Raw genomic sequence first — 71030 nt, 5'->3', positions numbered from 1 at the left:
AGAGGTGGGCAAACTATGGCTCGGGGGCCACATCCGGCCCGCGGGACCCTCCTGCCCCGGGAGGCTTGCTCCTGGCCCCTCCCCTGCTGTCCCCTCTCCCTGACAGCCTCACCTCGTTCTGCCGCCGGTGCACCGCTGACCCAGTCTCTGTGCTGCGCGGCGGTGGGGTGGCCCGGCTCCAGCTGGGCGGCGCGGTTGTCGCACCACCAGCACTCCAGACAGCACGGTTAGGGGGCAGAGAGCAGGGCTGGGGGGGTGTCCGGGGGTGGTGGTCAGAGGGTGAGGGTGGGGATAGGGGTTGGGGCAGGAACAGATGGTTGAATGGGGGCAGGGGTCCCGGGGGGGGGCAGTCAGGAAGGAGGGGAGGTTGGATGGAGTGGCAGGGGGCAGTCAGGGGACAGGGAGAAGGGGTGGTTGGAGGGGGCAGTCAGGAATGAGAGGAAGGGTGGGATGGGGTGGTGGGGGGTGGTCAAGGAGCAGGGGGTTGGATGGGGCAGGGGCCCTGGGTGGGGGGCAGTCAGGAATGAGAGGGGGGTGGGGTGGGATGGGGCAGTGGGGGATGGTCAGGGAGCAGGGGGGGTGGATGGGGCAGGGGCCCCGGAGGGGCAGTCAGGAAGGAGAGAAGGGGTTGGATGGGGGGGGGTGGGAAGTTAGGGGCAGGTGTCAGTTAGGGGCGAGGGGTCCAGGGGCAGTCAGGGAGAAGGGGTGGTTGGCTGGGGCAGGGGTCCTGGGGGGGGGCAGTCAGGAATGAGAGGAGGGGTTGGATGGGCGGAGGGGGGCAGTTAGGGGTGGGGGTCAGGGAGCAAGGGTGGTTGGCTGGGGCAGGGGTCCCGGGGGGGCCATCAAGGAATGGGGGGGTTGGATGGGGCAGGAGTCCTAGAGGGGGGGACGGATAGGAGGTGGGCCACGGGCCACGACCCCCTTCCCTAACCAGCCCTCCATATAATTTCCAAAACCTAATGCGGCCCTTAGTCCAAAAAGTTTGCCCGCCCCTGCTATAGACTATGTTAAATAGAAATTAAATTAGGCTTTGACCTGAAGTTAGCTTAAGTGTAGTGAAGTATGGGAAATTGAGCTTGTTGGTGTGAGCAGAAGTCAGAGGTAAGATGGAAAAATAGAAGTTAGCAAGGACCTGCCCCAAGGTTATGCTGTGGCTGTGTTTTGCTTGTAAGTGGTTTCAGCAGGATTTTTAATGAGTGCTTTTAAGAACTGTGACTGTTTTGTTCAAATGCTAGCTACACTGATAACAAGGAAGGACGAGGTGTCTTGCCAGGGCTGTACAGTGATGCTCCCTGGTGCTCCCACTAGCTCCCCAGCCCCAAGTTCAAGGAGATCCCCAGGCCAGCCAGGCCTCCTGAAGAGAATTCGGTTACTAAGCATCTTGTGAGTCCTTAGCAACGCTCCCCCCTCCACGCTCCCTCCCCTCTTGGCCAATGGGTGGGGCTGGGTTGGTGTGTGTCACAAAGAAGGGGGTGGGCATAGAAGCTGGGGGAGGGAGGGAGGGAGATGCTCTGAGCACTGAGTGAGCTGCAAGCAGCCTGTGGATGCAGAAGGCTCCCTCCCTCTTCAGCAGCAGCCAGGTGAGTGTCTGCACCTCCCACTGCCATCCAGGAGCCCCCCTAGCCAGTGGCTGCAAGGGGGCTTGGGAAGACAGTGAGGAGGGAGCACCTGGCAGGGGCTGCTGGGGACCTACAAACAGAAAGGGACCCACCACGCACCAGGGCAGCACAGGGGGCAGGAACCCAACCCCCCCGTGTCACTGCCCAGCCTGCATGAGCTTCAAGGGGGATAGGGAAGGGGAGGCAATAATGTAGTGGGGAGGGAATCAGGGGAATTTAGATTGGCCACTCCCCCAAAATCTCCCTTCCCCAGAACGAAATCTGTGTGTGTGAAGTGGGGGACAAGGAGATACTGTTATGGTCCTATAGACAAGCTAATGGTGGGAGTGGAATCCAGGGAAACTTATCCCCCCAACCCAAGAAAGTACTGTGCACCCCATGTACGTGTTTGGAGGGCTGATGGGGTGCAGCCATTTACCTTTGTGCGTGTGTGGGGGGGGTAGATGGGTTAGTAGTTTTAGGGAGTGGGTTGTACAGGGATGTGGGAAGGAATTTACTTTTAGTAGGGGAGCCAGGGCAACATAGCTTTCTTCATTCCCCAAACCATCTCTTTCCCCTCTCTCTAAATGTGTGTGTCAGCAGGGGAAGGACAAGCATTTATTAGGAGAGGAAAGCCATAGAAATTGTCCTCCAGACTCCAAAACTATTTGTTTCCAAGGTCTAAATATGTGCAGTGGGGACAGGGAGAATCCATATTAGGGGGACAACACAATGGCAATAATTGATTAGTGGGATTTGGCCATGGAATTTAATCCTAGCCCTGCCAAAACAGCCAGCTCAAAGGGCCACATTTTGAAAAGTTTTTGCTAATTTGGGGTTTCCAGGTTGAGACACTTTGGTACTGAATCTTCAGAGATACTGAGCACCCACAGCTTCTGTTGATCTCAACTCAGCAGCATCTCCGGAGATCAGGTGCTAGAGGTCTTAGGTTGAGCATCCACACACCAAGGCAGCCGAAAGGGGTGGGCACTTAAGTTTAATCATTTCACAGATGCAGGGAACGTACTCATCTCATGTACCTCCTCTTACTCATCTCTCTCTTTTTCTGTGGTTTGTATTAGCATTTGCTAAGTTACCTGCTATTTATTATTGCTATTAATAACACTTCACACTTCTCAAGCACTGTTCACTGAGCACGTCAAAGCACTCTCATAGAAGCTAGAGATGGAAAAGACTTAGTAGGTCACCTAGTCGTTCTTTCCAGACATTTGAAAACATGTACAGCATTTCCTGGATCTATAGCAGTTTCCAGACCTGCATGTGGCTTCTTGCCTTCCTCTTCCAGCCCAAATGTTCTGTTCCCAACTCTGAAGTTTAATAGTTTCCTGGCCTCAGAGAATGTCCTTTTCTCCTTCCATGACCTCACTAGTTTTCATTGGTTGGCATGATCATTTGCAGTATTATGTTCCATATCATTTATATTAGGAATCATTCATTAGTAATAATAATACTTTGCTCTGCTAAAGCAACATTTGTTTGAGCACCCCAAAGATGAGTTATAGATGTTTATTATTGGTTAGTATAGCAGCAGCCTAGACTTTCATGTGTCTTTCCTTCCATGTTGCCTGATTCTGATCTCACACTTTTTACATCTGCATAATTCCACTTGGCCAGATCCTCAGCTGGTTTAAAATCATCATAGCTCCATTGAAATCAAAGGGCTAGCAGAGGGTCTGGTCCAGTGAATTCAATGGTGGTACTCCTGATGTACAATAGTGTATGTTGGATCGGAATCAGGTCTGTAAGCTATCTATTTTGTGGCACTCAGTGGCCCCTATTTTGACCCCTGCACTCCTCTATATTTTTTTTTCTGATGTGCATTGTCATTTGCTAAATATATTAAGACATTATATTTTTCTTAGTCTGCTGCTTCAAGCATGTTGTGTGTCTCCTTTCTAGTCCCTTCTAGGAATGTCAGTTATAAATTATCAGGATTTATTGGTTTTGCTCCTGGGAAGGAACAGGTTTTCTTCTGTTGTTGCTGAGGTGACTAAAACTCAAGAAACCCTCCCTCCACAGAGGTTTAGAACTTTAAATATAAACCAGTCTCTCTCATGGGGAAATTGGCCAGCGTAGGTGTAGTGGAACAATTATACTGCTATAGCTATGCCAGTATAACTCCCTGTCTGGACACTCTATTCTGAAATAGAAGTGACATTATTCTGGTATGACTCCACTTTTTAAGGAATAAAGTCATTTCCCCATGTGGACAAACCCTCCATTGTGGTGCATTGTTAAATAGCTACTAATCTTCACTCCCTAGAGATGACTCCACTTCATTGGTGGGTAGATCTGTGTAGTGTGTGTGTGTGTGTGTGTGGCTTGCACATAGGTCTATTCACTTTATACAGTGGCTTAGGATCCATGTGGATAATAGGCATTGTATCAGTGCAGGATCATTAGAATGAAAATACAGCTACATCACGTCTCTTTTCCTCTTTGGTCCTGACTCAGAAAAACACCTCAGCAGGTGCTTATATCTATCCCTGTTCAGGAAAGCACTTAAGCACATGCTTAACATGAAGTAAGTGCTTAAGTCCCATTGACTTCAATAGGACTTCAGTGCATGCTTCAGGCTAAGCACCATTCCTGAGCAGGGACCCTTTCCTGAATCAGGACCTTTACTGTTTAGGCCTGGCATACTCCTACAAATGAGATTGACTTAGCCATGTTGTTCAGGCCTGTGAAAAATGGTGCATGTTGAGCAGCATGGTTAGGTTGACCTACCCCCGTGTAGACACAGCTAGGTCAAAAGAAGGATTCTTCCATCAACCTAGCTGCAGCCTTCTGTTGCTGTAGGAAGTGTCTATGCCGCGGCACTGCAGTGGCGTATCTGCAGCACTGTAGCTGTGCCTCTGTAGCAGCTGTAGTGAAGACGTACCCTTAGATTATCAATCCCTTAGGACAGTGACTGTCGGTCTGTTCCGTGTTTGCACAGCACCTCCCACAAGGGGCCGTTACAGGGCTCCTAGGAGTTACCCAATACAAATACATCAAAAAATAAACGTATTGATGTTTGTACAATATGAATATTGGAACAGGTTTAATATGTGAAGGGTTTTTATTTAACTGTAAGGAACAAATTTTGGAGAACACATTTTCTGTCTTGAATTTCTACGAATACTGTAGCTTTGTCGACGGTATTGTCCATCATCTGCCTGCAGACCGTTGCTCCAACTACAGGAGCTGCTACTATCTTTCTAGGGCAGCCAAAAATCCCTTTTATTTAAACCAGCAATCAACTCTTGTAACCATAAGGGAATTCCCTATCAGCACAACATACCCCTCAGTGTGTTTGTGAATGGATTATGGGTATTGTATACAAGTAAATATTTACCTTTTGAGTGCCATGAGTATTGTATTACTGACACACAATTAGCTAATGACCTCAAAGTGAAAAGAACAATAGTAAACACAGTACAGTATGCAGTTACTTGAAACAAAATTCCCCCTCTCCCCCCCCCCCCCCCGCCCCCGGCTCCCGGAAAATCCTCTTGTGGGGTCATTCACTCCAGGGTGACAGTGTGGGAAAGTTTATTCAAATGACTTTTGAAGTGTAACAATGGTTAAGAGTGAAAAGGCTGACCTTCAGGTAATTATTCTTTTTTCTCTTTTCAAGAATATTTATTCTACGTTGGTGACTTTGACATCAAATTTTCTCTCCTTGCAAGTCAAAAAAAGATGTTTGCTTACCTTGCTCCACCTTAGCAACACTGCATTTAGGTTCTGAAAGTGGAGCTTATGTTCTTTCCGCTTGGTATATTGTTGCTCATTATTGCAGATGTTGGAACTAGGAGTTACGTGCAGTTTCTGCCCTGTACACCCTGGGCAGATATGAGGAAAAGACTGCTTCTACTGAAAACCAAATGTGTGGGTTTGTCCCTGTGGCCCCAATCCTGCAAACACTTAGGTGCATGCTTAATTTAAAGTATCTGAGTAGCCCTATTGATTTTAATGGGGTTACTCAGATAAGTAAAATAAAACACATTGTTTCCTTGGCTCCCCAATCTGTATCTGTATCCTCCAGTTGTCTCCTCTCTTATAATTAAATTGTAAGTTTTTTGTGGATGGGACTGTCCTTTTGTTCTGTGTTTTGTACAACTCCCAGCACAACGGGTCCTGGTCCCATGACTGCGGCTCCTAGATACCAGGGCAATAATAGTATGTAAGGGTTTGCAGAATCAGGACCTATTGATGATAAATGAGGTAGAATGAAATACAGCTCTTGCTTCTGCACTTCCGTTAGCTCTGCATTATGGACAGTAGTAAAGATTTGGGAGTGTGTAATGCCATCATTTTTAAACCGAACTTTCTATTCTCCTCAGTACGGTGTTCTGCTTAAAAAGTCATGGCACAATATGGCCTTTGCTTCAATTCAATAAGAGACACTGAGCAATAACTAAGTACTTGTCTACACTTCAGATGCTGTGTTGCTGCAGCGCTTCAGTGTAAACACTACCCAGGCCAGTGGAAGCAGTTCTCTTATCAGTGTAGGTAATCCACTTCCTGAAGAGGTGATAGCTAGGCTGATGGAAGAATTCTTCTCCTGACCTAGTACTATCTACACTGGGGGTTAAGTTGGCTTAACTACATCACTCAGGGGGGTGGATTTTTCACACCCCTGAGTGGCGTAGCTGGTTCAAGCTAACTTTTTGCTGTAGACCAGGCCTAGGAAATTTCAATCCTCTTGTATCCAAATATATGGAGCACTGTGAGATAGGGCTTTGCTTTCGAGAGTTTTAGGCCTGTCTTTTTGATACTCAACTATTGTACACGTTAGTGTTTTTATTATGAGTTGCATGTGTTTATGGAAGAGGTGTTGTTACGTCTAAGTGGGACTTTGCTAAATGAGATGATTCTCTGTTGTCTTTTTGTGTTTGTTTTATGCAGGAAGTAAAAGCGAATAGCAGTTTTCCATCATGGAGCTTGTAGGCTCTACTTTAACGGCAACTTATGCCCACCCAAGACCAACACCAACTAACTTCCTACCAGCTATCAGCACCATGGCTTCGAGCTATAAGAACCGTTTCCCTCACTACTCTTTGACCCATAGCTTGAGCCTTCCATGGCGACCTAGCACTTATTATAAAGTAGCAGCCATCACTCCTACTTTGGCTCCCTTCTCCAAAAGCTCCCAAGGGCTAACCCAAAGCAAGATGCTTCCCTTTGTTTCCAATAGAACAGCGCTTTTCACTAGGTATACCCCTGATGACTGGTACAGATCCAACCTGACCAATTACAAAGAGTCAGAGACATCCCGGCACAGCGCAGAGAGGCTAAGAGTGGACACATCCCGCATGATCCAGGACAAAGATCAGCAAACAAGAAAAACCCAAACAGACACTACCAAAAATCTGGGAGAACGGGTCAATGATATAGCATTTTGGAAATCAGAGCTCAATCACGAGATAGATGAGATGATTGGGGAGACCAATGCTCTTACAGACATGAAGAAACGATTGGAAAGGGCCTTGGCTGAAACAGAAGGTCCCCTCCAGGTAAATATCAGTTTCATTGATAAATGCTGTGATGTATTATAGCCTATCAGTTCCCCATCTGCAGCCATTCAAATGTCTAATTAAGTTTCATTTGAGCTCCGTTATGGCTGAATGTCTTTTATTAAGAGGCCCTTAGCCAAGCTGGAGATAAACAAAGCCCTTGACATCTGATACATTTCCTGTCCAATGCCTGTTGAGCACTTAGGAACAGTATTTACTTAACTAAATATTTTCTCATGCGCTACATCAAAAATCCTAATTAAGGTCACAATTTACCATGTTTTATTGCAAGGCTCAGATCAGTCTAAATTCATCTCTGAGTTCAACTGGTGCTACACTGTATTTTCCACTGAATGCATCCGATGAAGTGAGCTGTAGCTCACGAAAGCTTATGCTCAAATAAATTGGTTAGTCTCTAAGGTGCCACAAGTCCTCCTTTTCTTTTTGCGAATACAGACTAACACGGCTGCTACTCTGAAAAGGGATGTATGTGCTCCTTTATGTTTTGATCACTTGGATATTTTAGCTTGGCTGTTTATTATCAGTAACACACCAGCATATGGCAAATAGGTACTTTTGTATTGGCATGGCTTGCATGTCTTAAAAGATGACCCTTCTCCACATATGACATTTTCTCATGACACCCCAGAGAAGATATGTTCCAAAGGAAAAATTCCCATTCTAAGTGCAAAGATTTACTGCCACTACTGAATATTGCAGTGTGATAAACATCTAGCTTTGAACAGCATGAACGTTAAGCAATTGGAACTTTTCCAGAGCTCTCTGGTGTAACTTTATTGGTCATCTTATAGTTGACAGCTATATTTATTTACCAAACAGGTAGCCCAAGAGTGCTTACTTCATCGAGAGAAGAGGATGGGAATCGACCTAGTCCATGATGATGTGGAAAAACAGCTGTTGACAGTAAGTTTTTGTAACAGCCTAACTAGGGAATGGGGCACTTAACTGCAAAGACAGCTCCGTGCTGACCAACAGTACCCAGTGTTGTACTTTAACACATGACCAATGTCTTCATAATTTCTCCTTATACTTACTAGGTCCAGATCTTGTCCCCAAGATCCACTCATGGAGGGGACCCGCTCCATGCAGTCATCGGCCTTCCCATATGGAATGGTGGGGTTCAGCTGCCTCTGCAGCACCATCTACCCTTTCCTCCAACTCCACGGAGGAGATCCAGTCAGGGGCTGGGCTGGGAAACACATCAGCTCTGTGCAGAGCTGATGTAAGAAGGGGTGAAAGTAACTTAAGGGACTTACCGGTACACAGGGCCGGGGTCCTGAGTGGGGCGGGGCTCAACCAGAAGGGGTGGTGCCTCAACCGGAAGAGGCAGGGCCTTTAAATATCCGGGGCCTTTATATCAATGCTGGAGCCCTGGGGTTCCCTGCTGCCGCCACTACCCCAGGGCTCCAGCAGCGGGGCTCTGGCGGCAATTTCAGGGGCCAGAGCTCTTTTAAATCACCGGCCTGGGGAAGCTGCCCCCTGCAGGTATGGTCAGCTGTGTACTGGCTCTTGCCGGTATGCCATACCGTACGGTGCCAGCTTACTTTCACCTCTGGATGTAAGGAAAGAGGATTCAGCCTGAGGCCCATTCCTTGATAATGATCCTCCTTTAAGGGGCCGTGTGGGGCCAGCCACTTCCAGAGAGAATCTCTGGTAATGTGGCTGTACTAGCAAGGCAAGGAGCAACTGGCAGTGCAGTGCCAGCTTAGAGGAATGGAGCCTCTATGTGGATAGTCTGACCTCCCACAGAGTGCTGGGGATCTTCCCGGTTTCGGGGCAGGCATCAAGGCGCATTCCAGCACAAACGACCATAGGACAGCTCCTTTCCTGAAGGTTTTATCGTGGGAGGGGCTGATCCAGCAGCACTAACTACCTGTTAAGCAAAGCATAAAACATACTAACTAAAATCAATCAACTCACATTGGCTGCAACTGCAGTAGGCTTTAGATCAGGCTTGCTCTATCCTATCTCTCTTCTTACACACCCCTCTATCCGTCCATCCATCCTGTTGTACAATTTGTGAGCACCTTCAGCGCTAACACTGAGTCACCAAAACATTTAACCAACCATTTTAATTCAGATATCTGATGAGGCTGGATGACAAGGCTTCTTTATGTTGGCCCCCACCCACTCATAATATTACATTTAACATACCTAGTCAGTTATACAAGACATTTTCCTTCAGATAACAGAACAGAGACTAAATACATCATAAAGATGAAACTCTAACTATCAGTCTGATAAGGAGGGTAGAAGGTACTCCACTAAGAACTGCTGTAGTCAAGGTTGCAGATTAGTTCCTGTTGCAACCCACTTGCTCTAGTACTCAAAGACTTTCATCTTTGGGGTTGAAATCTTCCAGGGCTGGTCTCTACCTGCAAGTGGAACTTCTTTAGAAAGCTTGCGCATTTGTTCCCCACTGTCCATTAAATAAAGAAGCTCACAGGAGGCCAGGACCCAGCAAGAAGAGAAGGTCGGTCTGTCTGTCACAGGAAAAGTGGGTAATCGGCTTCTGGAGAGACACTTGAGGTAGCTGCACCATGACATACTGTAGGAGGTCCAATGTAGTGTAGTTGTAGCCATGTCAGTCCTAAGATATTAGAGAGAGATGTCTGTCTCTCCTGGCTTATACTTAGATTGTAAACCCCTTGGGGCAGGAACCATCTTGTTGTTCAGTGTTTGTACAGCACCTAGCACAATGGGGTCCTGTACTAGGGCTCCTAGGTGCTACTGCAATACAAATAATGGAAATTCTTTCTAACTTATGCAATTGCCTTTAACTCGGTGAAAGGAGAAGAGCGGCCTTTGTTGCCAACTCTTGTGATTTTGCAGGAGGCTCACAATATTTGCTATGTTTCTGAAAGACCCAGCACCTAGAGGCAGGTGATTAGGTTTGAATCTAAAATTTCATCGTTTTTCAGAACAAGTTCTGAGCCCTCATGGTAATGAAGCTGGAAAACATGAGCCAACTGTGCATCTCAAGCCTCAGAACCCAGAAGATAATAATAAAAAGAACTGAATCTCGATTTCTTTTAATACAAGCTCATGACTTTTGGGGACCTGACTCATGTGAAAAAAAATTCTCTCAATGAGCAGTTCACTCGCAGTACCTGAGGCTGCAGTTTCAGTTTCATGAGGCCTCTGCAATCGCTCCCTATTTCACTGAACTTTTGGATTAGGATTCCACCTTCATTGCAATTGTTGTCGTTTGATTTTTACACCACAAATATAATATAAAGGAACCCAGTGGGGTGCACATAATTATGTTTAATAAACATCCATCAACATACAAAGCCTAGCAGTACACATACACTGCTGCTCTGGCAGGGTGCTGGTGGCTTCTGAAACACAGAGAGCACCACTAAAAGTGTCACAAACTATTTAAAGAGCTACTTCCCAATTCCAATGCACTATAAGGGGACACAGCTATTCAGTGGTTACATTTTCAATGTGATTCTCTCTGTTAAGAATGTGTTGTTTCCTTATGATGAAGGCATTCCCCAGATACAGTATGTCCAGGGGCGACTCCAGGCACCAGCGAACCAAGCAGGTGCCTGGGGCAGCAAATGTAAAGGGGCGGCAGGACGTCAGGCTTTGGGGAGGCAATCCGCCCGCGGCGGCGGGAATTCGGTGGCCCCTCTGTCACAATGCGTTTCGCACTCGGCAGCAATTTGGTGGCAGGGACACAACTCTTCTTCGGTCGGCGGCCGCACCATCACTCTGCTTTCGTGTTCGGAGGGCAGGATTCCGCCTCCCCGTTCAGCGGCAAGTTTTTTGGGTTTTTTTGCCCCTTGGGGCAGCAAAAATGCTGGAGCCAGCCCTGAGTATGTCTGTGTATTATTTGCCTATATAAGTTGACATTCACTGAGGAACAAGTGACCAAGTGGCTTGTGACTTCAAAGAAAATACCTTTCTGATTTCAAACTATGAATAGCCGTGTATCATTGTGGCATGTTCAGCTGGAAACATGGGAGCGTGCTTCTGTCATCGTAGAATTAGCCATCCCTGCCATGTGGTAGGGAGGTACATAATAAATGCCTTGCTCCCAAGTACAATGATGAAAATTAGATCAGTTGCCAAAGACAGCAAGTAGGGTACAGTGGTTGGAAATCCATGGGACTAATGTGAAATTCAAACCCCAGTGTGTAGAGGGTGATCAGATGAATGGTTGGCCTGAGTAAACTCATGTAAATTAAAAGGGGAAGCATTGGGTGACATTCTGTCTAGGCCTTGCCTTCATTAGGGTATACTCCAGACTAGTGGGCAGGATGCTGAGTGTAGCTTGTCAACACTGACTGCAAAGCTGTGCTCAGCATCATATTAGCTAGTCTGACTCCTCATGGTCATGTTTTAACACAACTGTAATGAAGACAAGCCCACCAGGAGTCTGATACTGGTCAGAGCTCCTCAGTTATGCTGGTGGGGGTAACTGCAATACCCCATGAGGAGTGCAATATATTGGCCTGTACACAGTGGGGGATGGAGCCATGGTTCCATCTGTTCCCTGCCCCTCTCTGCCCTTTTCTACCCCCTTATCAGTGAATTGTCCCCTGACTGGGGGTAACTTAGTAGTAGCCCTTATGCAGGCCCCCCAAGTATGTGGGGGGGCACCTTATTCCTTCCCGCACCTTACCTATCATATAAAGACTAGCCACAATCCACATGCATAAGGAACATCTGCAAAGTCCTTTAAGATCCTCAGCTGGAAGGTGCTATATCCATGCAGAGTGTGTATTTCATTGTGTGTGAACAAAGACATTTCATGTCGGGCTTGACTGTGAACAACAACCTGACCTGGATCAGGGGCAGTGCATAGCTGCCCCATACCAGGAGCCGCCCAAGGATGCAATTGCTCCTCCCTGCACCCAGCTTGCTCCAGCGGGGCAGGAATTTCTTACTGGGCCCAAGCAGTGACTGCCTAAATTCACGCCGCAAGTCAGGGCAGAGCCAAGAACAGGACTAAAGTTACTTCCTCATCACTGCGCATCTATTGTGCTGGCTCAGCTGCACTGCACAGTGTGTGGGAGGGATGAAGCCAAGGCTTTGCTTACTCCTTCCACACTTCCTGCATGCTCACTTGGGAAGTAAGGAGTAGCAGACACACAGCACAGGGTTACTGCTGCATGTCTAAACCTTGAGTTCAAAGAGGCCACATAGGAGCATGAGGGTTACCTGAATTCATAAGCAAGGACATTGATGGAATTTTGATTTTTGTCAATTGACCAGGAAGTTGACGTCATCAAGTCGTGTCAGGAGAGGATGAAACGCCACCTGGATAAGGCGATAGCCCAGCTTGCGTAAGGAAGAGTTTCACCTCAACTTTTCTTAGTAGCATTATATTCTAATTTCTAATGTAAATACCTCAGCAAATCCGCTCCCCCCTCAAAAAATACAGGTTATGGGGGAGAAATGTCTCGCACACTTAACAATTGCTCAGCTCTTGTTTAAATTTGATCTAATTGTTGAACAAGTTGGTGTAGACCCAAAGGGTATGATGCAGTGTTGTTTTTTAATAAGAGTAGCTTCACTTAGAGAGATACTCCACCATGGGTAAGAAATATTTGCTGTGGACCTAGGGCAAGGTTTCCAAAAGAGCTCATTCACCCAAAGTGCTGAGCTCTCTGGGAAATCTGGCCATTTGTTTTGGTGCGTAAATGGAAGCTGTGATCTTTAGACCATCTGGCCTGAAATGCCCTTCTAAAGGGATACATGAAACAGGCCAGGGATATTTTGAAGCTACCAGATCATTCCTTCATTTATTACATACATACATTTATTACAGGAAGTATCATCATCTAACGATTACAGAACTTTACTAGGAGTCAAGAGACTTGATTCTTACTCCTTGCTCTACCGCTGAGGTGCTATGTGATCTTATGCCTCATTTTCCTCACCTGAAGATAGGGATAGCACTTATCTCGCTCACAGGGGTCTCTTGTGGCTTGAATTGATCCATGTTTGTATGGTGCTTAGAGATGAGCAGATGAAAGGTGCTACAAAAGTGGAAGGTGTCATTATATCCCCTTCTCACAGGCATGTTCTTCCTGTTCGGGTCATTCAGAAATAGTAAACTCTTCCCATTTCTTTTGAATTTATATTCCTATGCTAAGTAAATACTAGCAATCTTGTGCTTGACATCAGGTGGGATGATGGGATAAGTAAAGGTACCTCTGAACCGCTCTTCTGTTTCTCCCCAGTTCTTGGGCTAGCTGGGAATTGAACTGGCCTCTGGTGTTAAGTACTTGCAGGGCTACTCCATGGATTTGTCCATTAGCGTCTGTTACATCAGCTCTGCCCCCTCATCATCTCTCGGACCCATTAGAGCAGCTTTAAGTCCCCTTTGCCTAGTTCGAGTAGTGCAGAAGGGGACTGCCCAGAGCTGGAGATGTGGTCTGTTATGCTCATTTTTATTTACTCTGCAATAATGGTTTTTCTGATGTTACAGATCCGACAGGGCAGCCCAGCACGAGCTGGAGAAAGACCTCAGTGATAAGCAAACAGCTCACCGTATCGATGACAAGTGTCACCATCTAAGGAACACTTCTGATGGCATCAGTTACTACAGAGGAGTGGAGCGGGTTGATGCAACGTAAGTACATCTTGAGAATTATGTTCAAGCTCTTTGGGACACAGGACTGGATAGAAAAAGTTCTACCTGCATGATCCAGACCTTTGGCCGAAACTACGGAGATGGTTCTCTCAGGAGAGGTCAGCTTTCCCTTTATTATGGGCTGCTACGTGCCCTCCCCCAATACACACAGACCACAGCCATGTGTCATTTTAGCGCACATGTTTTAACAATCAATGGAAACTGTACAGTCTGTTAAGTGTATAATGACTCTGTTGAGTGTACTGTAACCAAAAGATTACAGTGTGGGCAGGATATAAGTCTTCCTGTATGATAAAGGAGGGAGATTGCGAGTTTGAGCACGGGAGAGGTAGAACGGAGGCAGCAGACAGAAGAAGAAAGGAAGAGTAAAGTTCATCTAAAGCATAATTTGAGACACTCAGGCTGAGAATACCAAAGCTGCCTAAGTGATTTAGAAACTCAACTAAGTAAAATTGTGATTCTGCATCCAAATCCCTTGGGCGGCTTTGAAAAAATCTCAGCCTTAATTTAAAGTGACGTTGTTGGGTTTAACATGCATGTATTAGCTATTGGTCTGTGATGTAGTTGTTAAACTTCACATTTATTTTTCAAATATTTTTATATATATTTTATATCTATATAAGTCAGCATTGATCTATAGCACACTAAATCTGAATTGCAACCTTCACTTAGACAACGACTGTTGGTTTTGATTGCTGCTCAAAGAAGACCTGGTAATGGGCATAATATAAACAAAATGGGAACGAAGTGAAAGGAAGAGCATTGATCTTGAGATACAGTTCTGCTCTTCATTAGTCAACCTTGGCCCTGCAGTGAATGAATGAGGATATAAATCAGTACGTGGGTGGTTGTACCATAGCTGGTGGAGGGCTAAAGGAGTACATTTAATGTTCACTTGCACACATGTACTTCGTGGGCTGGAATAGATTTTTTTAATCTTTAAATGTTGATTAATTACCTCCCTACTGGGGCCAGAGGAATTTGGATGTGCAACAGAATAACGACGAAAATGAATGAAGCCCAAAGCTGATCAAATTCACAGAAGGTGGATGAGATGTGCAGCAGGCTGGCATGTCTGAAATGGGCCTTACCTGGGATTAAGGGTTGCATCAGCCTTGTTCTGGCCCTTTGTACAGGGATGGATTTCACTCTGAATAAATAGATATGACTAGGACAAACTACATGTACTATTTATTCAGTGTGACGTTGCTATAAATCTTACCGGCTGGAGTGAGTTGATTATAACTTTTGTCCCCTGAAGCTTGAACATACTCAAACTGTTTAGAAAGACGTGGTTTTATTAAAATCTTTAACATGATCCAAAAGTCACCATTTAAGACTATGTACATGGAGTCTGCATAACATGTCAGAGCTGTTTTCATGAATATGGCAGACTTTATATTTTTCTGAATGATCAGTGTTATTGAATATACTGTATCTGGATAGTCTAATTTTTCTGCGTCAGAGTCAGGATCACAGATTCCAGCAAGGATAATTTTTTAATCCAACTTCCTCCCTAATAGGATATGCAGTTGCCTGTAGTCAGCCTCAGCTACATTATGCTATTGCATGCCTCTGGTTTTGTTTTTCCAAGGATCTCTGTGCCAGAGTCCTGGGCCAAGTTTACAGATGATAATATTCTACGCTCCCAGAGTGAACGAGCTGCCTCCTCCAAACTGAGGGATGATATTGAAAACTTGCTGGTTGTGACTGCAAATGAGATGTGGAACCAGTTCAACAGAGGGAACGTCGCGTTCACTAATCGCATCTCTGAGACAGCGGATGCCAAAAATAAGATCCAGACACATCTGGCTAAGGTAATCGTAGAACAGTAGGGCTGGAAGAGACTTTAAGAAGTCATCTAAACCATCCCCTCTGTGTTGAGGGAGAATTAAGTAAACCTACACCATCCCTGACAGGTGTTAGTCTAACCTGTTCTTTAAAAAAACTGATGATAGGGATTCCACAACCTCCCTAGTAACCTGTTCCAGTGTTTAACTATCTATATAGTCAGTGCTGTTTTCCTAATATCTAACCTAAATCTGAACTTTCTAGGTTTTCCTCAAGGTTGTTGCTTATAAATTGGAGCCACAGATTAGATTTTTTAACTTCACAATAGAGCTGGTCAAAAAATGGGGGGAAACATTTCACAAAAATGTTGAATGTATTTATTTGTTGCCTTTTTTTTTTTTTGTTGAAATGCAAAATTTTGACAAAATATTTCATTGAAAACTTGAAATTTGGAAATTTTTGACCAGAACTACTGAAGAACATTCTATTTTGTCTGAAGTAGCATTTTCGTGTGTATTTGTTAAATTGTTTGTTAGTACTTGTCATTTCTTGAGAAGCTGAAAAAGTCATTGTGATTTTTTTAGCTAATAAAATTACCTGTTTGTTTCTCCCAGTTAGCCAGCAATCCAACAGCTTCATAAACTTTCTAATTGTTGTACTTAGGTCCATCAACTGGATGCCTTTGTAACATTTCATAGAACCCCTTCTTCCCCTGAAAGGGTTGCCTTTAATATTGGTGCTTCACATTCACAGCAGAAATTTCTTCGAATACCAAGGATGTTTTTGGTGTTTTGAATCAAGTGGAGAATAAACTGAGAGTAGGGTAAAGGGACATCTTGTCTGATACAGGTAGATCATGTGGGAAAGTTATTTCCAGGAACATGCTCATGAAGGGCCTGATCCAGTGGCTACTAAAGTCAATGGGAGTCTTCCACTGAACTTAATCAAAGCTGGATCAGGCTCTAAACTCTGATGGTTGATGGGACCGTATTTCAGCCTGGCTATTCCACTTTCATGGCAAAAGCTAATTTTAAATGTTAATTGTATAGAGGGCTCCTTATAAAACTTTCGTTGGCAAGATGACAGCACCAAGAGATCTTAGTAATGCTTCATTTTAAGATCCAAGAGACAGCAGCATTATGTCTACTGAGCTAAATTCATCCTTGTGATGTGATGGACTTCAGTGGAGTTACAGCAGGGATGACTTTCTAAATAGTGGCCAAATACCCATGGCTCCATTCAGCTCAGGGTCTATGCCACTGGTCCCCTTTGAGGTGCAGCCCCCCCAGGGGGTTGCAGAAGAACGTTCATGGGGTGGAAGGACTCGGTTCAGCCCCCATGGGGTGTGGGGAAGGAGTGCCCCAGCCCCGCCTCTAGCCTTGACCCAAGCCCCAGCCATGGCCCTGGCTCTCGCCCTGCTCCCAGCCCCCGACCGCGGCTCCAGGTGAACATGGACCAGGTGTGTTTGGGGGGGGTGGGGGCGCCACTGAAAACATTTGGGGACCACTCGTCTGTGCTGACTTCTGCCATCAAAGACCTGGCTGGGAGCCCCGAGGGGCATAAAGTTCCCTGAATGGGAGATTAAGGCAGCATCATGCCACCACAGTCTCTCTTCTTCCAGGAAGCCCGCAGAGGACAAGCACAGCCCCAAAAGTGATGGTGCTGGCAGGGGTGTGACCATGGCTAGGGCCTCTGGCATGGATTCAGTGCGCTGCCTTTGTACCCTTTCATGGCAGAACCCCTATGGCGTTCCCAGGGGAACCCAAAGCTGCCCCCCACTGACATCATCTGCTCTCGCTCGTGGTGAATGCTCACTGGGAAACAGGGAGATTAGCTAGCAATGGGAGGTATAATTTTGCCATGCTCCATCTGAACGATCCTTGTCCCTGGAATGGTTCTTGAAATCAGGCCAGTGGAAGTCCAGCAGGCTCCAGTAGAACCATGGGCATAGTTTGGGGTAGGGATAGGGTGGGCATTGGCCCCGCAATTGCAAGCCTCAGGCAGGCACAGAATTTGCCCCCCTCGTGCGGCCCCATTAGTTTGACTGGATCTCTGCCCCTCCTCCCCCCAAATATAGAAGCCAAACTACGCCTATGAGTAGAATCCTTTTATAGTCCTTCTTGGTTTCTGCTGGTGGACAAGAAACAAGTAGCCTTAGGCACCCAGAGTCCAGTAGACCTACTGCTGTATTCCAAAACCTAGTTTCCGCTGGCATCTCCACTATGGAGGAGGGCCGGATTAACCATTAGGCTAATAAGGATATAGCCGTAGGCCCTCCTATTCTTTAGACCCTACTGGTCAGGCAGGGGGTGCGGCCAGGCCGGGTGAGGAGGAGCGAGCTTGCTCTTGTAGCCCTGATGGAGCACTCCTCTGCCAGCAGGAAAGGCAAAGCAGCCCCCTGTGGCTTGGAAGGAGCTCAGCCGGCAGCCTGCTGTGTCTCCCTACGCTGCAGGAACACTGCCAGGTATCTGGTTAATACTGGTGACTGGACACTAAAAATCCAGTTACCACGGGAACCTGTGCCAGCCATGGGTGTAGTTTGAGCTAGCATTGTCCAGCCAGAATTATTGTCCCTCCCATGTATAAGGAATGAATTCCCACACATTTGTAGGAAAAACAAAACAAAACATCCCATTCTGGATATCAGCACTTTAACTTTTACAGTACCTTCCATCAAGGGGCTTCAGATGTATGATGCACTGTGTTCAATATTGTATTGAACTGTACTAAAAATCAAAGAAATCCAATTTTTTTCTTTGATGTATTTTTCTGTACTGGCAACCAAGTTCTTCCCTCACGCTCAGCCTAGTTCCACAGGCCAACGCATCTTTGTACTTTTAAGGGGTTGCAAAAGCACTGGAGGGAGCTCAGCACACAATGTTGTGGGTTTCTCCCTCCCTCTCCCTCAAGGATTTTAAATCCACTTCTTAGCAGGCTATGATAGAAAGACTGGCTGAATAGGCTAAAGGCAGGTTCTGTCCATTTGCTGATTCTCTAACAGCTCAATCCATCATAAAAGTACCTCACATCTGATTTCTTTTGAGTTTCATTCCAAAAACTTAAAGCTAAATAAACCTGAAGTTAGTCTTCATTTTTCTGCCCCAACTCAAACTAACTTCTTCCCAAGTGGAAAGTGTTGGGTATGGAATGTGATTTGAGACGGGAATGAGAACACAGGCCAATTCCTGCTGACAGTGACACCTGTGGAGTCTTATTGACTTCAGGGAGAACAGATTTTCTCACAAGAATAGATTTTGGTCCCTTCTGCTTTTTTACACCTGCTATAAGCAGAATCTCACTTTCCTCCCCTAAACTCTGAGCATTTTAAGGAAAAAAGATCCTTAACGGTTCTTTTAAGATGCTGATTTTCAGTGAAGTCTTTTTGTTCAGGGGGGCAGAGAACACAACAGGGAATAGCTCTGTTTTGTCAACTCCTAGTCATTCAAACTTTAGATTATGTTTGTTTAATGTTTGTACCATGATTTTGAAGAGCCAACATAGTACAGAAGTGCTAAGTATTCTGACTGGGCTGGCAACCATCTAAAGATCTGTATCCCTTCTAGGTGTTACCTTTTACTTACAGAAAGCTTAAAACAAACAAATGCAAACTGTAGGGGGCTTCAGAGTAGCGGCCGTGTTAGTCTGTATCCGCAAAAAGAAAAGGAGTACTGGTGGCACTTTAGAGACTAACAAATTTATTTGAGCATAAGCTTTCATGAGCTACAGCTCTCTTCATCGGATGTAGGGGACTGGTGCACACAGAACTCTTGTTTAAAAAACCTCCTGTCAGAGCTGCTGATCACACATTCTAGAATAGATAATACTTAGTCCTGCCATGAGTGCAGGGGACTGGAGTAAATGACCTCTCGAGGTCCCTTCCAGTCCTATGATTCTATTCTATGATTCCAATTGTGGAAGAGCTTGGGGACAGAATGGCCTGATGTGGTGAATCACTGGCAATTAACTATACAAACTGGGTATCATCCCACAAATAATATTTGGGTTCAGTGTGAAAACAGTAATTCATTGTCCTCAGCCAGTGCAACACTGGGAGGCAGCTTTCAGAACAAGACAACCTAAAATGTAATTTTCCCACTGTTTCCTCTACTTCACTGGATTTCACACCTGAATGGTTTTCTTTTACATAATAAAAGCTGGCTGCCTCCCAGTCTGCAGTCAGAGTAAGATAGGATATGTGTAGAGTCCATAGCTTGGGGAAACACCTGTAGGGCTTGGCTTTGCACTGTGCCATGTGGAGAGCTTAGGGTAGAAGCACAAGGTTGGAAGAGGTGGGCAGGATGGGCATGTTGCAGTGCTCATCCTCATGCAGATGAGTACTCCACTACCTAGGAGGAAGGAGACCTAAGAGAAGGACAGTGTAGCACCCTCACCCTCCATGCTACCTCTTATTCAGAAGTATCTGTTTGAAGAATTGGGTGTCGTGAGAGTAGAATAAACTTGTTAATTTTACATAAATAAATAATATGTAAATATGTATGTAAAGAAATGTTTGATGACTTCATAATTTTTTGCAATATGTAATTCATACTTAGGCCATTTCCTCCCATTAGCCTTAGGCCCCTCGTAACCTTAATCCAGCCCTGAGGACAGTCAGAACTAGAAGCTGCTTCCTTCTCTAAAGATAAGCCTTAAAAAGAAGATCCTCACCCTGTTGGCAGGAGTTCTGTAGTTTTGTGTGCATCTGATCTTGCTCCCATTCTGGCCATTAGTAGGGGAGCCAGTGACGTCAGTGGGAATTGGAGAGAGCCCAATATCAATGCCACCTTTGTAAATATTATTCTCCCAGCAAGCCATTTCCCTCTCTTTCTCCTTGCTTGTGAATATGGATCAAAACGTAAACCTGTCAGCCAGCTGTGGTGTAAAAGACAGAGGTTGTATTGGGTATAATGTTGGCTGCTTGTTAAATTTAGGATCTCCTGCTACGTGATAGAATTTTGAGGGGAAAAGAGAAAACACAAAAATCTATTCTCTAAATAGCAACATTCATTTGTATATGCTGGTTTTGTTTAATCTTAGACACTACAAGAAATCTTCCAAACAGAGATGACGATAGCAGCCATTCGAAAAGCTATCAGAGACAAAGGGCCACCATTAAAGGTGGCCCATACCCGCCTGGACGAGCGCACACGGCGGCCAAACATGGAGCTGTGCCGGGATTCCCCCCAGTTACGGTAAGGCAGGAGTTCAGGGTTACTGATTCGTTTAAGGCAACATGATTCCATGCAGTGGTTGTTACAAGCCACCAGCCATTCCACTGATGTTCAGGGCTGTTAGAGCACTGGAGCATTCACAGGTTTGCAAGATGACAAAGAGAAGTTAATACAGCTCAATTTTTATGTTCTTACCTGAAACCTGACGTTAGTAGTAAAGTCAATTGCACGTGAACTAATTTCCTAGGGTTTGTGTGGCATGGTGCTAACCTCATGCAAACCTTTGCACCTCCAAAGGAGAACATTAATGGTTTCCATCCTTACAAGAGAGACACTAAAGAAGATTCTTGAGCGGCCATGTTTCTATTTTTAAGATGCAGAACATCCTTAACTCCCATTGACTTCAGCACTAGCTGAAGACATTCAGTACTTGACAGGATAGGGCCTTCAATAGTATTTTACGCGTGGAAGTGTTTTGGCTGTTTTTTTTTTGAAAACTAAACCTCCTCTTACAAAGGAGTCTAGTGCCCAGAGGAGAGCTGGGGAGGGCATCTAGGGTCTTCCTCCTTTTGGAGTCTGTCTCCAAAGGCGCTGCTGGGGCCTGATCTGTCCTTTCAGCAGGAGGTTTGGCTATCACTTCCTCCCTAGCCTGTCTCTTTTCACTGATATTCCAGCTAAAGCTTTTTGGCTTCCACAGCCCAGTTCCTAATAGCAACCTCAGATGAAGTCAGTGGGAGTTTTGCCATTTGACTTCACTAGGTCCAGAATTTCACCCCCAGTCTTGATTCAGTGGCTTTATCAGATATCTGATATGGGCAGGGCCGCACCACCCCTGCAGCGAGGGCTCCCCACACTGCATTGTATTCCATATAACTGTACTCCAGTGAGTGTCTGCTCTGGTCAGTTACCACAGGAGAGCTGAGTCCATCCTGAGTTCTGTGCACAAAGACACCCTTAGTCGGTCCATCTGTGCAAGGACCATGCTCAGTCTGGTCCATCATGTAATAGTGCTGCTTAGACTTAACCAAAGAGCCTCCCAAATGCCTGACAATGTGAGTTAGAGAAATGCTGTTATCTCTATTGTACAGATGTAAAAAAGAGTCCCAGAGAAACTAAGTAACTTGCTCAAGATCACATAGTAAGCCTGTGACAGAGCAGGGAATAGAATGTGATGTCTCCCAAATCCCAGACTAACACCCTAAACGCTAGACCATCCCAACCCACCACCCAGTACATTACAATACAGCTGGTGTGCTGAGATAACTAACAATAGTGCATCTTTGCAGTGAGTCAATGTAAAGATCTGCAAGACAACTGTAAACTCTATTTAGTCATTGTATCTAAAATTATTTCGCCTGACTGTTCTCTTGGCATCCTGAATGTCTTTATTCATCCATCATTCATATTCTTTTCTTTAATTTTTAAATTCTGCTGTTTTTCACCCTTTACACTATGTATGTGTGTGTGTGTGCGCGTACGTGCACACACATTTGCATCTGGTGTGTGCGTAAGCAAGGAAAAACCCAGAAAAAGAAAATGAGAACAGGAAACCACAGCTTTCCATCACTTTTCTAAATGGCGCTGTTTGTCATGTGAGTTGTTTCCATGTGTCACTAGAGTTTGAGAGCAGTTTGTTTGTTAAAGGACCCCCCACTGAAGGCAAAAGGAATTCTGCCATTGTCTTCAATGGGATCCAGGATCAGCCTTAAGTCAGAAACATGTGCATGCAATACATTCAGAATGTAACCAAGATGGTATTTAACGGCACCAAAAGCTAAGTTATAGCACTATTTCCATCCTAGAATCTACTAACTCTGTTTTTCTGTTGTTGTCTTCTAGCCTGGTTAATGAAGTCCATGAAATTGATGACACTATTCAGAGCCTTCAGCAGAGGCTGAGGGATGCAGAGGACACCTTGCAGATGTTGGTCCACACCAAATCTAATCTGGAGCATGACCTGGCTGTCAAAGCCAACTCCCTGTTCATTGATCAGGAGAAGTGCATGGGGATGCGTAAGACCTTCCCCAACACTCTTAGGTTGGTGGGGTATGCATAGGCCAATATAGCCCTGAAGCTTCCCCTGCTCTGATTAATGAAAGCTCATATATAGGGGGTTTCCTCGGTGGCACTATGGTGTTTTAATAATATAGGGTTATATTTTTCATGTATTAAAGGATGCACTAATAAGAATTAAATTATCACTTTCTGTGTTAGACTGTGTCTTGGGGGACTCTCCCCTCCTCTCTCCACCTTGGTGGCTATACTTATTCATAGAATGTGCAGAGACTATCTGAAAGGGTGCTGTTTGACACTCAGAGAGATTCCACTCCATAGTGGGAATTATTCCTGTCATCTCAACCTGTAATTTTAGAAATCTAAAATTGCAGGGTCTCTCTCCTTTGTTTCTCTCTGGTGGGGCAAAAAAAGGCAGAAGTAAAACTAAAAATACTCTGCAATTAGAGTAATTAGGTGTTGATATCAATGATGTATTTTTAGGCATGCAGCAGGATAAACACAAATTATTGTGACAGGTTTCAGAGCGGTAGCTGTGTTAGTCTGTATCAGTAAAAACAACGAGGAGTCTTTGTGGCACCTTAGAGACTAACAAATGTATCCCACCAAAGCTTATGCCCAAATAAATGTGTTAGTCTATAAGGTGCCACAAGGACTCCTTGTTGTTTTTACAAATTATTGTGAATCCTAGGAACCTTCCTAATGTGTACCATTCATCCACTCGAGTAACTGGACTTTACAAAACTATCTTCCCTGTTTAGAATTCTATATAATCCTGCTTAAATAGGTGAGATACCCTAATTATAGCTGCTTGAGGATACCTAGGCTTTGCAGCTCTAAAGAGTGCTATCATATGCACAATAGTAGACACTTTACGAGTGTAGGGGTAACATTTTCAAAAGGTCCTAAGTGACTTAGGAGCCAATTTCCATTGACTTTCAATGAGACTTGGGATCCTAAGGACCAGATTTTCAAAGGCATTTATGCATCTAAAGATGCTGATAGGTGCCTAGTGAGATTTTCAAAAGCACCTAAGAACATTAGGCACCAAACTGTCATTGAAATCAATTATTTAAGTAGGTATTAAGCACCTATGTTCTTTTGACAATCCCAGTAGGCACCTGTCTACCTCTTCTGAGGCCTAAATACCTTTAAAAATCTAACCCTAGGTGCCTAAATCACTTTGAAAATTGTACTGAGGCTCCTAAATCACTTAGATGCTTTTGAAAATGTTTCCTAAGGTTCTATCTGAAATAATGACATTATATTTGCTTTTAAGTCACCTGATGATGCATCAAGTTTTCCTTTAAAATGCCAAAAATAAAATAAAATAAAAATAACAGCATTTACCTTAAAATCAGGAATCCGATAAAAAGTATGGTCCAATGCAGGTACAACTCCCATTGAAATCAACAGCCGGGATACACTTCCCATAGTGATGTAAATCAGGAGTGATTCCATAAACATCAACAGTTACACAGGTGTAAGCGAGCGGGGAGTCAGGTGAAAGTGAGCAATGGATGTGGGGCTTGGAGGGCTGGACTTGGCCCTGTGATATTTTATTGAATTTCTTATACTTTATTTTTTAAAGATAAATGTGAATTCATTGGGCCTGATCCTGATCTTACTCAATCCAACTTTATATTTGGTGCAACTCTTTTCACTCCTGATTTACGCCAGCGTATGAAGTAAATCCACTCACATCTTTAGAACACAATCTTGTTCTGACTGAAGTCTCTGGAAAATGTCTCAAGGACACATCTGGGCCCATTGTTCCAGTTTGCAACTGAGTATCTCACCCTTATATGCTAGAGAAGAGTAGAAGAATTGGCAGAGTCTGAAATAAGGCACAGAAGGAAATATTCAAATTTTAAACCTCAGAAGATCTCGTAACCTTCCTCCGCTGTCAAGAACAAAACAATGAAGTGCATAGTTTCATAAAGGTCTTAGCCAGATGAAGGTTTCATCTGCCAGATGCAATGAAATACAAAGACAGTAGAGTCTTGCTAACCAGCACACACTAAAACTTGTACAGAAAAGGCAGGACTCTCATGCTTCTCTGCAAAGCTTTAATAGTGAGTGCTGTAGTGAGGTCTCCCAGTACTTATCCTTCAGCCTAGTACTTTTACAAAGTGTACTACGGAACACTTGCTGGTGTACTTTCGAGCTTTATCACACATGATTAAAATTCAACATGTCAAATAAATGAGCAAAATGCTTTAGGTGATGCATTTATTGCTTGCATACCTGCTAATTTACAAGATTCACTAACTTGCAGTGAACATCCTGGTTATTAGTGAGGGTCAGCATGTATGGATGGCTTTCTTTCCAGCATCTTATCATTAAACATGGAGTATTTATCAGTTCCTTGTTACCATATTATCTGGCACCTCGCAATCTTTTATGTTTCTATCCTCACAACTCCCTGGTGTGGCAGGGAAGTGCTCTAATCCCTACCTTACAGATGGGAAACTTAGGCACAGATCCTCAACTGTATTTGAGCACCTAACCTTGAAAGTAATGGGAGTTAGGAGCCTCAAAACCTTTGGGAATCTGGGCCTAAATGACTAGCCCAAGGCCATACAGGGAGTCTGGAGCAGAGCAGGGAATTAAACTCAGATCTCTGAAGTCCTAGGCTAGTGCCTGATCCACAGGATGCAGTGCTATGTGTGTTAACTCACTTAATGGTAGCTTCATAAGGTATTTTATTCACTTTAACTGCGTGATCCTGATGAAATATCAGAACAGAGCTAAGTGCTATTGAAGCATTTTTATGCTTATTATTAAGACTATAACGAGAAACTGAGCGTGAACAGAAAATCACCCCATCTCGTTCTATTTATTCAACCTGTTCAAGTTACCGTGGACATGTCTTCCCACACGGTGGCTTGTGGATGCCTCCTTATGGCTCATTGCTTCAGTTGTCATTGCCTACCTCTGTAATGCAATTCATTTTTGAAAGCTCAGGGTTATTAATTTAGGTGGGGATTTTCAAAGAAAATGAAAGCAGTTAGGCACCCAAATCTCACTGAAATCCAGTGGGAGTTGTGTGTCTAAGTTACTTAGATTGCTTTGAAAATTCTGACCTCAAAGTCTATCACCAGTAAGGGTGATCTCCACATCAGAGCTTCTGGCTCTGCATGAGGGCATCTTTGGAGGGGGACATTCTGTGCTAACGTCCTCTAGTGGTTTCCTTCTCAATGGCAACAGCACAGATAAAGGCAGACAGTGTCACCAATGTTTTTTGTTCTCTAGACCCATGTTTCTCAATGACCATCCATGAGATCTCCTTGACACAGTTTAGGAAGGCAGCAAGTCGATCCCTGGTATCAAAAAGTTGAGAAACACTGCTTGCTCTAGACTATGGAGATAGTTGAAGCAAATACTCACCAACAACCACATACCACACAACAGAACCACTAACCCAGGAACTTATCCTTGCAACAAAGCCCGTTGCCAATTGTGCCCACATATCTATTCAGGGGACACCATTACAGGGCCTAATAACATCAGCCACACTATCAGAGGCTCGTTCACCTGCACATCCACCAATGTGATATATGCCATCATGTACCAGCAATGCCCCTCTGCCATGTACATTGGTCAAACTGGACAGTCTCTACGTAAAAGAATAAATGGACACAAATCAGATGTCAAGAATTATAACATTCATAAACCAGTCGGAGAACACTTCAATCTCTCTGGTCACGCAATCACAGACATGAAGGTCGCTATCTTAAAACAAAAAAACTTCAAATCCAGACTCCAGCGAGAAACTGCTGAATTGGAATTCATTTGCAAATTGGATACTATTAATTTAGGCTTAAATAGAGACTGGGAGTGGCTAAGTCATTATGCAAGGTAGCCTATTTCCTCTTGTTTTTTCCTACCCCCCCCCCAGATGTTCTGGTTTAACTTGGATTTAAACTTGGAGAGTGGTCAGTTTGGATGAGCTATTACCAGCAGGAGAGTGAGTTTGTGTGTGTATGGGGGTGGGGGGGATGTGAGAAAACCTGGATTTGTGCTGGAAATGGCCCACCTTGATTTTCATGCACATTGTAGGGAGAATGGTCACTTTGGATGAGCTATTACCAGCAGGATAGTGAGTTTGTGTGTGTGGTTTTTGGGAGGGGGGTGAGGGGGTGAGAGAACCTGGATTTGTGCAGGAAATGGCCCAACTTGATTATCATGCACATTGTGTAAAGAGTTGTCACTTTGGATGGGCTATCACCAGCAGGAGAGTGAATTTGTGTGGGGGGGTGGAGGGTGAGAAAACCTGGATTTGTGCTGGAAATGGCCCAACCTGATGATCACTTTAGATAAGCTATTACCAGCAGGACAGTGGGGTGGGAGGAGGTATTGGTTCATATTCTCTCTGTATATATAAAGTCTGCTGCAGTTTCCACGGTATGCATCCGATGAAGTGAGCTGTAGCTCACGAAAGCTCATGCTCAAATAAATTGGTTAGTCTCTAAGGTGCCACAAGTACTCCTTTTCTTTTTGCGAATACAGACTAACACGGCTGTTACTCTGAAACCTGTCAGTTTGTAACTTGTGAGCCCCGCACTGTTCCCCATGCAGGGTCCCAGAGCTCTAACCTGTGGCAGAATCCCATCCCATAACCTCTGCATCTTGGCAGGTTCTCCTTTCACAACAGAAAACAGAAAGTAAATGTCCTTGGTGACCTTTTGCACCATGACTTTGGTTTCGTGCAAACTAGAAATAGGCTTCCTCCCCTTTATTTGTATCTTGGAGCTTCAGGGCTGAGTCTGTTGGAGACAGCACCTTCCTTTTAAGAACATGGCATCTTAGGACCCAGAAAAGGCTGTCTAGCCTAACATGCCTGCCCTTTCTCAGTTTATTGTACTCCCATCTTCTTGCTGTGTCACCAGACGCCAGACTCCACTCCTGATCCAGAAATAAATCTATGGACATGCTGACCTCTTTTAGACTTTTAGCTGCTGTGAACTCCCCTGGTAACCAGTTTTATGCTGTGTCCATATGTTCCTTTGTAGTAAGTTGTTCTGCCAGCATTGCCTTGCTTCAGACTTTCAAAAGTGTCAAGTGATTTTTGCTATCCTGATCTGTAGGTGCCAACTCAAGACATTATAATGGAGCCTGATACTCAGAAAGTACTGAGTGTCTTCTCCTGAGAATCAGGTCCCTCCCTCTAAGGTATCTTAAGTTGGGCACCTAAAAATAGAATCATAGAATATCAGGGTTGGAAGGGACCTCAGGAGGTCATCTAGTCCAACCCCCTGCTCAAAGCAGGACCGATCCCCAATTAAATCATCCCAGCCAGGGCTTTGTCAAGTCTGACCTTAAAAACTTCTGAGGAAGGAGATTTCACCACTCTCCTAATGAAAAAGTTTTTCCTAATATCCAACCTAAATCTCCCCCACTGCAACTTGAGACCATTACTCCTTGTTCTGTCATCTGCTACCACTGAGAACAGTCTAGAGCCATCCTCTTTGGAACCCCCTTTCAGGTAGTTGAAAGCAGCTATCAAATCCCCCCTCATTCTTCTCTTCTATAGACTAAACATCCCCAGTTCCCTCAGCCTCTCCTCATAACTCATGTGTTCCAGTCCCCTAATCGTTTTTGTTGCCCTCCGCTGGTCTCTTTCCAATTTTTCCACATCCTTCTTGTAGTGTGGGGCCCAAAACTGGATACAGTACTCCAGATGAGGCCTCACCAATGTCGAATAGAGGGGAACGATCACGTCCCTCGATCTGCTGGCAATGCCCCTACTTATACAGCCCAAAATGCCATTGGCCTTCTTGGCATCAAGGGCACACTGTTGACTCATATCCAGCTTCTCGTCCACTGTAACCCCTACGTCCTTTTCTGCAGAACTGCTGCCGAGCCATTTGGTCCCTAGTCTGTAGCAGTGCATTGGATTCTTCCATCCTAAGTGCAGGATTCTGCACTTGTCCTCGTTGCATCTCATCAGATTTCTTTTGGCCCAATCCTCCAATTTGTCTAGGTCCCTCTGTATCCTATCCCTACCCTCCAGCGTATCTGCCTCTCCTCCCAGTTTAGTGTCATCTGCAAACTTGCTGAGGGTGCAGTCCACACCATCCTCCAGATCATTTATGAAGATATTGAACAAAACCGGCTCCAGGACCGACCTTTGGGGCACTCCACTTGATACCGGTTGCCAACTAAACATGGGGCCATTGATCACTACCCGTTGAGCCCGACAATCTAGCCAGCTTTATGTCTACCTTATAGTCCATTCGTCCAGCCCATACTTCTTTAACTTACTGGCAAGAATACTGTGGGAAACAGTGTCAAAAGCTTTGCTAAAGTCAAGGAACAACATGTCCACTGCTTTCCCTTCATCCACAGAACCAGTTGTCTCGTCATAGAAGGCAATTAGATTAGTCAAGCATGACTTGCCCTTGGTGAATCCATGCTGACTGTTCCTCATCACTTTCCTCTCCTCTAAGTGCTTCAGAATTGATTCCTTGAGGACTTGCTCCATGATTTTTCCAGGGACTGAGGTGAGGCTGACTGGCCTGTAGTTCGCAGGATCCTCCTCCTTCCCTTTTTTAAAGATGGGCACTACATTAGCCTTTTTCCAGTCATCCAGGACTTCCCCTGATCGCCATGAGTTTTCAAAGATAATGGCCAATGGCTCTGCAATCACATCCGCCAACTCCTTTAGCACTCTCGGATGCAAGAGAGGCAACCATAGCCACATTTGAAAATTTTAGCACTTATTCCTAAATTCCTTGGGCAAAATCCTGACCCCCGTGAGGTCAGTGGGAGTTTTCACACACATACCCCGCTCATCAGCTTTATCAGTCTTTCAGATTTTTGAAACGTTCTGTTAGATCATCTCAAAGACTGGTCTTTTTCCAATTAGTCGAATGCTTTTATGAGATTTTAAATGGCAGTGTCACAGTTAACTGGCTGTAAATGTCTTCTCTCTGTCCTACCCTTTCAATACACATTGGACTCTGTGGTTCTTTGTTTTAGCCTTAACTGAAGGAATTTCAGTTGCAGTATCTCTAATTTGTATCTCAAATATTTTCCAATTTTCTAAAGCAGATTTCCCAGACATTGTAGAATTCCCTGTTTCCTTAGGGTATTTCACATTCTCTCCAAGCCAACTTTCTGCAAGTCAGAAACACTCATGTTGCTTCCTCTGGCACTTTCCATCTTCTAAAAATCCCATAATACTGTGGTCACCGTATCCCAAATGCTCCTCAACTTCAGTCTTGTTTCTTTTACATGATATGGCCTATGAAGATCCCCAGCGCAGGCAAGACATACCCTGCCACAAGACTCATGCTTTGTGGCTCTTGAGAGGAATATACTTGGCATGAAATTCAACTGTTTGGAGGGTTTATGTAGACTTCAATAGTGCATTTGTCTCACCATGGCGGCTGTGCACAGATATGACCTTCACCTTTGGAGAACAATCTAGCGGTGAGTAAGCTTTGTTTCTTAGATTTATCTCATTTCTTAAGATTAAGTTCCCAATAGCAACTGTCTGTGGTGAACACAGCAAGCTACATAAAGTAGCTGTCCTGTCTGGTCTCTTCTGACACCAGGGTGCCTTTTCTTTTATGATACCTTCTGAATTCTTCAAGTTTCTCCCAACCAAAGTTCTGTCCTTCTTACTTGCCTCCACTACCTTTATAACCATCTTCCAATCAGAGTCCTTTCCTTTGCCCTGGGTCCAAGGATTACCTGTCTGCCTTTATTGCTGTTTTGCTGCAACAAAATTCCTGTATCTTCCAAATTGTTGCTGAAATCAGTGTGTGGATTCGTAACATGCCAGGGGACTCGTGAGTTTCATTCAGCTATATATCTATTTGCAGCGTACAACAAACAGTCCTAAGTAAGAATAGGCCTGAGCTAAAACTCCCGCTTCTGTACACCTCCATAAATAACAATGCCACTGAAACATCTGCGTCCACACATAGAACCATGCTACAACTAACATGCTTTTCTATTTAGAGATATCAGGTGAAATTCTGTCCCTACTGAACTCAAGGGAGAGTTTTGTCATTGACTTCAGTGGAATCTGAACAATGTTACACTGATTGCTTGTGTTCCGAGATGCATATAGTGATACTTTACTAAAAGAAACAGTAGCTCTGCTAACGCAGGCATTCACAACCTTTTACATACCTCTTCACTCTCCCTCCCAACCCCCATGAGTCCCCTCCCATCTAGCTAGAACCTTGCTCCTGTTTCGTAACATGGGGAGGGCAGGGAAGATGGTCATGAGCTTCTGACACCTAAGAACCACCATACTGGGTCAGAACAAAGGTCCATCTAGCCCAGTATCCTGTCTTCCAACAGTGGCCAGGTGCCCCAGAGGGAATGAACAGAACAGGTAATTATCAAGTGAGCCATCCCCTGCTGCCCACTCCCAGCTTCTGGCAAACTGAGGCTAGGGACCTGTTCTCAACTTCAGCTGGTGTCATGACCCAAGGCTGAGAACCCACATAACTAATTGAAAACACTTACCTGTATAGTTAACTCTATGTATATATGTGAAGATTGTTCTGTGCATGTAATTATGAGTGTACCTGTGACCCACCGATAGGTATCTTATACAAATAAACAATTATATATATATAGTTATTTTAGAAGAGATAAAGGTTAGCTCCACAACCTACCTCCGTCTCTCTGCTCCATCTATATCCCATTCTCCTATGCTGTATGAATTCCACGCTTGCTGATCTCAGTCTAGATTTCTGCCCCTTCCCCTCCACAAGCACATTCCAAACCTGGTGTGTATGGCTTTAGTTAGCAGGGGTATAAATGGGAAACAACTCCCAAAGGTTCTGCTGACAAGGCAAGGCTATGGAGTTAAAGAAACTCATCTATGGAAAGCCATACAGTGAAAGTCCTGTCTTCTCAAATATACTGGAATAGCTTGTAAATAGAGTGGTCAAATTCATCACTGGTATAGGAAGCACACCAGGAATATTCTGGCATGTACACACATTAGATGATGATGAGGCACTGGCCATGACTTCATAGGTACGATTGCATTGAAAAATGTGGTTATAGTGCATATGTATATTTACATATACATCACCCCTACACGCCCTCTGTCTCGCTCACAAACATCCACGTGTATATGCACCCACAGACACACACACACAGCCTGCAGTTCATTCTTTTACATGCATGTTATTTTGATTCTATTAGAACAGACTGGCCTGGAGTCTAGACCCTATTCTGCTTTCATGTAAATGTTCAGGACTGCATGTTCATTTACTGCAGAAGCTAAATGACTGTATGTAGAGACTGCAAGTAGCTGCTTTTACACATTGCAACAAGGTGGCTTGCTCCTAGAAGGGCTACAGCCCTGGGGCCAGCCAACACAACTTATTAAATAGGCACACCTGAACAAGTGTGTTGCAGAGAGCTAGAAGGTTCCTGCAGGTTGCAGGGAACAGAAGGCTCTACAGACTTTGAGACACCAGAGAAACAAGACTGCAGACAGGTAGGGCAGGGAGCAGCCTGCTAAAAGCAGGGACTTGAGGGACTCTATTTTGGGGACTTTGAGTTTTGTTCTGATCTTTTACATTAATAAACCCAGACCTCTAGGAGAGGTGTGTGTACACAGAGAAGCCTATGTGGAGGGGAAATGGAGGCAGAGTTCTGTAGAGCCACCCCTGGCCATGAGGGGGTACTTGAGAGGCAGTTGACCCTGTTACACATATCTTGGTACGTGATCCCAATCCTCATGGCAAACAGAACTGTCTAATTGGTACCTATGGAGCAAACATATGCCATATGCCCTTTGGGTGCCACCATTTTAGAAGCATTCGTCTTTCTGTTTAGTTTCCATGTTATCGTAACAGACATTTATCAAGCATGTTCTGTTTGCTGAAGGCATAAAGAATAGCCCTCCTAGAAGCTTATTCACATGACTGAAATATTTGGAAGCAGCTTGGTATCAAATCCCTAGAGCTATAAGGGAAATCACATGCTCAATAAATATTTCCAAAGCCCCGGTCTGTTTGGCTAAAGTGCATTTCCAAAAAGAGACAGAACTCCGCTGGAGGAATGGGCTCTTTGCTGTGCACATCCTCTTGATTTCCTTCTCCCTGGCTCTTCGGCAGCGAAAGCTTCCTCACCCTTGAGCTATTCTTCTCTCCTATTGGAGTTTCACATATTTCTCTCTTGCTTAAAAAGCTAGGTTTGGCCCCATTTTCAGAATCCCTGGAAAACAATAGTTTATTCTCTCCCATTTACATGGACGGGCGTTCTGCTCACACAGTCAACCCATCTGGGTGCTTTTAGGGCCCTTCTCACAGAATGAATTGAGCCCCTCTCTTATCTTAGATGGATTTTATCCGTACAGAACCCTTGCGAGATATGGAGGCAGCTCTATTTTACAGACAGAGAACCGAGGCACAGTGTAGATTTAAGCGATGTGCCCAAGGTGAGACAGGAGCTCATTCAGATCTCCTGAGGCCTAGACCCATACTCTACCCACTAGACCAGCCTAGAGGTTAGAATAGACTGTAAACTATTTAGGGCAGAGGCTATCTGTTTGTGCTGTGCCTCACACAATGGGGCCCTGGTCCATCGCTGGGGCTCCTAGGTGCTATGATAACATTTGATAATGATTCCTTCTGGCTTTAAAGCTCATTCATCTTCCTGCCCCTACTGGAGAGTAGGCCCCCAGTAGGAATCTGTCTTAAGGCATCCGCTGATGAGAATCCAAATGCCTTCGCTCGCTAGAGGATTTTAATCACAGATCCCCCCTCTGGTGCTTAGTGTCACGCACAGAGGCAGACTGATGGGGTGTTGTATTTACTAGGAGGCGTGGCTAAAAGGAAACAGGAACAATTAAGAATCAGGAAAAAAATGCTCTGTTCTGTCTGACTGAGGACTTAGTTGCTGTGGGAAGGATGGACTGAATCCTCTCAGGTGGGACTGGACCAACATCCTGGATAATATAGGGCCTCATTCTGCCACCATCATCCCTGCTTAAGTGGTACTTATGCCTGAAGGCCAGTTGGATTCAATGGGAACCTTTGTGGGTGCTGCTTAACGTGAGTGGGGGCAGATTAGGCCCAAACTGTAGGCAACATCCTGTAATAGCGAGGGGGGAGGGGGGAGAACCAGGCATGTCCTCTATCCCTAACTCCTATGGGCTATGGTTAAAGATGGGCAGCATTTGTAATTCCAGGTGAGTTCAGCTCTCTCACAGGGATGAGATTGTGGCTGACCCCGCACAGATGCACAAGTGGGTGACAGGTCTTGGGGAGCCTTCCCTCTGGCCTGGCATCCCTGCACAGAGATGGGGTCACGATCCCAGCGCTTGCGTCTGTGACATCTGAGGGTGCAAGTGGTCCTTAGGTCTGCTGTGAGAGCCCGCACAGGGAGGGAAACAGACAACTGCAACCAGAACAGCGCCCCCCACAGCCACGGCACAGAATTCTGCTGGTGCTTGAAGATTGGGATTCTCAAAATGCCTAAGGGAGTTGGATACTCGGCTCTCTTTGAAAATCAAGGGGAGATGGGCACCAAATCCTTCTGGCACTTGAAACATCTCGACCTGAGTTTTGTGGAAACTCGCTGCATTTCACAGGCCTTTTGCACTTGAAGCCCGATGCCGAAATTGAAGAAATTTCACTTCCACTGCACAAAAAAAAAAAAAAATAATAATAAAAAAAATTGTGCAGGCAAAACCTTGCTGGATGCATACACATTACCATTTAAACTTACTATCGGAACCATGAGCAGCAGCTGGGTGGTGAAATCCTAACACCATTTGAGTCAATAACAAACCACCCACTGACTTCATGGCCACACATCAGCCCCATTCTGAGTACCTGATGCTGCCTATTCCTCTTACAATTCACACTTCCAAAATCTGACGAGGTGATCGGGCTGATGTAAGAGGAGCTCCCAGTTCTCTGTACTCTAATAATTGTCACCCAGGACGCATCCCCTAAGACTCCCCGCAACATGTATTGAAAAGACTCCCTGAAAACTGCTTGTAGGAGTTGCTTATTTATTGCTTTCGAGAGGGAATTTTTGAATTGCCATTACTGCAGAAGAATTGTAACCAGAGCAGCTATATCACTACCTCTCAGGGTACATCTACACTGCAATAAAAAAACAGTGGCACTGAGTCTCAGAGCCTGGCTCAGTTGACTTGGGCTTCCAGGGCTAAAAATCCCAGTGTAGTCGTTTGGGCTCAGGCTGGAGTCTGGGCTCTGAGACCCATTTTTAGCCCCACAGCCCGAGCCCCCTGAGACTGAGTCAGCTGACCCAAGCTGGCCACACTTATGCCACAGCTCTTTCATTGCAGTGTAGACGTACCCTCAGTGACCAAGGCACCCTTGAATGCTGCCCCCTCTGGTGCCCTCCTGGACTATAGAAAAACTCTATGCTCTCTGCTGTTTTCTCTAAGTCAATTATTTTGCATGTCACTGACTCCAAGTAGGTAGGAGTTTGTGTTACCAAGCAACTGCGCAGCCTTTGAAATAGACAAGCTGTCTTTGCCTATCAGGAGTGAGCAATGTTTGAGTCCTACCCCTAGATTGCAGATGCCTGTAATTCAGTTTGATGAAGCGGTTGATCTGAAGGGAGTGGGTTGAGAGAATATTGTTCCCTCTTGTTAAAAGCACATCTGCAATAGACAGAGAGGTATGTATGGGGATGGATGGATGGATAGATAGCAAGCATAATATTCCTTCCCTGCTAAGGGCCACTGTGTGTTCTCTATTATCGCATGAGATTCTGCACCAACTCCATTGACTTTGGTGGGTTTCGTCCACTTTACAGCAGTGTAACTGAGATGGGAATCTGTCACTTGGGACCAGCTTCTGACATCCTTAGTCACTTCACAGAGGTCCTTATGCCTCAAGTAACCCTGAGGAAAGGAACTGGGTGACTCAAGGACTATCCGGTTCCATTGAGAAGGGTGTGTGTAAAAGAGGTGTGGAATCTGGATGTAAGTGATCATCACCCCACCTGGAGGACTCCGCCGGATCCTGTGACTTACCCAAACATTTTGTGTGATCACACATGCCGCAGACCCAGCAACAGGTGATTTTGAACCACATTGTTTTAATTTTTTTAGTGAAAATAGTCAACTGGGTATTTAAAAAATATACATAACAGCAAAACAACATCACCTTCTGAAAGAGGTTAGAAAAGGCCCCTTGTTAAGCAAACAATACCCAATAGGCCAGTCCTCAGAATTAATAGAGCTGCACCAATTTCCACCAGCTGAAGATCTGACCCTAACCCCCGAGCAGCGCTGTCTGGCCTCTTCCCTCTCCCTTCAGGCCTGGAAACATTTAGCTGTTTTGCCAACTCCTTGAATGACAGCTTCCAGGAGGAGATCGCTATTTATTGTTCTAGCATCCAGGGCTTTGAATAAGCCTTTTAACTGGGATGGAGGTCTCTCAGCCACTCCTTTCCATTTAATCTCCAGCGCCCCCTAAATAGCCCCTGCGTGCCGGCTGTGTTCTGGGGAGGAGATAAGGATAGGAGCTGTCTCTTTAAATACTAGAGGCTGTGCTCTCTCAGGCCACCGTGACATATCTGGGCGTTGGACTGGGGGATGAATAAACAGTGAATGCACCAGATCTGTGGTTTCAGAGAAGGACTCCGATCCGTCAGGGATCCCCCTTTCAACTCGACCCACGCCACGAGTGGCTTTTAGCATCCTCTGGGATCCTGCCCCTGCTGGAGGAACTTTAATGCACGCTGGGCTGGCTTTCTAGGAGCTACCATTGTCAGGAAGAGCTGCACGCTTTGGAGCTTGGTAAGTCTTTGGTGGTGAAATCCCAGCTCTGTCAGCAAAGCCCCCACCACCAGACAAGCAAAGAGGGGGGCGCTTTCTACTGGCCTTTCTCTTCCCTGCACTGTGACTCCTCTCCAAAGCGCCATGCAATTTGGAGACAGGCGTTTACAAGAAAATAAGCGAGTGGCAAACATGCGCGATTGTATTTGGATGAGCCTAACACAGCAAGACCATTAGAAAGCCAGGCGGGTGAGCGCGGGAGAAAGCAAAAAGGCAAGAGACCGAAGCAGCAGCGGCAGCAAAAGCAAAGTCTGGTGCATTTAAATTAGGCTGACGCCTCTCTTCAGGACTTTGTGAAGCGCTTGGGGATCCCGCGGGTGGAGGAGCGTTTTAGGAGCAGGGTGAATGGTTTGGTTTCCCAGAGGATTAAGGAGAACAGGGGGGCGTGTATTCCCCCCCCAACCGCTGAGGGGTGAGGAGCGGGAATCTGAGGGGTGAGGAGCTGGGCTCACCCCATGCGCCCCCCGTCCCCAGCCACGCTGCGCCCTTCGCGTTCCCGGGGCGGCCACTCGCACGGTGCCCGCCGGGGCTGGCGGAGCGGGCCTTTCCCCGGCTGCAGCCGCCTGCCCCTCGCCGGAGAGCAAGGGCCGCCGCCCTGCCAGGAGCCCGCAGGCTGGGGTGGGGGCTCGGTTGGAGGCTAGCGGAGCGCCAGGCCGGTGGCACGGATGCCCCTGCAGCCCCCAGGCAGGGCTGCAGCCGCCTCGCCGCCCTCCGCGCACGAATCGAAGGGGGCCGGGAGCAGCCCGCCGAGCGGATCCTCTGGGGACGGGGCGTCCTGCACTGGGGGGGTCCCCGACCCCACCCCGCCAGCGCCGCCGTGTAGGGTGCGGCCGCTCTGGGGTGCTGCGGGGACATGCGGCTCCCCCAAGCCGTGGGCTCGCCTCTTCCCCACGTGGGCCGATGAGACATGCGGGGGGGGGGGGGGGGGTGCCGAGTCCGGCGTGATCCAAACGGGCGGGAGTAAAAGTTCCCTGCGGCGGCAGCGGCGACCGAGCGGCTTTTTTTTTTTTTCCTGGGGGATTATTTATAGCCGGCTCCGCTGCCTGGCCGGGCTCCCTCTGCCGGACCCAGGGACACACCCTGCGGCACAGACGCAATCCGGGGCGTTGTTCCTCGTTAAAGGAGAAACTTTATAACTTCGCGCTTTGCCCTCCTCGCCTCCCTCTCTCCAGCCCCCTGGCTCCGTTTGCCGTGGGCAAAGGGACGGGCGCATACCCGCACCCACCAGCTGGATTTGCTCCTTTGCTTCGGTTTGAGCTTTTGGGGCCAGTCGAGCCCCTGGGACGCCGCTTGGTGGGTGACGATTGCAGGGAAGTAAGTAGCAGCCGCACCGCCCAGGAGCGGGTTATTTTCGATCGTGGAAGCGAGGGGAGGATTTGGGGGAAGATGAGGCGATCCCAGTAGTGTGGCAGCGTATGACCCCCACCCAGTAGCTGTCTTGCCTCTGTCTGCAAATAAATCCCCTTCATCATCCGCGATTCTGCCTGTCAGTGGGTCCCCTATTGCTTGGTTACGCTGCAGTTTCACCCTCTTGTTCTGTAGTAATCTCTGTGCCAAACCCAGCTTGTTCTGTTGTGTTGCTTTTTTTTTTTTTTTAAAGCAGATTCACTCCCCTATACGGATTCCATGAACCTGCTCCAGACCTGACCTCACTTTGTTATAATTAGAAACAGTTTGACCATTGAAGAACGTTAGCTGGGTTTTTTGTCCTCCCCGAGACCCGCTTTGTATTTTTGTAACCTGGTTGATTTCCATGGGCTGCGTGCACGGACGGTTGCTTGCAGTGGGGGTGTAGCTGTGTTGGTTTCTCTATGGAAAGACTCCGCACGTGTACACACACACACACACACACACACACACAATGCGCTGCGTGGTCATTTCCCTTTCTTTCCGCAGAGCTGGTTCACCAGCTCTGTTGGCCTTGCTCAGCTATTTGAGAAGCCCAGTGGCTGGAGTTGGGGCATGGATCTCGTCGAGGGGGTCCTGACTTTAACGGAGTCTAAATGTTGGCTGTGAAGTGGAGAATAGTGGCTTTGTGGAATAAGGGTTTCCAGCCCCCTCCCCCTACCTGAGTCTCTGAGCTAAAAATATTTGATCAAGGGACTAGTCCTGGCGGGTTTTTATATAAAAAATCTTTGGCTGGAAACCTGGGCTTTCGTATTGTTGTGATGCTGCTTCAGGAAAAAGAAACCCTTATTTTATCTTTGGCTAATGACACTTCCAAGACAGGCTGAGCCAAGTGGAAATTTTGAGGAATGTAATGGAATTTGCATTTCTCCCTGTATCCTGAGCCATCAAACTCTAGACCATAAAACACTTTAAGCGTGGAAGGTTAGAAAGGGTGGAAGGAAAATAATGTAGAAGTTGAAGGTTCCTTGGTGTTTTTGCCGGATTTTTTAGAACATTCCCAGCCCTTCTCTGGGCATGGCAAAGAAAACCCCTCTTAGATAGGTTTGCTGCCCTTTTCCAAGCTGGACGATGTCTGGCATTTCTCAAAGCTGGCTCTGTCCTTTTCAGGCTTGCAACATTTGTCTCTAGTACTGTAGAGCCACACCAGGGATTTTTGTCCAACCCTGGGAGCCTGTCCCTTTCGCATTGTAAACCCCAGTTAGCGCTTTAAAAATCTCCCCGACCCCTCCAAATAGCTGCATTTCTTTGCTAAAAGAGATGTTGCTCTGGCGAAGAAATGCATTTAATACAAATTGTTGAGCCTCATTAAACTTGAGCCCCTGTGCTTAGTCTCTGTTGCTGCAGCGACCCCTGCTGCCCTTTCAGATCTAGTTATCCCTAAATGCTGGACACACCCCACATAGACACAAATGCAAGGGCTGACTGCAAGGGGTTTTGCTATCACTTAAAAGCGTGTCTCTTTTTTTCCCCTTCAGATCTTTCCAAAACTTCAGCCAAAATGCTCCTTTTGTTGCTGGGGATCATCGTGCTGCATGTTGCGGTTCTGGTGCTGCTCTTTGTCTCAACAATCGTTAGTGTAAGTACAAACTTTATCTCCCCGCCGCGCCCCCGTGATCGATCTTCTTCACATGGGAACATGGGGGATGTGAGTAGATCAGAATCCATTGCACAGTTCCATGTGTAAGATTTGTCTATGTAGATAAAACTAAGGGACAGATTTTTTGAAATTAAAGGGTGCTCCTCATTCCTCCAATACCAGACCTTAATTAATACAGGGCCTCTGAAAGAATTAACATGGCCAATCTAGACAGACATGTTTGTGGGTTTTGTTGTTGTTTTTTTAATGCAGAGCTAGTCACTTCCAGACTAGCTTTCAAAGAGCTTTGTTTTTTTTTACGACCTTAAAAAACTACTTCTATAATAATCTCTAAACTGGTTGGGATTCATATGAAACAGTTACTGTAGCTTTCTATGCTGCCAAGAAAATGTGAGAGAGAAGTGAAGCGTTTGAGAGCTTTGGTACATGTTTAAAGAGAATCACAAAAGTCTTCTCTTTTACGCAGCTGAGTCTAAATCAGGTAAAGAACAACGCAGAGTGTTTTTTTTTTTTTTCAAAACTCAATTGAAGTGTGTGTGTGTGTGTGTGTAATGCATGTGCACACATTGAAATAGAGACATGAAACAGAAATAACCAAAGCAACTGTAAGAATGCAAAAGATAACAAGAATGAACATGCGCTATTATGTCGGATCCTTTGCAAGCGCATTTAGTTGAGCAAAAGCTTATCTTTTACTTTGGTAACCCTGCTCTGCCTCCCCCCGGCATTTGCTGCCGCCTCTCACAGATTTGTGCATCTCTTTCAGCAATGGCTCATAGTTAACGGGCGTACGGCAGACCTTTGGCAGAACTGCAGCACTTTAGGGGTCCAGAGTTCCTTTCAGTGTGTAACGTCCTCCACGAACGGTGAGTGCTCTGACATCTCGTCTGTTTCTTCAGCAATGGAGATTTTCATCCCTTTAACTCCTCCCCCACACCTTTAGAAATAGACCTGTATTGCAGAACAATCTTGTACCAGACAGAGCCTGCAGAGTCAAGCATGATTAATCGAGGGGCTTGGTTCTGTCCCTCATGTCAGAGGTTCTTTAAGCATTGTTACTCAGGCAGTTTTCTCAGTACTGCTTCTGGAGTACAGTACCTGAATAGAGGTGGAAGAATTAGGCCCTAAATAAAGCTACAGAGCAGGGTGGAACTGAGGGAGAGGAATTTAACTAATTTCATATAAGGGCTGCCATTCTATTAATGGTTCTTCTGGATTGCTCCTTACTTGTACCTGAAGTGGGCACATCTCACCTGTTTTGCAGGGCCTCTGTCTGTACAGCAGCTCATCACACACTAGAACACCAGGGCTTAATTCACTGATGCACAGAGCTTTGTGCAGTCATTTACACCGTGCTGACTAGGTGGGGCAGGATACCCACTTCGCACTGGCGTGCATGGCTGCATGAGATGCTGTGCAATGAAGGATCAGGCCCACGTGGCCGGGTTCTGGGCTCAGATGTGCACATGTGAGTCATGGTGAAGTCAGTAGATCAGATTCCTGCTCTCTGTGATGTCAGCGTGAGCCCAGAGTAACGTCATTAAGATCTGCAGAATCATTCCAAATTTATGTCTGTGTAACTGAGAGCAGAATTTGGCCCATTGAATTACTAGTTGGGGAGAAGCCATGGGTCAGGTCCTGTCCCCAGGCCTTGCTACGTTCTGTAGTTGTGGTATGTTGACAGTACCCTCAGCTGCAGTGGGGGATGACCCCATGTGACCTCTTTGCAATATGCTCCTCACCATTACTCTTACTAGGTAATACCTAGATAAACAAACATGGGCAGTCCTTGGAGTGGGGCTTTCTACTGCTGGGACAAGTGTGCGCTAGTTATTCTAGGCATGCCTCTTGTTTGCTGAAGGGGATGAAGTGTTAAAGGGCCAGAGCAGAGCAGTTTTGCTCTATGAAAAACACCCGCTGGGTCCTTGGGGTAGTCAGTCACTTCTTTTTATACCACCTGCCTCTGTGCATATTGCTAAGCAACCAGGACAGAACTCCAACATTCCCCTCTGCCAGTGGTTAGCTGCTACTCCCAGGATGGGTCCCAACTCCCTGCAGTTATGGTGCAAGTTAGTGCTCCAGATGGTCACTTATCCCAGGGAGGTGGAAGGAGTTTGAGGACAGTTGACCATTGCAGACGTTCCCTGCTCCATCTCCGTTACACCAATGCTTGCTCTCTACCTATGCTCCCATCTCTGCAGTTTCCTGAGCACAGTGGATTTGCGAAAGCTAAGCATTTAAGAGCTTCCCATTCCTTGGCTGGGGTGGGCTAGTCCAGCACTCTCTACATCCGCCTGTGTGAATGGAGCCTGGGTCACACTCCCAAAGTTTCTATTAAAACTTGAGCCACAGTAACCCATGCTGTTGTAGTTATCCTTATATGCATGGTTATTTCTGTAGCATGTATATTGGGTAGAGAGCAAAATAGGGTTTTTGTATCTATCACATTTTACTTACTTTCATGTATGTCTGGAGTCATTCAGCGGAGTTGCTCTAGATTTATACTGAGCACAGGGAGCCATATCTTGCCATCAACTTTTCAGACTAGCCTGCCGTTGAAATCAGTGGGAGCAGAGCTCTTCTTTAAGAATTAACGGCTCAGAATTATGACCTACGAGTTTCAGAGCACAAAAAGTCTGCATAGAAGGTAGGGACCCGGTTCTACTCTGCCTTACATGAGTGTAAATCATCAGTGACCCCATTTGATTTCAGCCAGGGTGACAGTGGTGTCAATGAGATCAGATTCAGGTGTGTAGAAGTCCCATGGAAAGCACACTGATCCAAAGCTAGCTTTGGTAGCGGAGTGCCTCACGCTTTGATCAGCTGGCTTGTCCGCGTTGTGTGAGGCCAAGGAGTTGCCTCTGTACATTGTGGGTACAGAATTACCAAGTGATGCAGGGGAGGCAGAGTGGTATAGTGGATAGCACACTGGACTGGGGCTCAGGGGACTTGCATTCTAGTATTGGCATGTTGAATGACCTTGTACCCAGCCACGTCACCTCTCTGCCTCAGTTTCTCCCTCCTATATATATGATATGGTTCCTTGGGCTCAGTATAAATCTAGAGCAACTCTGCTGAATCACTCCAGACATATATATGGGATCATGATCCAGGCATCCTTTAGAAGTCGCTTTGAGATCTGCTAATGAAAAGTGCTACATAAGAACTAAGTACAATTATCTGGACAATTTTTTAGTTGAGTGATTGGTATGGGGTTTTATTACTATCATTGCTAGCTTTAGGAATTTGTACCTTGACTTTCCTCTCGGAACAGTTTGATCCCAGCATATCCTCAGTGAGTTCAGTGGAATCACTCCTGATTTACACTAGTGTAATTGAGAGTAGAACCACATCTCTGGTCTGTGACAGTGTGACCTGCTGCCCCTGAGATGCCAAGGAGGGGGAAGGATCTTAAGATTGAGCCACTAGATTGAACATAACACTGATGCCAGGGCTGGTGGGGAACATTTGCTATGTGGAAAAGGAGAGCATTGCGGGTGGTATGTGCAGGGAGTGAAGCCTTCGTGTAACTTAGCAAGTTCTTATCACTCTCTACCTTGCAGGAAAGTGAGTCTCTGATGTAATTTTCTAGTAGGAGTTTTCTGGAGATCAGGTTTAAAACACTCCAAACTAGCCAGTCTGCTGGTAGTGAAATACTCGTGGAGACCCCATGTTGGGAGATACAAGCAGGCGCTCGCCCTACCTCTAATTTTAACTGTACTTAAAGCAGTAGCATGTTTCTCATCTCGGGAAGAGGCTCAAATTTCTAAGGTGTTGGTGGAGTGGCTTAGGCCTTCTTCACAGCCTTCCAGCAACACCTAGTGGCCACAAGTCAGACCAGCTGTGGAAACCAGCTGGAATCTTCTGTTGCATCACTGTAAATTATCATAGTTATGTCCTGAATCAGCATTTGGCAATATTGGCCTTATACTGCTATCTGCAACGTAGGTAGGCTGGTTCAGATTCACTCATGCATGCTCAAAACCAGCTGTACATGTGCTTAAAATAAGGGCTGCAGTAATTGCGCCCTGAACATGGGCACCCTTTTTTTGCAGAGAGGGAGAAAAACTGTCATCCATAAAAATATGCCTGTTACTTTAGATAGCTAAATAGCTTGACCCCAGTATTTACAGTATCCTCGACATTTTCTATAGGGCAGTGTAGGGAATATAGTAAATAACAAGATAATCTTACCTTGGGAAAGAGTATTTTTTTAAAGGGGGAACTCTTTAGCTACTTGTGATCAGACCTGAATGCTGATGGTGATAGCAGAATAAATTACACACCTGTAACCAGTGAGGGTGGAACCCTTTTAGATCCTTTCAAGTGATTTATTTTTTCTATTCGAGGCACACAGTTGAGCAGCCGGTAAAAAATTTGACCTGCCACTGCTAGTTGGATATTTGGATTGCAGGATGCATGCGTGTACAGTAGTGCTTTTCCTGCTTATGCCCAGCTCCTCCATTCTTGCGAGCCGGCAGAATAATGAAATCTGAACTACTTCGAGGAGTTGTAACCCAAATCCAACACAAGCCAGGAAGATTCACATAAATTCAACCTTCCATCCTTATTTGAATGCTCCTCTCCTGCCGTTTGCCTACATGAAGACTCTGGTCCTGCCATGAACTACAGGCTGCTGGAGCCATGCAAAACCCTTGGGACGCCAGCGGGGTTTTGCATGGGCAAAGGGGGTCTGACAACATCCATCTCTTTGCAGGATAAGGGCTTTATGCATTAGCTAAATTACTATTTAGAATGGTAGCCCCAAGGATCCCCTGTCATGGGCCAGGGGCCCATGGTGCCATTTTCTGGGCACACACAGAACAAAAAGACAGTCCCTGCCCCAGAGAGCTCACAGTCTCTCTCTTGCAGTTGTTTTCCATTTTGCTTGAGGCTGATCCGTTTTGTTGTGTTTTTTCAATAGAGAAAATATTGTGTGATATTTTTATTTTCTAGATAAGGTAAGCTAATCTTGCCCCCATTCCCATTGTCTTTGAGCACCTCACCAGCTTTACTGTGTTCATCCTCCCAATCCCGCTTTTGAGGTAGGGCAGTGGTATTATTTCCACCGTACAGATGGGAAGCTAAGCACAGAGACACTAAGCGATTTGCCCAGGGTCATACAAGAAGTCTGTGGTGGAGCATGGAAGTGAGCCTGGGTCTCAGGTCAGGAACCTAGGTGCTGGACAACTCCCCCCTTCCCCCACCCCAAGAGAATCAGAGACTTTAAATGCTCTTTCTCTTGGGGGGATAAATCACATTAACCCCTCCCCCCAATATATTTTCAATTTTTTCAGCATATTGTTTCCATCTTCTATGCTATTAGCTAAAAGTATACTTATTTCCCCCCTCCCCCACCGCCAATACAAAGTATGTTCCACAAGAGTCCAGGGGAGACTCATGGAAATATGTTTTCAATACATACACCATGCCTGTTGCACAGTATCCTAAAAAGCTTTAGGAAAACTTTTTTCTGTGCCTCTGTCAAAGACACTGCTCAACATTTAATAATGTGGCACTAAATTCCGCCCTTGGGGGTGGATATGAAATTCCTACTGAAGAATTTGGCAGAACTTAGTCCTTTAGTAGAGATGATTTCTCCCCACCCGCCCCCGGGCAACCCGCCATAAGAGTTAAGTCTGTATTGTAGAGTAATCACTTGCCAGATTTCCCCCCTCTCTTTCGCTAATCTCATGTACCACCTCCTGCAACATTATCATAATTGTTAGCAATAAAATAGGGCCTGATCTTGCACTTTGGAAGTCCAATGGGAGTTTTGCCATTGACTTCATTGGGCTCCACATCAATTGCATAGTGCTCATACTTAGACTGGAAACTCTGCAGAGCGGAGTCTGTGTTTGTACCTCACCTAGCACAGTGGGTCCTGGTCCAGGTGCTACAAATACATCATAATAATTGTTTGTTCATAGATCCCAGAGCTTCATAAATTTTAGAGATGGGGAAAATGGAGGCAAAGAGAGGCTAAGGAACTTGCTCAAAATCAAACAAGCTGAATTCGTCCAACTTCCACCGAGTGGTGGTTGAGGCTGGAATTTTCAGAAGAGCTTAGAATGTTGGGCGCTGAAAGCCAAGCTATGTGTCTCCCAGCAGGAGATGGTGGGTGCTTTGGAGAACATAGTCTTTGTTTAGGTGCTTTCATGGGAGCTGAGCAAACCGGAAGATCCGGTCCCAGTGGCGGGTGCTGAGCCTTTGACATTTCAGCCCATCCTCCTGTGCCATGCAGGTCATGCCTTTGAAATCAGTGGGTGGCACAACCAGCCCCGAAGTTAAATATCTGGGAACAGAACCTAGTTCTCCTGATTCCTAGTGTTTAGGTGCAAGCCACTAGCCCACAGTTCCCTCATTTGGAACTTGTAAACTTTCAGCAGCTGGTGGGTTGGCTCCCGGTTGAAGCTGAATAATGACTTCAGGAATTTTTTCCGGAGCACACGAGTCTGGCAGGCATGTTGCAATACTATGGAAGGACGTTCGGAGACGAGTAAGCATCACAGTCAGTGTGGGATGCCCCGTTCCTTTGGCTTTCATGTCTGTGGGCTCATTGCTTTGTTTGCAGCATTTGCTTGCTAGATAATGTCATTTGTCAAGAGGCTGAGAATTATGCCAAAAATGTTGCAATCGCTGCTTAATTTAAGCTGCTTGGCATTCCTGGAGCAGATTTATCTGAGGAATTCAGCACTGAATCCCAGAATTGTATATTTAACAGGTTATGGGTCAGATTCTCAACTAGCAGGGGTGCTGGAACAATTTGTAAAGTGTGGGGGCTGAGAGCCATTGAACAAAACTGTAAACCCTGGATATAATGGAAAACACTTCAAGCCAGGCAGGCAGAACCCCTAGTTCCAGTACCTATGTACTCGTGTAAATCTAGTAAAGTCTAGAGTTATGCCAGCAGAGGTTTTTGACCCTATGAGTTTTAAAGCTCTTAAGTAGAGCTGGACAGAATTTTTCAAACTTTTCAAACTCCCCCCCCCCCCTGCAAAAAACAGAATTTTTCACAAGAATGTGCAGATTTTTTCCACCTTCCAATTTTTATGTTTTTCAAACATTTTTTGATGGAATCTTTAAATGGACAACCCTGCCCCTCCCATCCCCACTGGCTTCAGGATTGTTTGATAACATGTTTTTCCTGTTTCCTCTTTCTGTTCCTCAAATTGCCACTTTGTGACTTTGTTGGCTGGCTTGGTCACTGCTTGGGTTTGTGGGTATCCTTTGGTAATTGAAGGGATTGGTTTTTGAAAATAATCCTATGGGAACTTTGCAGACTGCAAAGCAGATGGTTACTAAGCACCACGGGAGGAAAGGGACTTTCCAGTTTGCTGATATGATGACCACCATATTGGTCCATACATCAGGGACTGGAAGAGGGACCTGCACAGCTAAAAGCATAAGCTGCTAAGCTTGAACTAAAAGAGCCAAGGCTCACTTGCTGCAGGCCCGTAAGAAACTCCTACCCTTCTATGGATTGGGCACAGAGCAGGACCTGTGACACGCCCACCCATGGGTTCCACTGACCGTTCTGAAGACGGCTCTCATGACACTTGGATACCTCACAGCAATACAGACTCTGATCCTGGACTGACTGCTCTGCATTGGTCCACTGGCACACCAGGCCCTCAACCTTGCATTGAGCCTTGGAAGGCTTCCTCCTTGTAGAGCGATCCTTGAGTGGCATAGACTAGAGCCATAATAGTGGCTCCCTGCTGCTGCTGGCGTGAGGAAGGGGAAAGGTGGTATGTCCAGTGCTCCCCTGGGCCCCAGCAGTCCCTAGCTGCTGGGACTGGCCTAGCTCAGAGTACCCTAAATTCCCAGGAAAGCAGAGAAACTCTTAGGCCCCCTCCTGCTGCTGTGGTGAGTGTTCCACATCCACTGATGAGTGTCCAGTCTATAATCTGCATAGATGGGAGCCAGGCCAACGCAAGTCACCATTTACTCAGGGAGATGGCTCGTGATGGTGCAGCTACAGCAATGTACCTACATTGGTGGCTAAAAACCCCAGTGCAGCCAAGCCTTGAGAGAGACAGAGCCATGCAGCAGAGCCAGGATTAGAAATCTGGAGTTCCTAGGTCCCCTGCCCTGACCACTAGACAGTGCTTCTGAGTTGCTGGAGAGGTCGTCTTTTGGAGGAAAATTCTCTCCATGAATTTGCAGTGATTAATCACACTGCTGTGACACAAACCCCACATGAAAAGCAGGGAGGGCAGTGGAAGCCGTGCATGTGGAATAGGTGCACAATACTTGACAGCAAGCCACGCTAGACTGGCAAAGAAAATTTTGCCCTTGCCTAAGACTGAGGCTTCAGATGGATTTTCTTTGGATCGGGAGAAGCAGGAAAGAAACATAGCATTTGTGTTATGGTTCTCTAATACCGTGAGCCCTGCAATTTGACCTATCTGCTATTCTTAATAAGAGTTCCACTATTCATATCTACTTTGAAACACATGATGCAGAAATACACACTGCTTCATAGCCTTCTCATTGAATGGATTTGCCATTTCTGTGATTCAGAACTACTTTTTATCTTTTTCGTTTCGTTTTTATCTAAGTGTGTTTAAAAGGTAACAGGTATTCTCAATGTCATCTTGTGAAATATAGTCCTAGTGCAGATTAATACAGGTTTTCTTTTCAATTAGCTACTTAAGGGTGACAGAGCAAAAGAGACCAAGTAGCAGGGAAAGGTAAATACCCAGAAGGAGAATTGTCCACCTAGCTGCAAATGCCTAAGCTCCTTATTTTGATTTGTTCACACTACTCTAAATTAGGAGTAACTCCAGTGTAGGATATGAATGGAGGCAGAGAGCTGGCATTGAGTCTCCTATCCTGTTAGTTCATTAATTTGCACGAGGGAGCAGATCCTCAGCTGGTGTAAATTGGCCCACGTCCCTGGAAATCCATGTAAGTGCTGCCTTCTAATGCCAGCTGAAAATTCAGTTCAAGATTAATCTGCTAGAGTTCTCCAGGTTCTCCTGATGCTCTTGCTAATGGGTGCAAGTGATCTGAGCTGAGGCCGGTTATATGGATGCAATGGAGAGCAGAATTTGACCCAGAGTGTAGTAGCTTAACCAGAGCAGACCCTTGACCAAGTTTCCCAGTGAGGTATTGTGTAATGTAGTCTGGGAACCGACATTTCAGGAGAGTACCACAGATTGTCTTTAAAAAGTCCTATTTGCTCTGTGTGGGGATCTTCCTTGCAGACTTGTCTTTGGTGTTGCTCTTGACCCATGACTGAAAACTGCATTAAACCGGTTTGCCCCAAAGAGAAGTGTCACACAGTGTCTCATTCTGTTATTGGCAGCAAGTATAAATCAAACATATGGGCAAAAAGAGCTGCATCATGGAAACGGGGATACAGGAAAATTCTACTCGGCTACCCTGGTGCAAATCTGGATTGGAAAAGCTGGACCAAGTCTTAAAATATCTGTTTCATTGGAGAGGTGGATGCTTTCCATGGCAGGGTGGGGCCTACGCCATTAATTTCTGCAAAATGTGTCTATTTAAAACATTTGAAAGGTTTGTAGTGTTTCAGGTTGCAAAGATAGCCTTCCAAATGTGACTTAATGCAGTGTCACCTTTCTGAGCCTGCAGGAAGACAGCCAACCCCGCCACTGCTCATAGCTTTGCCAGACAGCAGCAGAATGACATTAACAAGGCTGTAGTCAGTTTTGCCAATGCAACGCCTAGCACTCTTACAATAGAATCCAGGAATCGTATTGTCTTTAGACTAGATGTACTAATGATCACATGCAAAGGCTGGTCCCATGCAGTTTGCAGGCTACGTTTAAATGTCTCAGTTTACAGTAATTCAAGCTCATCAGAATTTTCACTATGAAAAAGAGACAGATTCTGATGGCGGTAACACCATTGTAATCGTGGAGTAATCCCACTGAAGTCAATGGAGTGCCTCCAGGATAATACCAGCCTAACGGAGGTTAGAATCCACCCAGTGTCTACTAGCATCTAGGCAACCATAGCTCTGGAATTGCTTCCCACCGGGCAAAGTCAAGAATGTAGAGCTATTAAATGGTTTCAGAGTAACAGCCGTGTTAGTCTGTATTTGCAAAAAGAAAAGGAGTACTTGTGGCGCCTTAGAGACTAACCAATTTATTTGAGCATAAGCTTTCGTGAGCTACAGCTCACTTCATCGATGAAGTGAGCTGTAGCTCATGAAAGCTTGAGCTATTAAATCTTACTCTTGTTACGTGGTCTATAGGAACATCTTACTTTTCTGTCCAATTTTTACAATGTTCTATACTGAAAATATCAAAAGGATGTTGTCAGCTTAAAAGCTACACTTGTCTGACGTTTTTCTACCTACTTTTGTTATGAACACCTGCCGTTCCTGTAACTGTATGAGATTAGAAGTCCATGGTATCTTTCTCCCTCTTCTTTCAATTTAACTGAATAATTAGTCTTTCAGCATTCCCCTGTATCGCGAGTTAGTTTCCCCTGTTGGAGTTTCTTTTACCCAGCAACAGGGGAAAGAAAAAAAAAAAGTATCTGGGGAAAAAATGTGATTGTAAAACCACGAACATTGTTGGGGGGGGACTGTGGGTTTGTCTACACTGCAATCACTGGGTGCATCTGTGACTTGTGTAGCTATACCTGACCTAGCTCTAGTCTGGCAAGGTTGGGTACTGGAGCAGTGAGGCCAGAGCAGAGCAGGCTAGCTGCCTGAGTAATTACCCAGGGTTCTAGGCGGGTTCATGGAAGCCTGGGCTGCTGCAGCCATGTTGCCCCCAAACCTGTGCTAGCTATATTCAAGCTAGCTCCCGTATGTCTAGATGAGCGGCAGTCATGCCCCACAACTGCAGTGTAGACATAATCTCAGGGGAAGGGTGTAGTGCTAGAAACTCCTTTTTATATATATAATTTTTTTTTTGAATTGGTTAGGCATGAAGCTAATCCCATGCCTAAATCTTTGCCGGATCCGGGCAATAGATTTCAGCTGGATGATGTTCCTTACGATACTGGTGACATGCTAAAAATAAAACATAAATTTGTAGTGTCAAGGGTGTCTTAGTCATCCCTGTCTTTGACATCAGTGGGAGTTTCCTGGGGTGAAGTCAGGGGTGAATGTTTTCTGTGGCGGAAGATTCCTTGCGTTAGTCGTTAATGCAGATTGCAGTGTGCTGCAGTTCATGTATAATCTTTTCAGACAAGTTCCAGTGACTTCTGGGATTGAAGTGACTAATGTCACCTTCTGTGTGTCCTTCTTTGTGCTGCAGAACAAATGTAATTCATTGTCCTGTTGTAATACTACTTTCCTGCAGATGAGGGATGTCTGGGACAGATTCACCAGTAGCCTGAAGTGGCTTTGCACCACTTTGTTGAAGTGGATTTTGGCTGCTTTGTATTGGAGCATTGTAGTGAATCTGGCTCAGTGACTGTATTTGATACTGGCTTCAAGTTAGGAAGAAGTATCTGGTGGTGCTAGCATATCTCTCATAATCTCTTTTGAGGGCCGAATCCTGTCTGACCATGAATAGACATGCTTAGCAGAGCGAAGGGCAATGAAAGACCTTAACTTCTATTTGTAAGCATTTCTGCGGTGTTCATCACTGTAGTGTTCAGGCACCTTGCAAATAGCGATGAATTTATCCTTGCTCCATTCCAGTGGTTGAGGGAAGCATCATTATACCCATGTTACAGATGACAAAAAACAATGCACAGAGAGATTAAGTGACTTGCTCATGGTCATCCAGCAGGTCCTAGGCAGAGCTGGGAATAGAACCCAAGGACTTGTTTCTCTCCACTCTTACACTGGAGTAAAGCACAAATAACTCCACTGAAGTCAAAGGGACATATCAGCTAGCTTCTCTGCAAATCACCAGAGTAACTGAGAGCAGAATCAGGTCCCAGATCTCCTGATTCTCAGTCAAGTGTCTTAACTATAGATCATCCTTCTGCAAGGCTTTCCCCCGCCCCATCATTGTGCACAGAGGGCGCAGACAACCTGGCCTCCCATAAGACCCTACACCAGATTTTTCCCATCTCTGTACAGCAGCAGGATTTCCCCTGACTACTGTTGCTGAGATGATGTGAGTGATAGAGAGGAAATGATACAAATATCTCCCTCATACCTTGACACTGTGCACTAAGGATTCAGTTGTTCTGCCTGGCAGGGGCTCCCCAAGGCGCACTGCATTTCCATCCTGGCTGCTCTCAGGAGATACCACATGTGCCAAAACCCAGCCACAGATTCACGAGCCTGAACCCCAGGGATTTGCCGAGAAGCTAGTTGAGACATCATGAAGCTGGCAGTGAGAAGATGCTTAGCTTTTTCCTTGATGCCTCCAGTTTTCCAGTGCCAGCAGGGCACTTTAAAATCTAGATGTCAACCTTCAGGGTCCAAATGGATTGAGTTAGTGTGGATCCAAACCACAGAGGTCTGGCCACTGTGTATCGTGAATTGGGAGGATTCCTCAAGAGTAGCAGGGAAATGCTGTTTTTTCCCCCCCGGGGGGGTGGGGGGAGGTGCAATCTAGCTAGCCATGGTAGCAATGATCTGCTGCTTTCGGAAGCCCAGAATGGCATCTTCTTGCAGAGTGGGAAGGCACGCTGTGTCTTTCACAGCCCTGTTTATGCAGTGCACTTGTATATGAGTCTACGGAGCTTTCTAGAGCTTTAGCCTTCTGGACAAGGGCCTTTTTCAGTGTGGACTGGAGGGAAAGGCAAGGAGGAGGGAAGAATGAGGCAAAGAAAAGAGGACAAGGTGGGAGAATGATCCACAGCTAGAAGGAAGGAAATGGAGCAAAAGAGGAAGCCCTGGGAGGGAACTAAGAGGTCCATAGTTAGGTACCCAATTCCCACTAGGTGCTTATCTGCATCTTTAGGCACCTAAATGCCTTTAAATATCTGGCTGTGGGTGACTATCTTTTGGTGCCCAAAATACTGGCTGGAATTTTCCAAGCCAATTTGGCATTTAGATACATGACTCTTATTAGTTTTGATGGAAGTTGTGAGACTACGTTTTGCTGTGTTTCTACAGCACCTAGGACAGTGAGAGCCTGGTCTGTGACTGGGGTGGAGTGGGGTGGGGTGCAACATAAATAATCTCTCACTTGCTCTGAAAATCCTGACCATTAGCCTTAGCTGCCTCGGTTTCCCCAGATGGAAAATGGCGATGAAATCTTGCCTTACAGAGGGGTTGTGAAGCTCAGTTCATTCATCTTCTGCATCCTTGGATGGCAAAGTACAAGATATTGTCATGGGAACATACTTGAGTCCATGAGATTGATTTCCTTAGGTTTCTGTTCCGTTTTCCATAAGCTAAGCTAATGCCTATTGAACAGAAGCCTAGGCTAGTCTGATGGAACAGTAAATGCAACAATAGGCAAAAACATTTCTTGCAAGAAACGTGACAAAACTGAGAGCAGGGATCATTGTTAAACAGCATTGTGGATAGTGGGTTTAAGAGATCAAATGTCCTGGGGAGAACACTGCTAGGTATGCATACCAGTCTCCCCAGCAGAGTGGTGGTGGTGGTATCTGCAGTAGAGTAACACCTAGAACTTCATCCAAGAGCCGTGCCCCCATTGTGCTAGGTGCTGGACACACACCTATAAACTGATAGTTATACCAGTATACCGCCCTCCACGCACACACCCTGTGGACACTCCGATTCTAGTATAAGAGAGACTCTTTTCAGTTTAGCTTATGTTGCTTGGGAAGGGGCATAATAGTAATACTTGGCTCTTAGCATCAGATCTCAGAATTATTATTTTCATTTACAATGGGGGAAACTGAGTCACAGAGAAGGAATTTAACTCTGATCTGCAGTTCTGTACTTTGGTTTAAGCCACCCCTATGCTGGAATAAGAGGGTCACTCTGGTGCAACTTCCTCTCTAAACAAGGCAGACAAAGACTGGGGAGTGGAAACCTTAGCCCAGAAAGGGGTGGGTTGTTGCAGAGCTGGGAACAGAATCCAGGTCTCCTGACTTCTAGGGCAGCATGCTCCTTGCAGGACCACCCCACCTCGACTTCTAGGGCAGCATGCTCCTTGCAGGACCACCCCACCTCTCCTGGTACGAGGTGCTACAAAGCGAGTGTTCTTGGATGGCCATGGGGCGTGGTTAGTGTTGCTCTTCTGCACAGGGAAATGGGTGAGTAGTGTTCAGGAATGTCCGTGATCTCAAATGGCACTCCCTGGGATGTTTGCCTCCCTAATACACAAAGGGATTGGGCATAGAAGCCAGGGCAGCAGTAAGGCATCTGCACGGGCTGATATAGCCTCACTGGAAAGCTCCTCCATGTAATGCTTAGCACCTTTATCGGTCAGGAATCTTGCAAAGTGCCTCTGGGCTCCTTTATATTTACCAGTCCATAAAGGAGAGGAGGCAGACATGAAAGGGGGCCTGGCTGCATTTTCTTCATTCTTTCATTTAAAGAGAACAATTCCCTCTTCTCCTCTCTCCAGAAGGAGTCCTGTCCTGCCTGCGAAGTGGAGTTTTAGAATTGTTTAATTCCAGACTCCTGTTGCTCTCCAGTGTCCTCTTTACTTGTTATTGCTGGGAGTCTGTCCAGCCACAGTGTGAGTCAGAGATCTGTCGGGAACACTTGTACCATGCTATACCTGACCGCCTCATTGGAATGGCACGAACCAAAACAGTGTGGTACTTGCCATTCTGAGGATCAGCACTGAAACATCCATCTGAGATTCCTTACACAGGCTGCTCAGAGAGGCATCAGTGGGAGGCTAACACAAACCTCTCTGATTGCTGCAGGGATCGTGGGGGGTTGGGAACAAAGCAGAGGGAAAGTTACCATATTTATGGTGCCAGCCTTTACATAGGAAAATATGCAGGCGGATTAGCAACCCCACTAAATCTCTGGCTGCTTTACAGGTTTAGGGTACGTCTGCACTGCAATCGTGGGGTGTGATTGCAGTTTATGTAGACAATCCCTGGCTGGGTTTAATCGCGTTAGCACGGGTACCAATAGCCGTGAAGCCGCACCAATGTGGGCTTCTGCAGGGGTTGTGGCAGTCTTCCTGGAACCCTAGGTAATCACTCAGGCAGCTAAGACATACTGAAGCCCATACTGCGACTTCATTGCTCGAAGCTAGCAAGATTAAAGCTAGCTTGGGTACATCGACAGACTGCAGTCACACCCCGTGACTGGTGTAGATGTTGCCTGCTACACTTGGCTAGAGGGTGTTTGGTATCGAACAAACCAGCCATGCATGAATGAACTGTATCTGGATTGAGCTAGGGGACGTGTGTAGGAGTCCTAGATTACAACAACTGCAAGAAGATTCTTTCATTCAGATGGCCACCCTCATGTGTATTTTCTAGCTATTACTAAGGCTATGTCTATGCTACGGACCTTACAGCAGCTACAGCTGCTGTAAGGTTGACAGTGTTGTGGTTTTCATCCTCTTTAAGCAGACACTGCTTGAAAAGTAAGATCCTGCCTCTGCAACCCACTTGTAGAGTATGTGGGGTGGGGGGTGTCTCTCCCACTAACCGGCTTAGCCCGTTCGCTCAAAAAGTAGAGGCTTGTTTTTAATGAACCCTGCTGACCTTTTCCAGACCATGGCCCTGAAACCGTAGAGTTTTGCCCTAACATTCTTGGTCAGGAATTTCCCTTCCCCTTAGCTTTGTGTATGCATGTTGTGTGCTATGGCTGTGTGCTTGGCTGATGCCTTCTTCCCAATAGGTGGCTGCATTTTGGGGGTGCCACTTGTATACAGGTTGGGCTTTGAGATCTTTTAGGAGGAAGGATGCCCCATGCATACAAAATACAGTATCATTATAAGCTGCAAACTACAGCACATGGGTATGTTCTGTGCCTGTCACCATTTCACATGATGTGCTGAACTTAATACTTTGCAGATTAAGCAGGCAGGTTGCTCAAATCTACCTCGAGATTCTTTTCACTTGTAATTTACTGTGGAATTAAATTTAAGGTCAGGAAAATGGCACTACGATGACCATTTTTCACAGCATATCCGCTTCCTGGGTGGTGGCTTCTCCCTTGTCCTGCACCTTGCGTCGTCATTCACAAACCTGAGTGGTCGCCTTTCCCACTTGTTCTGTGCTCATTCTGCCAAACTGTAAATGATGATTAAGTGAATGGCACAGAGCTGTGTTCTCATTATACCTGCTCATTTTAAGCTTTCATTGCTGTTACCCCAGCAGGGCTCATAGCTCTCTGTGGTGACCATCACTGAACTATCTGACACTTCTACAGTGTTTCATGTAGGGAAGAGTTATTACCCTCATGTTATATGTGGGGAAACTGAGGCACAGAACATGGCTTACCTAAGGTCTCACAGGTGGCAGAGCAGGGAATCAAACCCAGCTCTCCCAAGTCCAAGACTAGTGTCCTAACCACAGGACAACCCTTCCTTTCTCTGACAGACTGAACTGGAGTCTACACTACAGCACGAGTCGTCAGCAAAACTTCACATTTCTGAATGCAGACTCTTCATTGCTGGTGAGGGTGTGAGAAGCAGGATGAATGTGGATGGGCTTGCAGATCCTAAGTAGAATTTCAGTGGCAGCCCTTCAAATAATTCCAGCCTTTCCCAAAAGCCATTTGCTTAATTAGTGTTAGAAAGGGGGCTCTAAAAAACCCCTGGCACAAGGTGCGCTGTCTTCTCCTCTGCTGCCCCTCCCCTCCCACCTCCAGTGTATTTCCTTCCATCTGCTCCTGGAAATAAGGATGCAAACACTTGGCTGGATAGATGCTTACCTAAATTCAGATTAAGCCCCTCAATCCACCGTGGAAGCCACAAACAACCGTTTGAGATGACGTGATTCTGAGGAGCCGATAGTAGATTCCATTAGCCCCAAATCTTTCCACTGGAAGTTATTTTTTATTTATAAAGTGAAAAATAGACCCATCTGTAGGTTATAATACTAAACCAGGAGAGTTAATGTAATTCGGGGGCAGTGATTGGACAATAGCATTCTGCACTTGGAGGTTGGGATATTCAAAAGAGATTAAGGCAGTTGAAACTCATTGAGACTTGGGCACCTGCCTCCATTAACAATACTAGCCTTCATCTGTTGATTTCAAAGCAGTTCACTAACTTGGGCAAGTGTCCTTGTGCCCATTTTATAGAGGAGGCCAAGAGCCGCATCAAACGGCAGGTTCTGAGTACAGACGCAGACTAGAACCCAGGCTTCCTGAGTCTCAGTCAAGAGCACTGTCTGCTAGACCCCATGGCTGTTACTTACCAGTGGCTATTCTTGCTGCTTTCAGTGGCTGCCTGTGTATCCCTATGACGTGGATTGCTATTAGCATGGGAATGTGCACATTTGGTATAAAGCCTTCAGGTGGCAGAACCAAGAAGAGGGATGCAGTTCAAGGGGTCCTCACCCTCTAACTCAGCAGAACTTTTTGCTCTCTGGAAGGCCCTCTCATAAACTAATCGCCGCCAAAGGAAAAAGATTTAGGGGCCTGATCCAGAGCCCACTGAAATCAGGAAAGGCTCCAGTTGGCATCATCATCATTGGACTTTGACTCAGATCCTATATTAAGAGCGAAATGCAGCAGGCTTTTAATCAGCCAGCTGGTGTATTGAACCATCTCTCCTTATTTGATAGTTTAAGGCTCACATGGCAGCGAGAAAACAACAAGAAAGATTGTTACTGTGCTTATCACTGTGATTTCCCCGCCCCTTCTCCATTGATGTTCCCCTGAGAACAGACAAACCATACTGCTTTTTCCTAACAGCACTGGCTGTTAGCTGATGTGCTGAAGTCGCTATATTGCTCCTCCCGATAGCCAGTTGTCTATGGCTGAGTTCAATGATTTGAGCCGATCTGTGCTGAAAACTTCTGTCACCATGGCTGTCTCCCTCAGAGGTGTGAAAAATCCCCTCCCGGAGCAAGGCAGTTAAGATGTCCTAACCCCTGGCATAGACAGCACTAGATCAAAGGAAAAATTCTTCTGTTGACCTAGCACCGCCTCTCTGGCGATGTGGATTAACTACAGTGAGGGGAAAATGCCTCCTGTCGCTGTAGCGAGTGTCTACCCTGCAGCCGTGCCACTGTAGTGTTTTAAGCGTAGACATAGCCTGATTTATTATTTGATTACATTAGCGGTACTTCAACAGCTCTTATCTCACTGATAACAAGGCTATGTTCAAGGAGCTGTCGAGTGGCAAAAGATCTGAAGGAAAGTGCAGAGTTTGTGGTTTTGTTGACCTAAGGCAGGACTTGAGATTGACTAGATGTTGAGAGCGTTTCATGTGCATGGCATTTAAAACATAAAGTGATCATTGGTACTCTACTTGCTTACAGTGGTGATAACCCTTGCATCCTAAGTGATGGCAAATATTGTTAGAAACGGGTATATAATGGGATGCCTGCTCACCACTGAGATGCAGCCACCTCTGGAATAAAATACAGCAGCTTTTTATTTATTTATTTATGTATTTATTTATTTTTAATAGCTCAGAGCAACTCTGCACAGCGCTTTGGGATAGGAAGCACAATAGAATAATGAGGCAAACTGTGCTTTGACATGCACAGGAGCAGCTCTCGTTGACTTCATTTCACTTGTGTGATCAAGACCTGAATTTGGCCCACTGTATGGAACTTTACGGGGGCAGGATAATCTTAAAGGAAATTGGAATTGGGTGTGGACCGTGGGGCTAACCCAACTGCTCTTATGACATATGTAAGCTTTAAAAGAGCCCTGTGGGGCAAAAATCCAAAAGGAGTGAAACTACCAGAACTACAGAAATGCAATACAGCTCCATGAAAATTCCTCTAAAAATGTATGGAATTAAACCAAGTCAGATTAGTATGCATTGTCCTTTAGTATTTTCTTTTATTCCATAGGATGTTTCAAAAAAGTCTAGAGTGAAGTGATCATTTTCTGTTAAATTCTGTAGGACTCTTCCACAGCTGTCTACAATAGCACGATGCAGGCCTGTATTACAATTCGAGTTCTGGTTGAAGTCTGTGTTTAAATTTTTGGGGGAAGTTCTGCTCTCAGTTCCACAGGTGCAGCTCCCATGGACTTCAGTGGGAGTAACATCCATGTCACTGAGTGCAGCAGTTGACCTTTGTGTTCTAAAATAGCTTCTTTCCATTGCATAATGCTTTACTAGAGCAGCGTGGAGGCAGCTGGACACAGAAGACGAGTCATTGGTTGTCATGTGGCTAAACAAATAAGCAGGCAGGGTGCAGATTTAATAATGGCTGGCTGGCTGTCTTACTGAAGCTGGGACACGGCTTAAAACGTAGGGTGGGAGCAATATTATATAGTGCAAGGGAAGAGCACAAGTTTGGGATTTGAGACTTTGGCCAGATCTTCAGCTGGTGTGAATTAAAGTCAGTGGTGCTACATCTGTTCACACCAGCTGGCTCCGTAGGTTATGTTCCTGGGTCTGCCATGTATTTTCTGTACATGGCTTTGGGCAACTCACGTCCCTGCTCTGTGCTTCAATTTCCACCTCAATAAAATGAGGATGATGATCCTTGCTTCCTGTACGTGATTGATTAACTTGAAATGCTTTGAGATCTCAGGATAATAAAGAATTTTGATGTCAAGTTTTATTTAAAAAGCCACTACTGCAGTGTTTATTACAATGATATTGTAATGGTCCCTAGTTGCAGTATTTTGGGTCATTGCTGTAGCATTTGTTTTGCTTTCCAAGGGGAGTTACACACCCACGAACAATGGAAATAGCTGGGCAGTGACTCATGGAGGGGCTGGTCTGACTAATCTCTTTACCAGTCTTCAAACTTAGCTACGATAAAGTGTCTTTCCTAAGGGCTTAGTTCCATAAGGGTGTAAGTGGGAGTGTTTATACCAGCTGTCTATTTATATCACCTAGGAGCTGGCCAGCTTATTGTCTGTCTTGTTTAAGAATGGCTTTCGTGTTTCTCTTCAGGGCCTGGTCCAAAGCTTACTGAAGTCAATGAAAATATTTCAGTTGACTCTTGTGGGCTTTGGATCAGGCTCTGAGTCCCTGTGGACCCACTAATATGAATGTTCCTCAAGTTACAAATGAACAGCCTTGCCCACTGATTTGGTGGCGTGTTCCAGGATCCCAGTGTTACCCATTACACCTTGTTTTATCCTCAAATGGGAAGGACTACTGGGTGTTGCTGACTGTATAGCACAAGATGCTCCAAACAGAATGAAATGAGATAAGTGGTTGCAACCAAGAAAATAATCCATTTAAAGTGGGACTTCCAGGGCTGCCTAATGGACTGATGCCCAATTCCTGTTCACTTTAGGGAAATAGGAATTGGGTATCCAGATATTTTAGGCAGCTTTGAAAAATCTCATTCTTAATGCTGAGCAAATATGGACAAGAGGAATCGCTAAAGAGTGAGCTCCTGGTTGCCTTGCATGTCAGCACTTGGGTAGGGCTATACCCAGGGCTAGCCCTGAGACCAGATTGTACCCCCCATGCCAGCCCTTGGGTAGGTACCCAGGAGCAGTACTGAGATCATACTGTGCTTTGTGTGACTACACTGGGACCACACCATGATTTGTCCAAGCCGGCTTGCCCTTAGAAATCCTGGAGCCATTCTTCCTTGTGTAACTGGGGTTGGCTTCTGCAGGGGTTTCTTGTGATGACCTGGGGTCTGATAAGGGAAGGACGTATGTTCTCCCATGAATGGCAAATGGTGGAGATGAAAAAAGATCTCGCCAGTCCAATCCTGCAAGGCCGCAGAGAAGGGCTGTTCCTTGCTATGCAAGAACGGAGGCAAGTAGTGTCATTCCCATGGATCCTCAAGAGGTTACATGTGCTCAGCAAGAGCCTATGAGCCAGATCCAGAGCACAATGAAGTTCATGGGAAGGTGTTCGTGGACTTTAATGGCGTCAGAATCAGGCTTTTTAGTAGGAGCAGCAGCTGATCCATGCAGAGAAATCACAGCTGTAACTAATGTTGCCCTGACTGTGTTTCTCTGTTTTCCCCAGAGTGGCTGCAGTCTGTCCAAGCTATGATGATCCTCTCCATTATCTTCAGCGTGTTGTCCTTGTTCCTATTCTTTTGCCAGCTGTTTACGCTCACCAAGGGTGGACGGTTTTACATTACTGGAATCTTCCAGATCCTTGCCGGTAAGTGGGGAGTGATAAATGGGCGATGGCTTGGAGGACGTAAAGGGGAAAACGCTCTCGGGCGGAGGCATGAGGGCTAATGACAGACAAGCAAGCTCTTGAATAACAAAGAGGGCTCTGTTTGGCTATTAGTTAGTTTTAGTTGACAAGGGATTAGGATTGGGGCAGTGGGAATTGGCTTTTCTAGAAGCTGCAATGCGAAGGCCTCTGAGTTGGCACCTACACTACGTGACTGAAGAGAACAGAGCATGAATGGGAGGGCACAATTCTGCCTTCAGATGTATAGGTCTGTAGTCCACTGATACGTGTGTGTTATGTGGTCCCCGCTCTGTGCCAGATCCACGGAGGTTAGAAGTCTGGTATAGTCCCTGCTAGAGGGCTTTAGCTCAAGCTGCAGCAGCTTCTGCTTTTAGCCCCAGAGGTTCCTGGTTCTACCCAAGTGCACCAGCCCTCATAGGTGCTAACTCCCAATTAATTCGCTGGGAATTACACGTGCTCAGCCCCTCTGAAAATCAGCCCCTGTGCCTTTCAGGCTGGGCACATAATTAATGCCCTCTTCTTCACCTTTTAGGGTCTGCAGAGACACTGGGGTAACTCCATAGACTTCTGTGCTGTTACAGCAGGGATGAGTTTGGCCCAGTAGCTACATCTTCCTTTTGTTTAGCTGAGAGACTGGATGCTGACAGCCTGCAGTGAGTTAGGCTGCCCCAGGGACTTTGCATCTCCTAGATTTCATACTGAACAGAGTCAGGCTTCCTAAACTGACAGCGTGAGACATGTGACTTCTTCCCCAGAAGACGTTCTTTATAGGCGTGCTGTAAGGGGGGGCACAGTGCTTTCCGTCTCAGCCAGGGCCACTACAGCTTACGAAATTAGACCGCCGCTTTTCATATCCAGCTGCATCATCTAAGTCTTAGCTATAGTTCAGCTTTGAAAACCTGTTTCTTTTAAATGTAGTTAGGTACAGCTCTTGTTTAGACGTAGATGCCATAAACACAGAGGGGTCTGTTAGGTTGCCTAGTATAGAATTATGCAGATGATTTCTAAGAGTTAAATCAAAAAGAACCAAATTATGCAAATAGGCTCTTGTGAAATTTATATTCCCAAAGGAGAACAATCTGAGCATGAGACTCAAGGGCAGAAGCCACGTTGCTGGCCAGAGCTTTATTTGACACACTGATCCAAAAGCACCTTGGGAGGTGATCCAGAGGTCACTGAGGTTAATGGAAAGGCTCCCAATCAGTTTTAGAATTCTCTCCTTAGTGGCTGGCAAGTGAGCAGGCTGCGAAGAAGGGACTTGGAAAAGTTTAGCACAAAGCTACGTAGCAAGAATGGTATGAAACCTATTACACATCCTGTGTAGAAAGACTTCACGCAGGTGGTGAGCTTATATTGGGCAATGATCTCTGGAAGAGGCTTTGTCTAATAACTCATTACAGCTCTGGATTCAAGTAAAGAAAATGGATATTGATAGTTAACCACGCACTCTACATTAGTAATGAAGTTCTCCAATTGAGAATCGATCTAATAGTTCTGACCGCAGTGGGCATCCCTCTCCTTATTGAGTGGTATGCCCTGCGCTATGTTTGCTCCAAAAAGTTGTTTTCTCCTGCTTGTAACTTCTGCAGGCAGGGTTTTTCTGGATGTGGTTCTCTTGTTGGTATCTGACTTTCAAATTCTGCACATGGGTGAAAAAGGGTTTGATGATTCCAGGGACACACACAGGGATATGGCCTGTTGTTAATGATGGTGGTGAGCAGATGATGTGCTCAGCACTGTTCAAGATGCAGAAGGAAAAGGGTATCTTTCCACTGGAGGTTAGAACCAGATCCTGGGGTCCAGCCAGACTACACAGCTCACCTTCACGCCCCCAGCCAGAGGGCTTCCTGCTGTGCTAGCCCCCTTCTCTGTAAGTAAGCCCTGCATGCAGCGGTAAGTGCAGGCAAGGATCTGACCCTAACCCTGGAGCCTGTAATCCAAATTATCCATGTCCTCTCTGAGTCACAGGCCTGGCCTCAGCCCAGATCAAAAACTTTTCCAGTCCCTTCTTCACAGCATGCAAACATACCAGCAGCTAGGGAGGAGGCGAAGGGCCTGGTCTGATGCCCTTTGAAGAGAATGGGAGCCTTGACTTCAAGGGATGGTTGGTTGTGTGTGTGTGTGTCGGTTAACTGGCCGAGCCCACTGCCTAGTGGACACAAGTCCACATCCAGCCAGATGGGCTCCTTGTTGAGGTCCCAGAAGAAGGCAAAGAGTGAATGGGCCACAGCGACTGAACTCCCCTCTTGCCCAAGCCAGGGTTGAGGCAGCTTGTGGGCGGGCAGTGGGGTGGGGGTGTTTGTACCCCTGTTGCCTGCACCTACCTGTTTTGTGGATAAACACAGGATGTCCTTCCCCAGCACTACAGGTACCGCTGTCCTCATACCCTTGCTGTTGGCTAGGCTGGAACTAAATGCTGGCAGCAGCATCCTAAATCAACTCCGTCAGCATCTCTGCCTCTGTTGAAGCAACAGGCTGAAAAGAAATGGATACAATAAGAGCTTGAGTGCGTGCCCCTACTTCTGTATGGAGAAGCTCAGGGCAGTTGTTAGGCCTCATTATCCTGAATTTCAGGATAGCTGTTTGTAAACAGCAGCTAGAATCCATGTCCTCCACTCCTTCAGAGCGGTCTGGTCCAGAGCTGAGCAGTCGTGCTCAGAGGAGCCGGCTGGTCTCCCCTTGCCCTCCTCTCAGATTTTCTCATGCACCAAAAAAGGTGGGCTGGGGTTTAAAGCCAAAAGAGCAAATTCCTGTGGCATCCAGTCTTTGTGGATATTAGTCTTCTCCCTCTCTATAGCCTTGGAAAGGCCTGGCTTGACTCCTGAGGAGCCGTGATTCAGGATCCCTTCAGGAACGGGCCATCGCCTGCCTGTGTCTTTCCTGCTAGAGGTCTCTGTCAAGGCTAGTTTGAGCAATGGAAATTCCATTGCGGCTGGGTGGAGCTGCTGCAAAGTGCCTCTGTGGGAGGTGAGGAGATGTCTCTTCCCAGACACATCGTTCAGCCCTGGCACTGTCTGTTCAGATGATCCTGCTTCCAGGGCAACCCACTGACTGGGTGAGTCACCCTGGCAGGGCCAGGATCCACAGTGTAAACTCCTCTGTTTGTGGAGCCTGACTCATCAGCCGTGCTGAGGCTGAAGCCAATGGGCTGTCAAGTGCAGGAGCTCTGATGTTCCCAAACGGCTGTGCTGGTTCCAATCCATGCAGGGCCTTTCAGCTCGGGGGAGACGCTCGTCTCTCACCATTGCTGCTGCTTTCTGGTGAGGTGACCCAGCTCATAGTCCCTTCGTGTATCTCTGCCTCGTGGAACATACAGAATTGTAGGCATTGGGGATAGACAAGACTTATGAGTTCATATCTAGTCCTTCCACCTGGGCCAGTGCTGGGTACACCTAGAGCATGTTCCCTAGGACCCATGCAGTGAGCCTCCCTTTAGGAGATTATTCCAGCATCTAGATCTCACTGTTAGGAAGCTTTTCCTGACTGTCTGCCTAAAGATTCTTAGATGTGAGTTCAGCCCTGTTATTCCTAATTTGGACCCCCTTCCGCCACCCTTAAAAACTCCTCCCTATCTATCATGGGTGTCTACACGCTGCAAATATTTCTAGATGGATTCCACATGCAGTGTAAGTGTAAGAAGAATCAGGCTGTCGGCAGACTGAAAGAACACTTGCAAGTCCATCTTTCCGGCCCCTTTATAATTTTTGTTCTTCTTCGGACTTCATTTGTCTTTTTTTTGTTCCCTAGTGCCCAGGACTGCAGTCAGCACACTTGGCTAATTTGTGGCTTAGGCTCTGTCAGATACAGACTGGTTTTACTGACTGACTTTTGCATTCCATGCATCTCAAGGCATTTTGCAAAGCCCTGAGAGGTAAAGGTGGCTGCGCACGCAAACACCGCAGCTATTGCACCCAGCAACAGCTTGCACGCCGCTTTGCATGCTGGAACACCTTGTGTGCAACAGGGGGATGGTAGACTGAGTAGCAAGATAACCCTGGTACCCTAAGACCGGTGAGAACAGACAAGGAACTCGAGCTAAACTTTCTTCTGAAGGACAGTTCCTCTGACCATACAAGGGGAATGTTGGTGTTGAAGCTCCCAAAAGAGAACGTTGGCTAGAGCCCAGCATTCAAGTTTTCCCCACGCTGCTCTATCCCAAATGGGAGGCTAGACTTAAAGTTCTTCCTAGTTCATGGCTGTTCTAGCCTAGTAGTTGCCACATCAGGCTACCATGAGCTACAGAAGATAGGGTATCAAGGGCAAGGTATGGTCAGGATAACCTTACAGTACTTTGCACTTCTACGTGCCCTTCTGTCTTAGGATCTCAAAGTGCTTTTCAGACATCAGGTAATTAAGACATCACAGTGCCCCTTGGAAGATTGGTATTCACACAAATGCACATGCCTTTGTGCACTGAACGGCACCATCAGGTGGCTGAAAATCAAACCCCAAAGGAGTTGCACAAGGTACGCATCAGAACGGGAAAGATACCCCAGCTCTCTTGATACCCTACCCTGAAATTTACTCACCGGAGTATATTCCCAGGGTCAGAATCACTAATTCTGTATCTCCAAGAGAAACGCAGTCATTGTCATCTCTTCACTTCTACCAGATTCCTTCAATGGACAATTGACTGCAGTATTTCTAACCATCCGTAGGTGGCTCTGGAATGGTCGCTTGCTGGTTTTCTATCCCACCAGAGTCAACAGACAATCATTTTGCTTTCTTTGCATGGGCCAGTGCAGTAGGAGTTCTCTTCTGTGCCTGGAAAATGGAAACAGCATTCAGCAGCTTATTAATTAAACATATTCCCACTTCTGCACTTTCTGTGAACAAAGGAGCAGTGTGAAGTGAAATAACAGCTCAAATAGCACTGCGGTTAGCTGTAGGTGGTCCTGATGCCCGGTGGAGAGATTTGGAACAGAGTTGGCTTCGATAGCACCGTGAATGGATAATGGAATTGCGGGGATCAACTAAAAGCCCTTGTATTTGGCGGGGGATAGTGGTGGCTTTGTGTGAGCACTTTGCAGCCCCCAATGTGGATATTTTTTGCGACCCTGCTGGAGTATTGGTCGATGCTGTGATTGAGGGGTCATGCCTGGCCCACCATAAACACAGGACTCACAGGCTTGATCCTTGGCAGCCCTGAGCTTGGGGAAGCTGGGAAATAGAGACAGTGTACTCATCCCATGACAGTTAGAAACTCTTCCCAGGGTGGCAGTGATGTACTTTGGACACTGTGTTCCTCTCTCCTGCCCCCATCTGTGAGCTGATCACAGAGCATGGGGAGGAGACTAGAAGGGGGGACTGAGAGCACACCTCTACCAAATAAGCTTGGATAGGGGCCCATTTTAAAGAACGCTTAGATTTCAAATGCAGAACGGCTCTCTGCATCACTGCATCAGCAGGTGTGGAGTGACCTTGGGAAATTCTGTGCCTCTCCCTCCTAACACAAGGCACAAGAATTTGGAAATGAATCTGGGCTCCTGCCATATTGCTCAGAGAAAAGACCTGAACATTGAATGCCCCATGTATCAAATCTGAGGCCCATTGAAATCATTTGAGGTATCTAACCCTCCTATGAGCTTTAATTCCTCAAGACACAAAATGTGTCCTCCTGGCCTGGTTCTGTAGCTGGAACATTGGTTCATGCACCCTGCAGACCCTGGGTTTGAATCATGGCTTGGATCACATGAAACAGGAGTTGGCTGGAGGAAATCCCAAAAGTGGGCATGATGGGTGATCTCTCCTCTAGAGAGGCTCAGGAATTGTAAAATAGGCAAGTGGTGCAGACCAGGATTGAGGCGCATTGGCAGAGCTGTCTATGAGGAACACGCACAGTACGCTGTGGTGGGGTCATTAGCTAGATTATGCAGCCCTTACTTACCCTGGTAAGCACTTCGTCCCGTGAACTTCAGTGGGAGTACCCCTGGGAGTGAAAGTTCACCCCCAAGAGTATAGGTTACACAAACGATATTGCCTTTTAATAGATCAGATTCCATGAGCAGGTCTCACGAGTGTGATTGCCGAGCTTGATTATGTCAGTCCAAAAATCCTAAATGAATGCAGAGCTCTGATCAACTCCTACATTCTTAAACCACAGCAGGTTTTCGGTTCTTTTTTTTCAGCTGCATCCCCATACACCCAGATTTTTGATCAGGCTTCTCTGTTTGTGGCACATGGTTATAGGTGGGATGGGTGGGTTTAATCAGTGTTGTTCAGCATTGTCCCTGCCAGCATCACCGGCCAGGAAAGCAAGGGCAGCTCTTGCATTACACAGAGCATCCTCAGTGCAGCTTGTTCCATATTTACTTCTTCTCCCTAGGCCTGTGCGTGATGAGTGGTGCAGCCATCTTCACTGTGAGACACACGGACTGGCAGCCTGACACAAGTGATACCTCCTTCGGCTTTGCGTACATCCTGGCTTGGGTTGCCTTCCCACTGGCCGTCGTCAGCGGGGTGATCTACGTCATCTTGAGGAAGCGCGAATAATGAAGCATGAGGCTGGGGGGGGGGGGCAAGACAAGGGCACTCATGATGTCCATGGAGGGGATTGAGGCAGGGGAAGAAAAGATGACAAAACTTGGGGGGGGGGAAGTTAACCAAACCCCCACCCCCCAAATAAAAACCCAACCAAAAAAACCCCAAAAGGAAACACACCAAGGGTTACTGTGTTAATTGAAGATGTATATAGTATCTATGGTTTAAAAAACCTATTTATAACACTTTTTACATATATGTACATAGTATTGTTTGCTTTTGTTGATCATCTGCTATGTGTTAAAGCCTAAAGAAGTGCCTAAAGAACTATTACTCCTAACAGTGTAACAAGAGTGCAGTATTTTTTGGGTCCTTGTTTTTGTTTTACCCTGAATGCGAATGGAATCCTCTTTGAAAGCTCCCACCGCGAGGCAACCCACCAAAGAAACCCCAAGTCAGACCAGATCCCCAGATGGCGTAAATCAGGGTCGCTCCAGTGGCTTGAATGGAGCGATGTCCATTTACATCAGCTGAGGATCTGCCTCCTCCTAAAAGTGCCACGATCCTATTACCTGAAGTGCATGTATAAATACCATGCCTCAGGAATTTAGGAGCACAGAGCCAAATTTTCAAACCACCTGAGTGATGTAGGAGCCCAAGTCCCATTAACTTGCCAACCACACCCAGTTGGGAACTTGGGCTTCTAAGTCACGTAGGCACGTTTAAAATTTTTACCTACCAGGTCCATTGAAATTTTACTGAAACAAGTGTACCTTAACCCCTTTTTCTTTTGGAAGTTTCCCCTTAGAACACCAATACTTTCCTGTGTTAGGCCTTGTGTATAACAAACTCTCACATACCCATCCCCACACACCCAAACCACCCAAGAACTGTAGCCTATGACCTTGAAATGTATTTTTTCCTTGCCGTGTAGATACAGATGGGAAAGAATCAAAAACAATATATATCTATGAAATAAAATACCAAATATGTGAAATGGTGCTATCTATTTGCCATTCCTTATATCACTAGCCATTTAACCTTACTCACTGGAAATTCAGTTAACAATTTTATGAGATAAACAAAGAAGATAGAAATGATAAATAATTCTATGTAATATAAGTGGTCTATAACTGCTTTTGTACTTAGACAAGTTGCTCTTAGTATTATTGTTTAATAAAAGCATTTATAACCAGTTTTTTTTCCCTCATGGTCAGGAGTAGCAGAAACAAATCTCTGGATGGAACCCGTAGGTCTTCATCCTCTGGAGTCCGGCTTCTGTAATCCTCTTTCTGTGCTTCAGAGGTGTGTCTGGCAATGAATTGTATGGGCATTTTACTGTAGATTCATATACGGTGCCTTCTGATGCTAAGACTCCAGACATTCTGTTTGTTTTTTATTGGTTTTTTTGCTTTGCTTTTCTGATTTTATACCGACTGTGTGGACTAAGCAGCAATGAAATAAAAGTCAGAATAACTCAACTGGTTCAGCTTTATTTATTTATTCAGGGCTACAGTGTGAATGCACCAAATTGATCTACTTATGTGCCTTTGCCGTAGCATCTGAGTACCTCGTTACTGGGTTTGAGCCTCGCACCACCCTACTGTTTAAGGAAGTATCCCTGTAAAGTGGGCATTGCTCAGGGGCCAGCAGGCATAGTGGTCAGGCTGCAGCCAAACAGTCTCCGGGTCTCGGGATGGGCTTTTCTGGATAGCCTCGGGGGCCCAATGGCCAAGTTAGTTTCTTTTCCCCCTACCGCCCAAGCCCTCCGGGGTGTCTCAGTAGGCTGTGGGAGGAAGGAAGGATAGGGGTACCCGGACCCACCCTCTCCACCAGGTCTGGGCCTGGCCCAAGGTGAGGAGAGGCCACGGAGGCTGAGTCCCTTCTGGCTGCTACTCATGGAAGCAGCCCAGGGAAGGCTGATCCCCTTCCCTGTTTTCCCTTCAGTTTTCTTTCAGTCTCAGCCATTTCTAAACCTGAGGGGGGTGCTTCCTATCCCACTCTGAGTCTAGTTGTTCCTCCTGGTCAGGCCCTGGCCTCTGGGCCAGGCCTTACAGTCCTGATCCTTGCCCCATAGATCGCGCTCTGCCTCTGTGGCTGCAGCCTCTCTGCCATCTTGCTGTCCCTACAGAGCTCCGTGGTCCTCCATAGGCAGCTGCTGAGGAACATGACCTTGGCCTAGTACTGCACCGCCACTTGTTTAACCTTCATGTGGGGGCTGGACACCCCATCACAACCTGTTTTACAGATGGAAACTGAAGCACAGAAGAGGTGAAGTGACTCGGTCACGCAAGCAGCCTGCAGCCAAATTTGGCATTGAACCCGGGTCTCCTGAGTCCCAGTCCGGTGCCTTAACTATTAGGTGTTCCTCCTACGCTAGACAGCTTCAGGAAGAATCCAAGGTCCAGGCACCCAGGTGCAGGTGGGTGCTGCTGCTTCTTAGCATATGTGCCACATGCCTCAGGTGGCACGTGACCAGGATTCATCACCGAATTTGGTCCGCCGGTTGGATCATTAGCTTCCCTGGGCCAGGCTGGGTACTGACTGGGAGTGGAACTGCACTTAAAGCCTACTTCCCATCAGAGCCAATGGGTGGAGCCAGTGCCCACTGGCTGGCCACCATGCTAGTCCTCACAGCTGAAGTGGTATGAGAGGGAACACTGTAAGGTCGTGCTTTCATGGTCTCCTGAGCATGGGGACTGCTCTCTCACCAAAGGAAATGGCGAGAAGTGAGGGCTGCTGAGTGGGGTGGATGCAAAGGAGCGTGCTGCATTCTGTAAAGGTGTGTGGTGGGAGATCTGGGAATGATTTTGCTTCTTTGAGATGTAACTCTGTTTGGAGCCTAACTTCAGCTGGCTGCTGAATAGGCCCAGCCTGGTTGACGTGCTGTGTGAGCAATGGCAGATCTCTTTTAGGAAAGAGAGGCACATGCACCAGCCAACCTGCGTCCTGAAATTATGGCGGACACCCCTTTGCACCTGCATTGCTGGTTAATGTTGGGCCTGTCTTTGTTTCCATCACACGGAAAAGCCTCCGTCTGCCATGGTTAAGATTTTCCCAACCTCACTCACTTCCTTTTCCAAAACGATGGGTAGGGCTATACAAATCGATAAGTGTCACACATCACTAGCAAGCTTTGACGGGCCTCTGCAGTTCCTCCATGGACAAGCGTTTCTGCTAATGTGCCGGTAAGATGAGCCGAAGTGCCAAGCCCTGAGGATGCAGTTAGGAAGGTGACTTGGGGGATTAGCAGGTTGTGAACAGTATGTACTGTCTTAGTGGTGAAACATTCACGTTTCCATTCACTCGTTGCTTTTGGCTGCTGAGAATCTGAGCTCATCTAGCAAGGGGATTGGCAGAGATACAATGGTTCACCATGGGCCAAGTCCTGAGGCTAGTTATAACTACTGGGCCAAATCCTGAGGCCTTTACTTTGCACTTACTCCGTCCCTACTAGGGTTGCCAGCCCTCCAGGATTGTCCCGGAGTCTCCAGGAATTAAAGATTAATCTTTAATTAAAGACTATGTCATGATAAAACCTCCAGGTATGTGTCCAACCCAAATTGGCAACCCTATTCAGAGTTTACTAAGCCCTTGCTCATTGAAGTCCATGGGAATTCTGAATGAGTAAAGACTGAATTACAGCTGAGTAAGGAACTCAGGATTTGGACCAGGGTGAATGAAGGAGCATTCCAAAATGGTCACAATTTATTATTATCATTAGCAGTAATAGCATTACAGTAGTCGAGGAGTTCCAGTCATGGACCAGATGCTGTGCATTACTGCTATTTATTAGGTGTTTTATGGTAGCGCCTAGAAATATCAGCCACGGACCAGGCCACAACTGTGTGAGACACTGTACGTTATTATTGTAATTTATTAGATGTATTATGGTAGGTTCTAGGGGTCCCAGGCATAGACGAG

General features: G+C 46.1%; 2 protein-coding genes across 4 annotated transcripts; both read left to right on the top strand.

Annotated features, from left to right (window-relative positions):
* The first annotated feature begins 1507 nt into the window (after positions 1-1507).
* On the top strand, positions 1508-22923 carry TEKT3 (tektin 3). Of its 2 annotated transcripts, XM_073310825.2 has the most exons (10): positions 1508-1580; positions 6510-7117; positions 7958-8041; positions 8176-8251; positions 10632-10903; positions 12365-12435; positions 13584-13727; positions 15343-15565; positions 20577-20731; positions 22550-22923. In XM_073310825.2, exons 2-10 carry the CDS (start codon positions 6539-6541, stop codon positions 22764-22766), a joined length of 1821 nt encoding a protein of 606 aa, XP_073166926.2. In that variant the 5' UTR covers positions 1508-1580; positions 6510-6538; the 3' UTR covers positions 22767-22923. The 2 variants fall into 2 exon arrangements, with proteins under 2 accessions (XP_073166926.2, XP_073166928.1); XM_073310827.1 differs by lacking the exons at positions 8176-8251; positions 10632-10903.
* A 13320-nt stretch (positions 22924-36243) lies between these two features.
* On the top strand, positions 36244-68587 carry PMP22 (peripheral myelin protein 22). 2 transcript variants are annotated; one of them, XM_073310398.2, is made up of 5 exons: positions 36244-36488; positions 39413-39513; positions 40301-40400; positions 60447-60587; positions 66952-68587. In XM_073310398.2, the coding sequence occupies exons 2-5, from the start codon at positions 39436-39438 to the stop codon at positions 67116-67118; spliced, it is 486 nt and encodes a 161-aa protein (XP_073166499.1). In that variant the 5' UTR covers positions 36244-36488; positions 39413-39435; the 3' UTR covers positions 67119-68587. The 2 variants fall into 2 exon arrangements, with proteins under 2 accessions (XP_073166499.1, XP_073166500.1); XM_073310399.2 differs by lacking the exon at positions 36244-36488 and adding an exon at positions 37544-37841.
* The last annotated feature ends 2443 nt before the right edge of the window (positions 68588-71030 follow it).

Source organism: Lepidochelys kempii, chromosome 14, assembly GCF_965140285.1.
Source record: "Lepidochelys kempii isolate rLepKem1 chromosome 14, rLepKem1.hap1, whole genome shotgun sequence".
NCBI classification, from domain to species: Eukaryota; Metazoa; Chordata; order Testudines; family Cheloniidae; genus Lepidochelys; species Lepidochelys kempii.
This window is presented reverse-complemented; position numbering and strand designations above follow the sequence as displayed.

Bases quoted from the DNA above. Each gene is read 5' to 3' on its own strand.
- PMP22 (XM_073310398.2), top strand. From the start codon at position 39,436: ATGCTCCTTTTGTTGCTGGGGATCATCGTGCTGCATGTTGCGGTTCTG. The intron at 39,514-40,300 runs GTAAGTACAAAC...CATCTCTTTCAG, and splicing joins TTGTCTCAACAATCGTTAGT to CAATGGCTCATAGTTAACGG. The intron at 40,401-60,446 runs GTGAGTGCTCTG...TGTTTTCCCCAG, and splicing joins TGTAACGTCCTCCACGAACG to AGTGGCTGCAGTCTGTCCAA.
- TEKT3 (XM_073310825.2), top strand. From the start codon at position 6,539: ATGGAGCTTGTAGGCTCTACTTTAACGGCAACTTATGCCCACCCAAGA. The intron at 10,904-12,364 runs GCAAGTTTTTTG...TCAATTGACCAG, and splicing joins TTCCGCCTCCCCGTTCAGCG to GAAGTTGACGTCATCAAGTC. The intron at 15,566-20,576 runs GTAATCGTAGAA...GTTTAATCTTAG, and splicing joins TCCAGACACATCTGGCTAAG to ACACTACAAGAAATCTTCCA.